Here is a 72089-nt window from a genome sequence, read left to right as displayed (position 1 = left end):
CAATCCACAGAGTCTCATCCTCTGTGAAAACAAAAGAAGACCCTCTCCAAAGCATCATATCCTTTGACCCATATTCTGAAACCATAATACCCTTATATCAATTCTGGTTTAGCTTAGCAGCCCATATAATGAAATGTCTCTCTGTACTTAGCTCCTTTACAGTCAAAAATTTTAAAGAAAACACAATAATACAAAGAATCCAGACTCTCTGTGAATTTTCCATTTTTACGTGGCTTATTTTTTTTTATTTCTTTTAATCTGTAACTATCTGTACTCTGTCTCTTTAAAGACTTTACCCTTTTTTAAGACATCAACTTTATTCTTTATATATATATTTTTCTCTCTCTTAAGCCTACATACATTCATCCAACAGTGTCTGAATCAGTTCTATTGTGAATCTGTAATTTTTTTACTATCCAGGAGCATTTTTTAAAATATTAAGCAGTTCTTAAAAACCTAAGTTGCACCATTTAGATGTATTATGGTACTGCCTGTATCCTGCCCAGTCTAAACCTTAACTGTGCTGTTATTATGGTAATTACGGTAGTTCCTGCCTGAGACCAGCACAGTTCAGCACGGCAGAGTTGAGCCGTCCTGCCTCAGAGCCATTTGGTGCCCCTGAGCCACACACAGTTCCAGGCACACAGCAGTCCACATTGCCATCAAGAAAGCCGTAGCACTTACTCCAAATGATCCATTCAAAGACTCTGTCTCCAGCAGGAGCCAGACAGAGATCGCGATGGCGGCACAGCCCAGAAAGCTGGCATTTTAAAACAGCCAGTTTTTTCCTGTGCTGAGTCAGGACAATTTCTTTGCTGCACGCAACCCACAAACAGCAAAAAGCTGTCTTAAATTCTCTCTGTGTCCTTTTTAAGCCCTCTCAGGTTTTACGTGGAGTTCATTATCACGCTGGGCGCCACTCTGTTGTAATAAGAGCGGCAGGGCTACGTCTCTGGCACCCGGCCGCCCGCATGGCTTAGCTGTGATATTGTGACCATTAATCTCATTTAGATGCTACTAACAAAGCCTCATTTCAGGTCACATTAGTAGAGAGTTCTGTGATCACATAATCCAATAAAAAATGGAGTACAGACCTAAGCAGAGAACTCTCAACAAAGTCTAAATCTAAAATGGCTGAAAGACACTTAAGGAAATGTTCAACATCCTTAGTCATCAGGGAAATGCAAATCAAAACAACTTTGAGATTCCATCTTACACCTGTAAGAATGGCCAAAATCAAAAACACTGATGACAACTTATGCTGGAGAGGTTGTGGGGAAAAGGGAACACTTCTGCATTGTTGGTGGGAATGCAAGCTGGTACAACCCCTTTGGATGTCAATGTGGCGATTTCTCAGAAAATGAGGAAACAACCTTCCTCAATACCCAGTAATACCATTTTTGGGTATATATCCAAAGGATGCTCAATCGTGCCACAAGGACATGTGCTCAACCATATTCATAGCAGCTTTGTTTGTCATAGCCAGAAACTGGAAACAACCTAAATGCCCCTCAACCAAAGAATGGATAAGGAAAACATAGTACATTTACACAATGGAGTACTAGACAGCAGAAAAAAATAATGACATCTTGAATTTTGCAGGAAAATTGATAGAGCTAGAAAACATTATTTTGAGTGATGTAACCCAGACACAGAAAGACAATTATCACATGTACTCACTCATAGGTGGTTTTTAAACATAAAGCAAAGAAAACCAGCCTATAAACCACAATCCCAAAGAACTTAGATAACAATGAGGACACTAAGAGAGACTTACATAGATTTAATCTACATGGGAAGTAGAAAAAGACAAGATCTTCTGAGTAAATTGGGAGCATGGGGACCTTGTGGGGAGGGCTGAAGGGGGAGGGGAGAGGTAGGGAGGGGAGCAGAGAAAAATGTAGAGCTCAATAAAAATAAAAATAAAGATTCTGGTAGAACATTATTTGTATTAAAGTTTGCTCTACCATTGATGTCTGTGGAAAGTTGGTCATATAGCCTCTCTGGGCTTCAATTTTCTCCTGTATGACCTGGAGGTAGTAGTTCTTATCTCATTGTGCTATAATGAGGAGTACAGGGGTTCATATACACAAGTAACCAGGAAAACTAGTGAACAGTATGCCTCTTTTATAAACTTATTGTTACTGATGTTCCTGTTTCTAGTCTGCAACCTTGTAGCCAGGATCTGTCCAAACTTCTGATGGCTCAGTGAAATGATGCTCAGTGAAAAAATAACCTCAAGACTAATTGCTTAAAATTTGCAACCTTTTAACTAGGCTCCCAGCTTCTTGGAAGTACAAGTAAATGTTATTCCTTACTTTTTGTGGCATAGAATTATGGCATTCACTGACATGCATCTGGCCTTTACTCTTATATCTGCTGGCTACATAAGGATGAGTCGAGAGGTTAGGACTTCCACTACAACACTTTTACATGGCCACCCTTGTGGTTTAGCTTCCTGGCCATGTGGCAGACTTGGGGTAGTCAAACTCCTTTTATAGCAGAACAAAGAATCCAGATGAGAATATTCCTGTGGATAGACAGAAGTTAAGATCTTTACTGACTTAGCCTTACAACATCATTTATAGTATAAAACTGATAGGTGGTAACTAGTCCAGCTTCAGGATCTTAACTTGAATTTGCTAGGAAGCAGATCTAATTACCTTTTCTTTTGCTCTGGCAGAAAGTTGGATGTATAAAAAGACAATATATTGGAATGAGATATGGTTAATTTATATGAGAACTTTCACTAATATTGTGCATTTGGTAATCTCCCATGGTCACTTAGTACAAGTAAGTACGGCTGACACATTCACTGTATGTGGTATAACTTTCAGAGTAGAAAAGTAAAATAAAAGGAATTCTTTTTCTTAAAAATAAGCAGGTATTCTTGTCTCCAAAGAACTTACTGTTTTTACTTAACTCAAAAATGAAAATAAGAAAAATACTTAACATGAGTGAACTTGAGACAGCAATAGGTAGGAACCACTAAAATACATTTGTCAGAATTACTAAGTGTTATGTTTAGGAGGAAAATAGGTTCATTGAAATATATACACATTTTATATATATATATATGTATATATATATGTATATATATATATATATATATCTCAAATACCTTATACTATAATTTAGGTTTAAGCTTGTTACAAAAATACTGAAATGTGGTAAGCCCACTTTCTCTGTCTTTAAATGGAAGATGCCCTTAATAGTTACAGTGATTATGCAATCATTTAAAAATGGAATCAATGATTTTAATGTAACTAATATCAAACAGTTTAATACTCAAGAAGCATTATACTTATGAACAAACAAGGCCAGGGAATGTTGAAGGATATAGACCGCATGCTGACTATTGCTGCTTGATTTCAGCATTTCAACACTGCAGACCACACTTCACCAGCACCTTTTTACTTTCATTTTTAATACTTCTTAATGCTAATGTCTTTCTCTTCCTTTAGGAAATTTTGTATGGGCCTTAGTAAAGCATGAAATGTGTACATCGGTAGTCTCTCTAAACAAAATAATTCTTTGGAAAATAATCGCCACCTCCATGAAACCAGGAATTCCATTGTGCCCTCTAATTACACCAAGAAGAGAAAAATTAGATATTTACTAAACATACCTAATCCCAAGGATGAAATGCCTGCAATTTATATCCTGAGCCTGAGACCATTATGGGCAAGAGAGTTATGCCCAGATTGTGGGGACCCCCAAAAGATCACCATGGAGACCGAGTCCCATATGTAAAAACAAATAGCCTTTCTTCAAGTTCAAACTGGGACACTCAGTGTGTTCAATGCATTGATCCATGGGGTGGGGCTTTTATAATAGCAGAGGTTGGGGCAGGTAAGGGATTTCTAACGTTCTGGATCCCTGATTGGCTGACATTTGTCTGGGAGTGCACTGGTGAAAGGGGATGGGTTGTGCTGGGCCTTGGAGTGTTAGGGATTTTCTCTTGGATGGTCCCTTCCTGGGTGGTGCCTGGGTGGTCTTTCTTGGAACTAGGTATTGCCTTAGGTTAAACGGAAACTCAGGCCTCCATTGAGCTTGTCATGACTGGGTCCTACAGAAATGTCTGTTAATAAATGCAGAGGAACCAGAATGGTAAGGTATAATGTAAAAAGAGTAAGACATCAGAGCCTTTTCTTTTGGGAGTGTTATGAGGGGAACAGGCCCATAGAGTAAGACTAAGTAACTGTAGTATAGATTCTGCTCCCCAGAAGTCCATTTTCAAGTCTCCATTCCCTAGGGGCTTAAGGAAAGTTTTTTCTTGATAAAGTAGTTATTCTTTTTATATCTAGCAAGAGGAACTTATGGCATTTCCATTAATTTAGGACTGGTACTTGCTGTCAAGGTCACTACTAGATTCCACAACCCCTGATCTCAAGTCACACCTCAGCTTGCTCACATGCCATTGTTTCCCATTTACCCTGTGTGCAACTATACAGTATAAAAGGTGTAATCTGTAGCTGGAGAGATGGCTCAGCAATTAAGAACACTGGTTGCACTTCCAGAAGTCCTAAATTCAAAACCCAGCCATCACATGGTGGCTTCGGTCTATAATGGGATCAGATACCCTCTTTTGGTTTGCAGGCATATAATTCAGACAGAATATATACATTAATAAATGGTGTAATCTGGGTTCTGCTCTCCATCCCTCCCCTTTACCCCTACTGCCCCCAATTTTCCCAGTTCTCATCTATTTCTTCTTCCCAGGGTGATCTATGAGTCCCTCTTAGGGTCCTCCTTAGCAGGGCGGTGGTGGCGCACACCTTTAATCCCAGCACTCGGGAGGCAGAGGCAGGCAGATCTCTGTGAGTTTGAGACCAGCCTGGTCTAGAAGAGCTAGTTCCAGGATAGGCTCCAAAGCTACAAAGAAATCCTGTCTCGAAAAACCAAAAAAGAAAAAAAAAAAGAAAAAGAAAAGAAAGGGTCCTCCTTGTTACCTAGTTTCTCTTGGATCTGTTTTTAAAGAATAAACTGACTTTTTGGACCCTGTTCCTTATGGTAGAATGCCTTGCTCAGCCTTAATGCAGTGGGGAGGAGCTTGATCTTTCTTCTCCTTGATATGCCATACTCTGCTGACTCCCATGTGAGGCCTTACTCTTTCTGAGGAGTTGATGGGGGTGGGTAAAAAAAGAGGTTGCGGGAGGGAATAGGAGGAGAGCAGGGAGAGGAAACTGATTGGCATAAAAAAATGAATCAAACAATTAATAAAAAGTGTAAACTTCTTTTCAATTAGAGGCTGCTGGCAGCCATCTGAATTCACCCTCAGACCATGTTCCCCTGCACTGCCCCACACAGACTCCACACACTTCTTTGGAACCTGAACACCCTGATGAAGCAGGTCTCTGGCAATGGAAATTCAGGCGTTTAATTTTCTTGGTTGTGTTAAAACAGCCTTGTCAGATAACTTGAATAAATAACAATTGATATTTCATGTTCATGCCTTTCAATGTTTTTGAATATGAGCTTTGCCAGGTTAGAGTTGAGGATTTAAGATGTGTATTTTCTTAGGTAAGAGTTCAAAAGAAATTTCCAATGGGCCAATGGGTATAGATTCAGGTAAGAGGTGTTTTTTTTTTTTCTTTTTTTTTTCTTTTCTTTTCTTTTTTTTCATGGTACTGTGTGAAGCACTTTAACCACGATTGCTCAATTAGTCAGTCATTCCAATAAACGATTTGTGCTCAATAGTCTTCACCCCAGTTTATCAGATGAGGCAAAATAAGACTTTGAACACCTTTTATATATTATGCAGCTGTTGATTGTGACACAGTGTAGACTCAGTTCCATCATATTCTAAACCCTAGCTCAACAACTAACTTCTTCAGTCTTCTTTGTTCTGTCAGTTCAAAATGACTTTCTCTCTCTGAGAGGTTTTTTCTTACATGTCAGACATCCTTCATATTTAAATTTAAATGATCCCTTTGAGGACCTCTTCCCTGGATTTTCACATGGAGCCATGCCTGCACTTTATCTTTTTACTGTAAGCCAATATTAATACATTTTTACATGGAGCCATGCCAACACTTCATCTTTTTACTGTAAGCCAATATTAATACATTTTTACAAGTCTGAAGATATTTATTAACAATGTATCTAGATGACTTTTTGATTAAAGACTAGTTGGATTTCTCCATTAGCACTGAAACTTCAAGACTAGGAATTTTTGTTTACATTGTGCATGTTGGGGTTCTTGTACCTAGTCCACTGCCTAGAACATAGAAGGTGCTCAATAACAAAATTGACAAAATCTAACACCTCTTCATAATAATGGTCTTGGAGAGACCAGGGATACAAGGAACACATATAAACATAATAAAAGATTGTTTTTTATTACATATATTGATACAGCAAGCCAACAGCAAATATCAAATTAAGTGGAAAGAAACTCAAGCAATTCCACTAAAATCAGGAACAAGAAAAGGTTATCTACCCTCTCCATATATATTCAACATAGTTCTTGAAGTTCTGGCTAGAGTGATAAGACAACAAAAGGAAATCAAAGGGATTCAAATTAGAAAGGAAGAAGTCGAAGTTCCGTTATTTTCAGATGATATGATAGTATATATAAGTGACCACAAAATCTCCATCACGATACTCCTACAGCTGGTAAATACCCTCAGTATTGTGGCAAGACACAAGATAAACTAAAAAAAATTAGTAACCCTTCTATACACAAATGATAATAGGGTTGAAAAAGAAATCAGAGAAACATCACCTTTCGTAATAGCCACAAATAACACAAAATATCATGGGGGTAACACTGATCAAAGAAGTGAAAGACCTGTTCAACGAGAAATTTAAGTTTTGAAGAAAGAAATTGAAGAAGTTACCAAAAAATATGGAAATATCTCCCATGCTCTTGGATAGGTAAATTTAACATAATAAAAATGGTAATCCTACCAAAAACAATCTATAGATTCAGTGAAATCAGCATCAAAATCCCAAAAGAATTCTTCACAGACCTTGGAAAAACAACAATCACCTTCATATGAAAAACCAAAAAGCCCAGGATAGCCAAAACAATCCTGTACGGTAAAGGAACTTCCTGAGGCATCACCATCCCTGACATCAAGCTTGATTACAGAGCTAGGTAATAAAAAACAGTATAATATTGACATAAACACAGAGAGGTTGACCAATGGAATTGATTCAAAGAGCTGGAATATTAATCCACATGCCTATGAACACATGATTTTTGACAAAGAAGCTCAAATTATACAATGGAAAAAAGGAAGAATCTTCAACAAATAGTGCTGGCATAATTGGATGTCAACATGTAGAAGAATGAAAATAGACCCATATCTATTGCCTTGCACAAAACTCTAGTCCAAATGGATTAAAGACTTCAATAAAAATCTGACTACAACAAACTTGATAGAAGAGAAAGTAGGACCTAGCCTTCAATGCATAGACACATGAGACCACATTGTAAATAGAGCCCCAGCAGCACAGACACTGAAGGAAACAATAAATAAATGGGACTTCCTGAAACTGAGAACCTTCTGTAAAGCAAAGGACACAGTCAATAAGACAAAAAGACAGCATACTAAATGGGAAAAGGTCTTCACCAACCCCACAACAGACAAAGGACTGATATTCAAAATATATAAAAAAAACTCAAGAAATTAGACATCAAAAATCCAAATAACCCAGTTTAACAATGGAGTAGAAAAGTAAACAGAGAATTCTCAATAGAAGAATCTCAAATGGTTAAAAGACACTTAAAGAAATGTTCAACATCCTTAGCCGTGAGGGAAATGCAAATCAAAACGACTCTGAGATACCATCTTACACTAGTCAGAATGGCTAAGATTGAAAACACCAATGATAGCTTATGCTGGAAAGGATGTGGAGTAAGGGGAATACTCATCTATTGCTGGTGGCAATGCAGACTTGTACAACCACTTTGGAAACCAGTATGGTGGTTTCTCAGAAAATTGGGAATCAATCTACCTTAGGACCCAGTAATACCATTCTTTGGCATATATCCAAAAGATGCTCAATCATACCACAAGGACATTTGTTCAACTATGTTTATAGCAGTATTATTTGTAATAGCCAGAACCTGGAACCAAGTTATATGCCCCTCAACCGAAGAACGCATAAAGAAAATGTGGCACATTTACCCTTTAGAGTTCTACTCAGCAATAAAAAATATGACATCTGGAAACTTGCATGCAAATGGATGGAACTAGAAAACACCATCCTGAGTGAGGTAACTGAGACTCAGAAAGAAGAACATGGTATACACTCACTCATAAGTGGATACTAGCTGTAAAGCATTATAGTTTATGATCCTAGAGCTCTAAGTTTAGTAATAAGGTGAACCCTAATACAAATATACATGGATCTACCTGGAAAGGGGAAATAGACAAAATTGCCTGACAAAATTTGGAGCATGGGGGAGAGGGTAGTATGCAGGACAGAAGGGGAAGATAAGGGGAGAAGGGGAGGAAGGAGGTGAACTTGAGTGAACTGGATATTTGAGATAGAGGAAGGACAGAGATGAGAGAAAGGAAAGAGATATTTTGTTGAGGGAGCCATTATAGAGCTGGCAAGATACTTGGCACTAGAGAAATTCTCAGGAATCCAGATGACTCCACCTAAGACCCTAAGCAATAGAAGAGAAAGTCCCAGAACTGGCCTTGTCCTGTAGTCAGACTGATGAATATCTTAAATACCACCATAGAATCTTCACCCAGCAACCGATGGAGACAGAGGCAGAGACCTGTATCAGAGCACTGAACTGAGGTCCCAAAGTCCAGTTGAAGAGTGAGAAGAATGAGAATATGAGCAAAGAAGTCAAGTCCATGATGGGTACACCCATTGAAACAGCTTACTTGAGCTAATGGCAGCTCACCAACACCAGGCAGACTGGTTGTCAGTTGCATGCCTGGAGCAGACTGAGGAGCCGCTCGTAGTGGCGCAAGAATTTATCCTTACTGTTTGTTCTGGGTCTTTGGGAACCCATTCCTTTTTGATGAATACCTTGCTCAGCCTAGATAGAGTAGGGAGGGGTTTAGACCTTTTCCAAATCAATGTGCCTTACCCTCTCTGAGGAGTGAATGGGGGTGTGGTGGGCGGGTAATTGGAGGGAATGGGAGGAAGAGAGGGAGTGGAAACTTGGATTGGTACATATAATGAAAAAAGATAGTTGGTTTTCTTTTTAAAAAATAAAATAAAAATAAATGTCACAATGATACAGAGAAAATAAATGACTTGTCCATATTATACAGCTGGCATTTGCAACAGGGAAGATCATTGAACAAATTCATGAGTCATCCTTCTGTTCATAATGCAAAAAACAAGCTGATAATATAAGGATTATGTTCTGTCTAAACTGAAGTATAAATGTAAGTAATATTACTTGAATCTGATCTCCTCCGAAAGATAGGCATAAGAAATGAGAATAGTTTTCTCTTTTAAAAAGTTGTCCATTGCATTTTTTTAATGTTCTGTAGCATAACATTTTTGAAATCAAACTGTCTAGGGTTGAAATTAGTGATGATGCCATGTGTGACCCCCATGCTGTTTGCTTAACCTCTTTGTACTCATGACTTTCCTCATCTAGAAGGTGTAGGTAGCAATAATGACATAATTTGATATAAGCAAAATGCTTTTCTTACACCTGTAAGAATGGCCAAGATCAAAAACACTGATGACAACTTAACTGGAAAAGATGTGGGGTAAAGGGAACGCTCATCCATTTCTGATGAGAGTGCAAACTGGTACAGCCCCTTTGGATATCAGTATGTCAATTTCTCTGCAAATTAGGAAACCACCTACCTTAAGACCCAACAATACTACATTTGGATATATACCCAAAGGATGATCAATCATACCACAAGGACAAGATCTCCTGAGTAAATTGGGAGCATGGAACCATGGGAGAGGGTAGAAGAGGAGGAGAATGGAGGAAAATATACAGCTGGATAAAAAGGAACAAAATCAAATAAATAAAAAGAATGTTTCATATAATGTTTTTTTCCTCTCATCTTAAACTAAAATGTAGCTGCTGTGCAGATGCCAGGTGTCTAAGAGAGAAGGACACTTTTGTCTGCTTCCCGATGACATTTGTTTCCTGTGCCAGATGTAAAATAGCATCACAGAAAAGGACTTCAAAAACATATTCTTCCATAGGTCTGGTGTCAAAAGTCTAAAATCAAGATATGGTAAGGACATGATTCCTGTGTGAGCTGTAGTGAAGAATGCTTCCTTGCTTGTTCCAGCTTCTAGTAGCTAAACCTTTCCCTTGTTTTGTGGCCACATCAATATCTACCTGTGTGGATATGTAACCTGTTCTTCTCTGTGTGTCTCTGGCTCTCTTTCTGCTTCTCTCTTATTACAATCACCGTTTGGCCATTTGATCCCTGCTAACGACACAGAGTAGTGTTCTCATGCCCAATTCCTAACTTAATCACATTCACAAATAGACTCTTTCCAAATATCGTAGTTACTTTCCAGCCAAAGAGAATCACTTAAAGTGAGTTGGCTTGTGTTTCATTGTGTAGTTATAGGGGTGTCAGTCCATTATAGCAGAGAGAACATGGTGATGATGCCTGTGCAGGTGGTGGGGTATGGGGGAAGTTCATATCATAAATCAAACAGGAGACAAAGGGAACGGATGTCACAGCAGTCAGATGGCTTTCCCTTTTTCTAAATTTATTTCATTTAAGCCCTCCAAATCATTGGGTTGTGCTACACTTCATGTCTTATTTCCCAAAGTCAGATAAGTTTATCTGGAAATATCATCACAAGTATACCTGAAGTTGTGCTTTACTATTCTAGATATTTCTAAATCCAGTCACACTGAGAATCAAATTGGCTATCATACCAAGTGCACACATTCAAAAAAATCTGAGATGAGAATGTCCTTTTTAAAAAATTATGAACCATGTCTCTTTAATTATTTCTCAGGTGCTTATCACAATAAAAATTATATTACAGACCTTTGGAAAACAGTAGATGTAGCATAACTCTCACGTAGGAAAGGCAATTATTATATTTCAGTTTCAAGAAACTCGGTATACAAGGTGACAAACAGGAGGAAGACATAGTGGTATTTGCCTGCAATCTTAGTACTTATGGGTTTGAAGCAGGAACATAAGGAATTCAAGGGAAGTCTGGGCTACAGGAGACCATAACTCAAAATAGAGAGCCAGAAATACAATGAAAAAGCCAAATTGTAAGTGAGAAATAATAATAAGAAAGGAAATGTCATAAAGAGATAATCTCATCTTCTGAAACCTCTCTAATTTCTGAATTGCCTGGTCCCTGCAGGTCCCTGTGGCACTGAGATTATGCTCTGCCATCCCTATGCTTGGAGTTTTTCTTCCCATTGCACTGATTATGCAGAAAATCATCTATTTCCATTGGCTGACAAGTCTCTAACCCTTTGTGTTCACAGGAGTGAAACACGCCACAAGTTCTTTATGTTCATCATTATTTCCTCCCTGAAATTCTATACACATTCTGTTTTCTCATGTCCATGCTTACCTTTACCTGCTTAATTTTTTTCCCAATTTGACCTGTGATTCAATTAGATCCTCTAGGCTTCACACACTTGTCTGTTCGGAAGTGGCCCAGCACTCCAACAATATAATTGCTTATTATCACGTATCCCTTTTATTTTTATTTATTTTTTGTGGCATTGAAGTCAAATGCTGGGAAGTTCTATAAATGCCAAGATTAGATCCCATCTTTAACTTATTTCACCTTATCTACATCCTGCAGGCATTCCTAGTGATTTTTGTTTATCCTTAATGTAATTTTATAAGACATACTGACATTTTCTCACTATTCCCCATTGCTCTAGAACAGTGGTCTCAACCTGTGTGTCACAACCCCTTTGACAAGTCTGTATACAAAAATATTTACATCACAATTCATAACAGTAACAAAATTAGAATCGTGAAGTTACAACAAAAATAATTTTATTGTTGGGGTCACTGCAACATGAAGAACTGTATTAAAGTGTCATAGCGTTAGGAAGTTTGAGAACCGCTGATCTAGAAGAAAGTAATAAGTTTTTCTTTCCATTATTGTGAGAAACAACAAGGTTAAACTTTGATATTTGAATCCTGGTAGAATTTCATATGGATTTAAATACTTTATATTGGGTATTTCATGTAACTTCCTTATAGAAGAAAATTTTATTGGCTAAAAATTTTTATTCTGTTTGAAAGTAGGTATGATTTCATCCATTCATTCTATCAGGTTATATTTGTGAAACTTTCAAAGAAATTTAATATCCCTTTGCTTTCAAAACCTTGTTTTACTATGAGGATAATTAGAATGTTGAATTCTGAGAATTTTCTGTTATATGTGAACAACAGAGTCCCCCAATGCTGTCTCATGTCCTTTCCTTCTCTCCAAACTCTGGGAGTAGGTATTGAAATAGCACATCTATCACATTTTTTAAAATCCATTCCTTTAGCTAGACCCGAGGAACTTCCACCAAATGGGTAAAAATAAGCAGTATAATCCCTGAAGCAATATGATTAGACTACTGGGATTAAGGTCCACTTGATTCTTGTACTAAACTTACCCTTTCTCTCTATCTGGCCATGCCTTTCTTTCCTCCCATTCTTCCAATAACGAGACTTCAGCATTATAGGCTGTAGTGAATTTCTCCTTCAGAGCTTCACTTTAGGATCTGGATTCAGATACCTGCATTGAAATGAGACTGTAGATTCTAACATTTATTCACAAATGGCTCGGTGCAGTATATTATATTAGGTACCCAAGTTAAGCAAAGGCACAACATCTTCCTTCAAGTAGTTTATGTAGGCAAGTGAAGAGGTGAGACAGTAGCATGCCTGAACTGATTTAAAGTATCTCACAAGATCTATTCATTAGAGATTTCACAACTGTTAAATACTATTTTAAAAAATTGAATGTTATAAGACTACAATTAAGAGTTATAAAACTCAAAGGAATTCATTAACTTCTAAATATATTACTTTATTTTGATTATTGAAGTGAGATTATGTGTTTACATATTTTGCATCTGATTGTTGGGAATTGTGCAAAATTGATTGCTGTTGTGCACCTTCATAATTTTATGTTCAGTGATATGATGCTCAAACCTTGAAATTGACCATTTTACATTGGTTGGGACATTAACACCTTGAAAATGAAGAAACACTGTAAATAAGAACTTTTAAAAGATGCCCAATCATACTACAAAAGCATTTGTTCAACTATGTTCATAACAGCACTATTTGTAATAGCCAGAACCTGGAAATAACCTAGGTGCCCCTCAATAGAAGAATGAATAAAGAAGGTGTGGCACATATACACATTAGAGTTCTACTCAGCTGTAAAAAAAATGACATCTTGAATTTTGCATGCAAATGGATGGAAATAGAAAACACTTTACTAAGTGAGATAACCCAGACACAAAAAGATGAATATGGTATGTACTCACTCAATAATGGATTCTAGCCATTAACAAAGGACATTGAGCCTATCGTTCGTCATCCTAGAGAAGCGAAATAATAAGGTGAATCCAAAGCAAAACATATATTTATTCTTCTGGGAATTGGAAGTAGACAAGATAGGTGGGCAAAAGTTGAAAACATGGGGGTGGAGGTGGGGTGGGGGGGATGGAGGTGGGGGAAAGATAAGGGAGAAGGGCAGGATATGGGAGCAGGGAAGAAGATATCTTAGTTAAGGGATCCATTTTAGGGTTGGCAAGAAACTTGACTCTAAAGGGGTTCCCAGGTGTCCAAGGTATTGTTCCCAACTAGGTCCTTGGGCAGCAGAGGAGAGGGTGCCTGAACTGGCCTTCTCCCATAGCCACACTGATGAATATCTTGAATATCATCATAGAACCTTCATCCGGCAATGGATGGAGATATAGACAGAGACCCACATTGGAGCACTGGGCTGAGCTCCCAAGGTACAGACGAAGAGAGGAAGGAAGGAGAAGATGAGCAAGGAAGTCCGGACCACGAGGGGTGCGTCCACCCACTGAGATGGTGTGACTGGTCTAATGGGAGCTCATCAAGGCCAGCTGGACTGGGACTGAACAAACATGTGATCAAATCGGACTCTCTGAATGTAGCCGACAATGGGTGCTGACTGAGAAGCCAATGATAATGGCACTGGGTTTTGATTCTACTGCATGTACTGGCCTTTTGAGAGCTTAGTCTGTTTGGATGCACACCTTCCTAGACCTGGATGGAGTGGGGAGGGCCTTGAACTTCCCACAGGGCAGGGCACCCTGAGTTCTCTTAGGACTGGAGAGGGAGAGGGGAGGGGGAGGAAAATGGGAAGAGGGGAGGATGTGGAAATTTTTAATAAATAAAAAAATGTATCTACCAAAAAAAAGGACTTTTAAGAGTCATTAAAATATAGAGAGGTGGTTTGAGGAATGTTTCAATAATAGGTAAGTAACATAACAGAAATTCACAGTAACATCTCTATTAGCATTGGGGAAATACTATAGGGAGGTGGTCACATCTGAGAAAGCCCTTGAAGGATGAATCAGATTTTATTAGGTAATGGTCTCTGAGTAGAATATTCTTGACAAAGAAAATAGCTAGTAAGGACATGGAAGAAGGAAAGCATTGCTCATATTTGGAGCATCAGTGGGGATGTATCTGGATGATACACAGACCTAGCTAGCTCAGTTAGTAGAGCATGAGAATCTTAGTCTCATGGTCATGGGTTCGTGCCACATGAGAGGTGTCAGATATTGTTGTATGTAAGTAAATCCTCAAGAGCCTGAGCTAAAGTGGGTTTCAAATATTTACTGGGGCACACTCATGAACAACGAGGTAGAGAACTGCCATGGTTCTCTGCTTTCTGTGCTCTGGGAGCTGCAATCAGATTTCCAGCCACCATCCAAGAGAGTGAGCACACTTCCTGTCTGCACTTATAGTACCTCAGTCCACACCCTAATGCTTCAGTACTTCAACAGCTATTGACTGAAGGAATTTTTGCAAAAGATCCGTGGAAGGTAATGATAAAGATAAGAATGGAGCAGAAGTTGAAGCCTAAGTTTGAAGCATTTAAATGCCATAGTTAAGAATTTATGAAAAATTGGTGGGAAATGAGAAATCATTCAAGATTTTTGAGTAGAAGTGTAACATGAGAGATTGGGATAGTTGAGTTTGGGGCGTGGAAGAGATATCTTAGTAGAGGTAGCCACTGTAGGGTTAGGGAAAAAACTGGTACCAGGGAATCTCCTAGTAACTAACAAAGATGATCCCATCTAAGACTCCTGGAAATAGAGGAGAGACTGCCTGAACTAGATTTCCCCTGTAATCAGATTGGTGACTACACTAATTGTCATCACAGAACCTTCATTTAGTAACTGATAGAAGCAGATGCAGAGATCCACTGGCAAGCACTAGGCTGAGATCCTGGAGTCCAGTTGAAGAGAGTGAGGTGGGATTATATGAGCAAGGGGGGGCGGGTCAAGATACTGACTGGGAAACCCCCAGAGGCTGTTGATCCGAGCTTGTGGGAGCTTAGGGACTCTGAACCAACAGCTAGGGAGCCATCATGGGATTGATCTGGGGTCTTTGCATCTGCATGATAGTTGTGTAACTCTGTGCTTTGTGGGCCCCCTAGCAATGGGACCAGAACCTATCCCTGACTCATGAACTGGCTCTTTTAACCTATTCCTTATGTTGAGATGCCTTGCCCAGCCTTGGGAAGAGCTTGGTCCTGTCTCAACTTGAGATGTCATGCTTTGTTGACACCCATGGAAGGTTTTACCCCTTCTGAATGGAGATGTAAAAGGAGTGGATGGAGGCATGGGTAGAAGGGAGATGGGGGGAAAGGATGAGAAGAGAGGATGGAGAGGAAACTGTGGTGGGTATGTAAAATAAATAACTAAAATCAAAAAGTTTGTGTCCTATTTGAATACTAATATAACCAGGCATAAGCAGTAAGGTTAGCAGTAGAAAGCTGGCTAGGAAGTCAATGATTCAGTGCTGTGGAACTAACAAATGCTGTGCATCTGGACTGGGTAAAGGAAGAAGAAAGTCCCAGGTGTAAGGGAGAGTTTGAATGTAAATTATATAAGTCTGCTTATGTTATTGACACTACACTACCTTCTTTTGCTAGCATTTTCATAATTTTCTACTGTTATTTTAATAGTCTATTGACTGTATGTATAATAAAAGAAAAACTGTAAAGGTTGGCATGCCTGTGGCAATATTTTTATTTTTATTTATTTATTTTTTTGTGTGTGATACATTGGACTCCATGTTATACAAAGGAGTTTGCATATATCTTGTTAAAACTGTAGTAACATATGTTGTTAATGCTTTTTTTTGTGTGTGTGTACCCACCAACCTGTTATTAAGATGGAGTACATGATTTATATCAGGAGAAATGACCTGGATACACAGCTTCAAGATTTATTTGTGTATAAACCATTCTGGCCTCAGTGAGAACCTGTATGAATGTGGTACATATACATACACTCATACACACATATAAACAATAAATAAGCAAACAATAAATATCTTAAGTGTCTACAAACTTCACAATTATCAGGGAAATTAGGTTTCAGGATGCTTCAACTTGATATAACAGACACCTATAGAACCACTCAAACAACTGAAGTCAACACTTCACTTTTGTTTGTTTTTTTTTTTTTTTTTTTTTTTTTTGGTTTTTCGGGACAGGGTTTCTCTGTGGTTTTGGAGCCTGTCCTGGAACTAGCTCTTGTAGACCAGGCTGGTCTCGAACTCACAGAGATCCACCTGCCTCTGCCTCCCGAGTGCTGGGATTAAAGGCGTGCGCCACCACCGCCCGGCCAACACTTCACTTTTGAAATTTCCTAGAGAAGGCAGCTTTTTATTTGTCATAAAAGACTGAAGATGGCACCAATTCCTAATAGTTCTACTTAAGACTTTCTGAAGAGGTCTATGTGTAAAATTTTAATTAATATTGAATGAGAGGAACAAGCAATGGTTAACATTTTTGAGTGGGCTGGACCTTCGAAAATAATCAATGAGAACAGTTTTCCTTGACAGCTTCAGCATCCTAAAGATATGATTGGGAAAGTTTCAAATTGATGTTTCAGAGGTTGTGACTAATAAGAGCTGTAAATAAAAGGATTCTATGAAGTCTGCGGTAGGTGATGAGTACCTAAATGGTGCTGAGAGGTATGGGGTGGTCATGAGTACTGTCCCTTCAGAAGGTAACTGAATAATTGTTCCATTGCTTGTGGCAACATCTTAGAGCTGACTGTAGGAGACGACATGAGAAAGACCAGATCCTTGGTGTTCCCTCTGAAAATGAATGAGTGGGGTTTGACATACTGTATATGATTTGGCTTTAGCTTATAGACTGTTTTCAGGTTAATCTAAAGTGACAACATGAGTGCAGTTATGGGAATACAAGGTTTCTACTGTGATGATAAGGGCTTGACTGGTGTGTTGGTGGCAGAAATGGATAATAATAAATATGGAAAATAACTGTGAAGATGTGTGCTGAGGAAAAGAAACTTAAGCTTGAAGTTTTAGTAAAAAAAAAACCCAGCATTTAATATACTTATTGATATCAGAAAAGACTGAGTTCAGAGCCGAAGCTGGGAATCATGGCACCAGAATGGAATGCTATGTGTTTAGAGTTGTGCTCTGTGACTGTCAGAGCTTACAGATAACAAATAATCTTTGAACCCCATTTCCCACTGAACTCTCTGGAAACAGATGTGTTTGTAAATGTCACTTCCCTCTGTAGTGGGCAACAACAATTTCCTCTTTGTGTTTGTTTTTCTCCAAAGTTGACCCCAGGACCTCTCACCACATCATATTCTAATCTCTTGACCTGACCTTCTTGAGGCTGCTCTCTAGAGAGGCCTTTGCAGAACCAGCTGGGTTAGAGAGGCATTTTTCAGTAGAGGAAAGCCAAGTGCAAAACACTATTGCTTTCATGTGCCCTAATCTGGCTTTGGGGGCTCTCTGCTCACTTTAAAGCACAACTTAATATTAACTTCTCTGTCTTTTGCTTTAAAGGTGACAGTGACAGTGTTGTCTTCCAGTGCAGACAGATTGTAGCTATAATGCAAGGTGCAAGCTTTACAACTTCAATTTCCAGAATAAAAGTTCCATTCAAGTGAAAAATCTTTCTATGATAGTATGCCCAAGACTGGTCCATGATATTTTCTTTTTGTATTTTTGATAAGAGATTTTTATTTTATATTTTATATTAGTTAACCTATGCATGCTAGTATTTTGATATAACGCTTTTATTATTTAATAAATTTTATAAAATACATTTGTAAGAAACCATCTTGGTCATTTGACTCTCACAGTCATCCCAATCCCCTCTTATGAGATGTTCTTTGAGCTGTAAGTATAGTGGTTGTGTTGTAGACACTTTAAGTCAGATATTATATTGTCAGCTGATGTCTATATTTTTGCTTGTTGTGGATTTCTGTTTCTACACAGTGTTGCTCTATGTAGCTTTGGCTGTCCTGGAACTAGCTCTGTAGAACAAGCTGACCTCGAACTCAGAGATCAGCTTGTTTCTGCCTCTTGAGTGCTGGGATTAAAGGCATGCACCACCACCACTGGACATATTTTTGGCTTTTTATAAAAGATATAAATATACTTCTAAAAGAATCTTCTTTGATGAGGCCTAAGAGCTACATTTATCTGTAGATTTAAGGGTAAGTATTCACTTTGCAGTTAGAGTTTATATTGGTTTAGACAACCAATTAGTTGTAGTAGGTTATCCTGTGGGTAATTTGTCCTCACCACTTACATTTGCACTAAATTTACACTACCAGAAATAAATCCTTTCTATGGAACAGGCCTTAAAATTCAGTTAGGCAATTGCTGGTAACCTCCAGGATATAAATGCCACTATCATACTTGTCAGAAAATTTTGCCATACTGATCATTGTTATGGTTCTTTGTTGTTACGGCTGGGTGGGACTACTTAATTGCTTTTCCCTGTTGGTAGCTAGAATTTGTCTTTCCAAAACTATAAGAGCTAGACCTCAGTGGGCAGGCTTCTGGGTCAGATCCAGATCAGTTTATCCAAATTTTGAGCCTGAAGTGTGTGGTATTTTCAGCAACATGGAATTATCTCCAGTTTCAAGCAACCAAGGACAACAGCAATATTGTTGTAGAAGTCTCTTGGATTCCTCTAAACAACAAATTGAACAGAGCTTTCCTATACCTGGCACTGGAGTTTTGTTAGATAGACTGAGTTTTGGCCAGAAAACATTGTCTCCCCAGTTGTCATAGCTTCAGCTAAACTATGGCACACACTCACATATAAAATGTTATTTAAATAGTCATAAAACAATACTTTTACAAACTGCATTTCAAACACCCAAGAGTCTGTATGATCACTCTCAGGTCAACAATGTCGTTTAAACAGTATTTATAACCCCACGATAAGCAAAGTGATACGAAATTAGCCAGTACCACTCTAGCTTTCATGGTCTATATATGGGGCTAGCCCTCTTTTGGACATAAAAGCAAGTCACTCAAATTCACGATGATATTTAAAAATCCTTCCTCATAGTTACCTTTTATCATGCTGTAGTAGGCAATGGAGTATCTTTAGTACCCCCACAAAGTTGGTTCTCGAACCACTTTATGTTGTTCCATGGGTAAGAAGTAGTTGGACAATGAGAATACAAGAAAGAAGCTTGTCAGCAGGAGATAGTCAGTGGATTTTGTCTTCTTAGTAGAAGTTTTGGGAAAGAAGAGAACCTTGGCAGAGATAATTGCTCCTTGACCCTGGACATTCAATAGACTGGGAAGTTAGCCAAGACAGTATCAGTATGCTGGCTGAATGGCCATCTGGCATTGTTCTCTTATCTATAAACAAAATATACTTTTTAGCCTAGACAAGGCTGTAGACTTTCTTTGTAATACTTTATTTCAGTATTATCAGATACTCTTAAAACATATCTAATATTTTTCATTTCACTGCTTCCTATTTCAGAAACATAACACCACTGTCCAATCAATTATTCCTCAAACACTTGACTTCTCTCATTTCATCTCTGCCCACAGGCCTCATGTGTTCTACCTTGAGCCAAACTTTTTATTTACTTCTTTACTTTTTTTTAACAAGGCACTGATCTGTACCTGATCCTCTTTTTATTTTTTATTTTTATTTTATTTTATTTTATTTTGATTTTCAAGACAGGGTTTCTCCATAGCTTTTGGTTCCTGTCCTGGAACTAGCTCTTCTAGACCAGGCTGGCCTCGAACTCACAGAGATCCACCTGCCTCTGCCTCCCAAGTACTGGGATTAAAGGCATGTGCCACCACCGCCCGGCCTGATCCTCTTTTTATTTTACTTCAATCCTTGTGTCCTTATACCCACCTTTATCTCCCTTTACTCTCTTTGGCTAAGTAAAAACCTTATAAGTGGAAATTGGTTTATGTCATTGTGCTTGGGATAAAACCCACACTCCATATTCTCATTTAGTGGTTATGAAGCCCTTACCAATCAGTCCCTGTCTGTTTCTCTGACTTCATCTATTATGTTTACCAGACTTGATAAGTTCCAGCTTGTCTGAACATATGTTTCAAGTTGTGAAACATAGAGGACTACCTCATACCAGGGCATTTTTCTGGATGTTCCTTCTCCTCAGAGTAATATTTTTCATATGCCTGCAAACTTCTATTTGCATGATTGGCTGCTTCTCATCCTTGAGGCCTCTACTCAGATACAGTCCTCATATGTATTGACTCAGTTGAAAGAAGCACCTGCACATGTATCCTCCCTATGAAATCAATCTATTTCCATTTTATTTATAATATTATTCTTTGTAAAATTTTATCTGAGTGTTTTTCATGCTCATTGCTGATTGCTAGATATGAGCTGCATGAGAATAAAGATAATTTCAGTATTATTCTATGGTTTTTTAGGTATTCAGAGAGTTGCCTACTGCATAGTAGGTATTCTACTATTTTTTTCTTAGAAATGAAGGAATGAAGGAATGAAAATATGAATGATAGGAATAAATTTCTGTGATGATTACAGGAAAAATGGGGAAGAAATTATCTGAGCAATTTTTACCACTGTTTTCTGCCTTATGCTCTGCCTACTCATATGCTGCTAATTTGCTTTGTAGATTTTCAGTGGTTGTTTCTTCAGTTCCCTGGCACTTACAGCATTTATTTTAACTTACTGTTCCATCACCCCATTTCATATTTCTGAAGACTGTAAAGCCTGAATTATTAGGTGGAAGAATTAGAATTTACTTTAGGGAATGATTTGTTTATCCATTCAAAATGATTCCTGCCCCTCTGCTAGAGGGCCTGGTTTAGGTATATCCAAGGCCCATAAACCGCTGGTTTTAAGATGAGCTATGTCAACAGAGTACTTTATTCTTTCTGAGTAGATGAAGTGAGAAGATGATTTTTTCTTTAGTGGTTCTCAGAGAGCAGCTATAAGAAAGAATACTGTCATTGTGAATAAATATTGAAAATCCTAGTGTGTTCGTCTTAATGGTGTAAGTTCCTAACAATTTTTCCTAAATTTTCAAACTAGTTACTTCCAATTGGTTACTGAGTTGTCTATCATGAGCCTCTTAAATAATTAATCTTGCTCTAGCCTTTTTAACTAAACCAGTCTCTCACCCGTGGATGCTAGTTGAAGTGATTTGCTTCTTTTGTTGCAAGAAGAAATGGGAGAGATTCAGTCACCTGATGGGCAGGCTTAACACCACCACAGTGGCAGCAGTGTTCTGGTTGCCCCCAGTATCACCAAGAGGCTTTGGCACTTCTAAAGGATCTTCTCAAATTGAGCATTCCCTCAAGGATAGTTTGAAAAAGCTGCCTTCATATCAGAAAAGCTAAGTTGTTTTATGACTGTACAGTTTACAAAAAGGGAAGCAAATTTCAAGTTTTCTAAACCCAACTGACCATAAACCATATGAAAACTCTAGAAATCCTGATATCTGTCATTCAAGTTTTTGCTGTGATGTGTATGCGATTATTCAAGGTGTTGGCTTGATTGTTTGCTTTCACTCATATATTTACCTCATTTGTTTGGAGTTAGGTATGTCTTTCAATAATTGTGTTTTCTTTGACCTTATTCCTTTATTGGTAGGTATGATGTCAACTCTAGGGTCATTTCATTTTCAGTATAAAGAAAACAATTTCATCAAAACATGTGGAGTCCAGGGTTAGAATTTACAGATTCAAATTTCTAATAGCTTAATTGTGTTCCTTTTTTTTCATCTTTTATCACTTTGCAAATGACCTTGTAAATGCAATTATGATTCACAGGACCTTTACTGCTTACAAATACCATTCTTAGTCCAAAGAGACTGACAAATGGTGTTACTTATTTTTAGAATGGGTTTATATTTAGTTCTCTAGTCAACAGGTTTGAAGCCATTTCTTGCCTTTACACTGTTAATTTCATGGATTAACATAGTTACTCTCCTGTCTGTCTTCACTGGAGAAATAAATGTCTATCATGAAAGATATATGCACAAATCTGGAAACTGGTATGTACGTATAAAAATTCAAAGAGTCAAGGAGACAACAGAACAACTCTACCAAAACAAACACTTCTGATTTATTTACCATAAAAACCTTAACATTGTCTTTTAGTTCCAATCTTGTGGTATATTCCTAATCTAAATGCATTATAGATATAAAAAGGAAATTCTTTTTTTATATTGTGTTTGTGTTCTGGCAGTAATGAAAATGGAGATCTTAGTCTTGCTATTGCTCTCTATGGGGAATCTCTTTTGGGTAAAGTTAATGGGAAGGTAGAACTTTCTCAGAACATCTAGAGCAAGGGAAATCATAGATGGAGGTTTATATCAGTATAAAAAAGAAATGAATAAATAGGCCATTAGAAGAAGAAAAAATTGAGATGCAGTTGTAGAGACAAAGAAGAAAGAAACTGGAAGAGGCAAATCAGAAGTCATAGATGAGAACTACATGAGTGGGCTGGGAAGAACTGGTGGTTTTGATGGTAGAGGACTAGGGTTTTCTCCAGCTTTTTATTTGCCTTCCAACAAGGAAAGAACCAATCACATTTCCAAAGTCATCACTGGCTCTGATCAGCTATATATGTGCATCATTAGTACACACATAAACCATTTTGCTCTTTTGGCTAAGAGGACTGAGAAGCCATGGTTCCCTGGTAGCAACAAACTTTTCTAGTGTTCAAAAACAGTTTCCATGAGCTTATTTCTGGGCATGTTGGATAAGTGATTGATACTAGGTGTTAGGTAGGAGATTCACATGATAACCTTGGGGCATCCTTTAGTGCCAGAAAGTAACCTAGTATTCGTAAAATACAAAAATGAATATATTCAAAAGAGCACAGAAAACAAATGAAATAGCCTAAAATGCCTAAAGTTAGGACAATTTGTTAAGTACACACAGGAAACAAAAGGCAAGCTAAATGCTTATAAATTCATGTTCGTTCAAGTAAAATGTTAAATAATAAATTGAGAAGAAAGACAAATTCCATGAATGGTAATTTTCTAGAAGTTAAACTGTCACAGAGGTGGAGGATAACATGCCACTATTTCACTCTAGACTGGAAATAGTAACCTATTTCTAAGCAGTCTAACTTGTGAAAAAGAAATAATGGTCTAGATTTGCAGTGAAAAAAGAAAAACCTGAAACGTGTTTTATCAGCCAAGTGATCAAGTTCAACACAAGCAGTAATTATTCATGTTCATACCCTGTGCTGTTTGTCCCGAAACCCGTAACCTGAGTCTGCTCATGGAAAAATACAAGACAAATCAAAATTGTGTTATATCCTACAAAATACTTTTTAAGCTCTCTTCAGATCTATCAAGGTGATTAAAAAATAACAACTGCGAAATTGTCAGAGCCAGAAACAAAACCAAAACACCTCAGAAGACGTAACTACTGAATGTGGGATCCTAGAACAGAAAAGGAACATTATAGAAAAAGAGAAGAAATCTGACATTAATTAGTAATATATTATGGAAACTTCGCATGGGGGTGGGGGGACACAGGTATTTTTCAGTAACTTCTCTAAAGTTGTATCAGTTTTGAGATAGAAAACTTATGATAAAAACGAAATTTAGGGAAATGGGAGGTGGTGGCGGGAAGGAGGCAGAAATCTTTAATAAATAAATAAATTAATTAATTAACAGAAAATACCCAGGATGGTTACTACGGGAAGACCAACTGACCTTCCCATATGTAAGATGTCTTAAATAAAGCAACATATGATAAAGTGCTCAATGAATGGTAAAAATGCTTGGTAGGAAAAATCAAAGAGCTTTCAGAGGGTGGTGATATAAGGAGAACCACCTAGCAGGAGCAAAGAGGTGGGAAATGGGAACATAGTGCAAGGGATACTCAGTATGGACCTGATCAGCTACTCAAGTGTCACTTTTAGTTTCACATTCATAACCTTAAAATGAAAAAGACTCCTGTGGTTAAAGGTTTGCATATGGAGTGGATTATTTAAAGCAAGTCCTTTAAAGCACAACGATCATGGTATAAATGTATATTTTTCTCACCTACTCCCCTTTTATCACTATGATGCTTGGTCCAATTCAATTTCATACTAACCTTTCCAACAGGATGGAAATACAAACACAACTTAGAAACCTGTTGGTATGTCCTTATTGATATTATTAGAAAGGATATGTAATTGACAATCTATTCTTGGTACCCAGGTGTAGGGACATAGCCCCACCCATTGGGGGCGTGTTCGCCTCGGGCTAATGTTTACAGATAAACCTGCCGGGCGTGAGCCCAGCAGCCCTTTTTTCTTTTGCTCCGCTTTTCCAGTGCTCCGCGGGAACCTGTGGTCCTATAAGTCCATTTCCTTATTAAAGCTGTATATATCTATATAATCTGTCTGCATTCATTTGCAACACCACATTTGGCATCCCAACGTCGGGCTATTTTGCCCCCGACCCGGCACAGGGGGGGCGCAAGCTCCCCTTTCCCGGCTAGTTACCTGAGCTCAGGAAGGCGATTTACAGCGCGCTCCCTGCTCGCTTTCCCTTCCCCCACTCCAGGCCACTACAGTCGCAGAGCAGCGACCCCCCACAGAGCAGTTAATAGCTCCCTGCTTCTTCCAAACCCTCACTGCCTGATTTAAGGGAAGCACCTGCGGTTTTGAAGCAAAAGCCACCAACCCCTTCCCTTAACAGGCAGTACAATAATTTTTGTTTTGAGTTAATTGTTTCAGACCGGCTCTGGCTTAGACCACGTGGACTCAGGTGCATTTCTTTAGCCACCACTGGCAGGAAAACTTCATTACAGGTACATAATTTTCTTTTATAAATAAGAAAAATGTCTGAAAACATTACCATTCAAGACTTTAACAGCCTTTTCAGTTGTACCACGTGGGAGATTTTACAAGAAGTGTCTGTCAGCCTACAGATATGGATCTTTCTGGGATTTGTAGTTTTCCTTGGTACTGTATGGTTTGATAATAGAAATATGATAAAGTCTTTACAAGATGAGGTTGAACGCTTAAAAACAATTGAGAATGACAACAATCTTCTCAAAAATCAGTTTGAAGTTCTCCAGGCAGAGAACAGATCTTTGTTTAACACAACTCGACAAACTGAAAAAAATTTAGAAGAGGTACAGGCTGATGTTAAGGAGAAATTCATTACTATGGAAGAGGGAACAGCTGATTTGGATCGTAAGCTTCAGTCCCTTTCTGTAGGAACTGAAACATTAACGGCTGATATTAAGGAGAAATTCATTACTATGGAAGAAGGAACAGCTGATTTGGATCGTAAGCTTCAGTCCCTTTCAGTAGGAACTGAAACATTAACTGAGAGAATCAAAACTGCTGAATGTGACAATCGGATTTTGTCTAAAGCTTATGACAGATTGACAGAAAGATTATCTATACAAGAAGGCACGGTATATGCTATAAAAATTATGTCCAAAGATGAGATGTTATCTCTAATGGACAAACTTCATACTTTAGAATCCTCAATGAAGGCTTTAGAACATAATTCTGGACAGGAGATTCAGACATTAAAGAAGGCAATGGTGAATAGAATTGAAAAGATTGAGGAATTTCTAAATTCTGAGGAAGAAGAGCAAGAGGTAGAAAGGCAAATTTTAACTAAATCTGTGGGTAAATCCCTCCGGGACAATTCCCACAAAGCTCTACCTACAGTTCTACCTGCCTTTCCAGTTGTAACAACAGAGAAAGTAGTTGGTTCCAGAAACCCTAGGGTCATCAAGGAAGATACATGGGAACCTGTCCGTATGAATGATCTCAAAGAAATTAAACAGGCTGTAATGACTTTTGGAATGAATGCCTCTTTTGTTAAAGAGATGCTTAGATCTTGGGCCACGACAAACAAAGTCACGCCCTCTGACTGGTTTCAACTGAGCTCTGCTGTCCTTGAGAGTGGAACGCAATTGAAATGGAAATGCTTATTCAGGCAAGAGGCTAGACTTTTAGAACAGCAGGAAAGAGCAAAGGGAATTGAGATTTCCATAGATCAAATTTTGGGAGAGGGGCTATTTTCTGAGCCTCAGGAACAAGCTAATTTGGATGAAAACATACTCTCCGTGTGTACTAGAGCAGCCTTAAGGGCTTGGGACAGGGTGCAATACCCAGGACAGAGGATGGAATCATTTGTCAGAGTTAAACAGGGTCAGAGAGAACCCTTTACTGACTTTTTACAAAGAATAACTAAAGCTGTACAAATAGGGATATCTGACCCAGAAGCAAGACGTATAATGATCGAGACTTTGGCTTATGAAAATGCAAATGTGGAATGCAAAAGGATTTTGGGACCTTTAAAGCTCAGATCAGCGCCATTAGAAGAATGGGTCTTGCATACACTAGATGTTGATACATTTGACTATGGCACTGAAGCATGGGTAGAAGAAGCAATTTCCAATGGTAAAAGGAGACATCAGAATACCAAATGTTTTAATTGTGGCAAAATGAGTCCTATGAAAAGGAATTGTAGACAACGGATTTTCAGAAATAATAATAATACATCTTCTAGAAATAACAGAAATAGGAGGACTCAGCCTTCAGGTTTATGTAGAAGATGTGGAAAGGGCAGACACTGGACGAATGAGTGCAGGTCTACAAGAGATAGACAAGGCAACCTGATACAGACGGGAAACATGAGAGGGGGGGCCTCACAGGCCCCCGTGGCAAACATGGTTCAGTCATTTCCAGTTACTACAGAGAACGTGACTCGTCAGGACAATTAGAAAGCCCCATGCCTACTGTTACAAGCAATAATGATCAGAAAGATGAGTTCCGTGTGTTTTGGCAAACTTCTATAAATGACCAAAGACCAAAGCTGAGAGTGTGTGTAAATGGCATTTTTATTACTGGCCTGCTGGACACAGGTGCGGATGTAAGTATCATTACCCCAGAATCTTGGCATCCATATTGGCCTCTTCAGAATGTAAATGTTCAGCTCCTGGGAATTGGAACCCTATCTCGAGTAAGGCAGAGCACGAGATGGGTTGAATGTATAGGAGCAGAGGGACAAATAGGAAAATTAAGGCAATATGTAGCCAATATTGCAATGAATTTATGGGGTCGTGACCTATTACAACAATGGAATACCCAAATTAACATTCCTGCTACTTCTAGAGCCTATATTTCTGGGGATAATATTAAAAGATATTACAAACGGAGAAAAACGGCCATTCGGGCTGTACAAGAACAAGCAATTGATGTCCCTTTAGAGATACCAACAGCCTTGCCTTTAAAATGGTTGACTGAGAAACCAATATGGACAAAGCAATGGCCTTTAGCTGAGGAAAAGTTACAGGCTTTAGAACAGTTGGTACAAGGGCAATTAGATGCTGGACATGTAGAAGAATCTACCAGCCCTTGGAATTCTCCTGTATTTGTGGTTAAGAAAAAATCAGGTAAATGGAGAATGGTGACTGATCTCAGGGCTATCAACAAGGTTATTCAACCTATGGGCCCTCTGCAATCTGGAATTCCTTTGCCCTCTTTATTGCCAAAAGGATGGCCTCTCATAGTTATTGATTTAAAGGATTGTTTTTTCACTATACCTTTACAAAAAGAAGATAGAGAAAAATTTGCCTTCACAGTGCCTACTTATAATAATTCTCAACCTTCGAGGAGGTACCACTGGGCCGTCCTCCCCCAGGGTATGTTAAATAGCCCCTCCCTGTGCCAATATTTTGTGAATCAACCATTGCAAATAATACGGAAAGAATTTCCCAAATCGATAGTATATCATTACATGGACGACATTTTGTTATCCGATTCAAACATGGATACCTTGAACAGACTGTTTGAAGAAATAAAAATACTTTTACCAAAATGGGGATTGCAAATTGCTCCTGAAAAGATTCAGAAGGGAGATTCTGTTAATTATTTAGGTTATAAAATAGGTTTACAAAAAATTAAGACACAAAAGGCACAAATTCGGAGAGATCGCCTACGGACTCTTAATGACTTTCAAAGACTATTAGGGGACATTTCCAGTCTACGGCCAGCTATTGGGATAACACCTGATCTAATAATTCATTTGAACAAAACCTTGGATGGTGACAAAGATTTAAACAGTCCCAGAGAATTAACAGCTGAAGCAGAAAAGGAACTGACGATGATTGAGGAAAAATTATAACAGGCACATGTGGATAGGGTAAATCCAGAGCTCGACTGTATTCTCGTCATACTACCATCAAAAATTTCCCCTACAAGAATTTTAATGCAGAGAGATGATATTATCTTGGAATGGATCTTTTTACCACATAAACCAAGTAAAAAACTGAAAACTTATGTAGAAAAAGTCTCTGAGTTAATTATAAAAGGCAAGTTGAGACTTCGTCAACTAGCAGGCATAGACCCAGAAGAAATTATAGTGCCTTTCACTGCTGATGAACTAAAGAAATTATGGGAAGATAATGAACCATGGCAAAGAGCTTGTGCTAATTTCTTGGGAGACATTAATAACAACTATCCAAAAAGCAAGAGGCTTAACTTCATAAAGAGAACTTCTTGGATCCTTCCTCGAATCGTCTGTGATACTCCAATAACTGGAGCCCGTACGTTCTATACTGATGCCAATAAATGAGGGAAGGCAGGTTACAAATCAGAAGACTTGGGTAAGGTGGAACAAAGTCCTTATGATTCTGTCCAGAAGGCAGAATTATATGCCATTCTTATGGTGCTAAGGGATTTTAAAGAACCTATTAATATAGTTACTGATTCACAATATGCAGAAAGAGTTATTTTACATATTGAAACTGCTGAATTTATACCTGATGATACAGAACTAACCTCTTTGTTTATCCAGGTGAAAGATTTGATTAGGAACAGGCTTTGCCCTATGTACATAACACACATCCGATCCCATACGGGTCTGCCAGGTCCTCTAGCACAAGGTAATGCAGAAATTGATCAATTATTGATTGGTAGTGTGCTACAAGCCTCTGAATTTCATAAAAAACATCATGTTAATAGCAAAGGTTTGAAGAAAGAGTTTTCTATTACATGGTAACAAGCTAGGGAGATTGTAAAGAAATGCCCTACTTGCTCTTTCTATAACCAAACGCCACTGCCTGCAGGGGCTAATCCAAAGGGCACCCAAAGGAATCAAATCTGGCAGATGGATGTGTTCCCCTCTGCAGAATTTGGCAAATTAAAATATGTTCATCACACCATTGACACATATTCAGGCTTTCAGTGGGCAACGGCTTTAAGTTCAGAAAAAGCTGATTCAGTTATCACTCATTTATTAGAAGTCATGGCTATCATGGGTATACCTACACAAATAAAGACAGATAATGGTCCTGCTTATGTCTCTAGGAAAATGAAACGGTTTTTTGATTATTACAATATCAAGCATGTTACAGGTATACCATACAATCCTACAGGTCAAGCAGTCATAGAAAGATCAAATCGAACTATAAAGGATATGTTGAACAAACAGAAAGGGGTGGAAAACACCCCCAGAAATAGGTTACATAATGCTTTGTTAACCTTGAATTTCCTCAACGCTAATGAGAAGGGAACATCGGCTGCAGAAAGACATTGGATAATGGAAAAATCTACTGAACTAAATCAACCAGTTTATTTCAAGGATGTGCTGACCTCACAATGGAAGCCAGGAGATGTGCTGCGTTGGGGAAGGGGATTTTCTCTTGTCTCCACAGGTGAGGAAAAATTGTGGATTCCATCAAAATTGATAAAGGTTCGTTTTGATGAAGAGAAGCCAGTTGGGAAAGATAAATAACAATTCAATCACATGGATGGCAATCATACTGATGGTAAGTAATACAGATAGGTTGGGGGCAGGGTTCTCTTCTTATCTCCACAGGAAAATACCCATCTTCAAAGAATTTAAGGTACCCCTAATATTTAATTACTGATGGAGGGACTTGTTCTGTAAGTATTAATTTATATATATATATATATATATATATATATATATATGTCTTAAACTTTCTTTGCTTTTCCTCATATCTGTGTCTTTCTTTATATGTCAGTATATGTCCTTGTTGTTAATGTTTAAATTTCCCATAACAAGCAACAAATTTTCTTACAGTAATCTTTGAAGTTTCCAGAATGAAGATGGGTCCCCACAACATCAACTCCGTCTGGTTTTTATGACGTCATGAATTTTTTTTTAAAGCGCTAATATTAGAACTGTTTTTTGGTACCAACTACAAGAGACAATTTCGAATGGTGCACATTTTTGATAACACTCTGGTCAGACCTTCTCAAAACGCTCTGAGACTAGTTAAAATTTTCTTAGGTCAAAGGTTAATTTGGAAATTTTACCATCATTTGCTTTCACAGGACCCCCTAAGAAGAACGTCACCCCCATGTCAGCTAGAAGCAATCTTAGAGGACGACATCCCCTCTCCCAAAAGAGTTTGCCCTCAGGGTTGGGGACATCTTTTAATGGTTGGTTTAGGGTTGTGGGGATGGGGTGATATTTTTTTTTTGAAAAAAAAAAAGAAGAAGAAGAGGAAGAAGAAGGGGGTAACTGGTTTTTTGGGATGATTGGTATTTGTGAATTACTGTTTATAGAAAATTGTACTGGTACTGTTTCTTGTATATTGATATGTTGAATATTGAATGTGAGTGTTCCTACCTCTATTTTTGTATGAGTATGCTTATAACTTTGTCTATATTGTATTGATACATCTACCATATTACATTGTACATTTCTACCTCTGATACTATGACATTGTTTACAGTTGAAGATCATTGTCTTCATATATTGCACAGTTGTTTATTCTTTTAGTCTTCAAAGTTAGATAGGTATTGAGAATTATATGTTTGTCATATTTTAAGTTTATCAGGTCTTTTAGTTACATAGAGATTATATTTAGTATAGATAGTATGATCTTCAGCCTCTTCGAAGAGCTGTAGAAAATGGCCTTTAATCTAACCTAAAATTTCTGTGCCAAAGAGACACAATTACTCCTGGCAACACCACTCTACTCCCGAGAGAACGTTGAGCACCAAAGACACTCCACTGGTAGCTTGTCTTCTTGGCAGAACTGGCCTTTGGGTTAAGAAAAGCCCATACCTCAACTTCTGACAAAGATACAGAATATCCCTAAGTGGATGAAACAGGATTGTCTTATCTTGCCAAGACAGGGTAGGATAGTCCTAAGAAAGTTCCTTGCCTTTAATAATGGTATGCCAGTTATGTTAGGCCTTAGCCAAAGTTGGTTGACTCAACATTGCAAACGAGACTTTGGGTGATTGCCCAGGTAGTCAGTTGTCTCTGTCAATTGTTGCACATTTTGGATATCTCTCGATTGTTAAGTAATATTTATTCCCTTCTCAGATCTTTGATGGAGTTGAAGATTATATAATTGTAGTTACTCTCTACGTTATTTAGACTCCTTGAGATAGAATGTTTAGCAAAAGTTTTGTTCTCAATATTGTTTGTTATATTTATTATTTGTTATTATTGTATATAGTTGTATTTGGTTTGGTTCTATCTTATTTAGACAAAAGGGGGAGATGTAGGGACATAGCCCCACCCATTGGGGGCGTGTTCACCTCGGGCTAATGTTTAAGGATAAATCTGCCAGGCATGAGCCCAGCAGCCCTTTTTTCTTTTGCTCCGCTTTTCCAGTGCTCCGCGGGAACCTGTGGTCCTGTAAGTCTATTTCCTTATTAAAGCTGTATATATCTATATAATCTGTCTGCATTCATTTGCGACACCACACCCAGGTTCTTGAAATACATGAAAGCTCAGCTTCAAATTTTTGTGGGAATAGTTACTTTTGTAGATGTGTTCTTATTATAGTCCTTGGTTCATTAATTTTGTGGTGCTTACTTCATTAACTAATTTAGTTTTCACTTCATTATTTTTCTTAGATTCTCTTTAGCTTTTTAAAATTATTTATTTGATTTTTTTTCATTTTACATACCAACCACAGTTTCCCCTCCTTCTCTTCCTCCTGCTCCCAGCCACCTAATCCACACCCAAACACCAATCCATTCCTGTATCCAGGTTGAGCAAGTTATCCTTCCATAGGGAATGGGCTGCAAAAACCCAGTTCACAGACTGGGGATAAATCCTGGTCTCACTCCCAGTGGTCTCACAGACTTTCTTCAGCTATCTGCTGTACATATCTACCATCTCTCCTTCCCACTTGATTTTTTTTTACAGTCTCATATGCATTCCACATTTGATTTTTTGACTTGCTGTTTAGCTTTGGGAAATATTTGATCCCAATATGTATCCCCAGTATGCCAAACTTTCTATCCCTCATTTTCCTTCCATTCTGTCTTCACTTTCTCATACTCAGGCAGAACCTAAGACAGGCAAAGAACATTTGGACTTTAAGATCAAGATTAATCACTAGACTTTCTTGTAACTTTGTATCTAGATTCTTAATTAATTCTTCTAAGAAAAGAACTATGTCATATTGCCCTTCTAAATCCACACTGTGCCTATCACATATTCTATGTGTAGACACTAAGCACAAGACACTAAATACTAGCAGGAGAAAGCCCCATCACAATATCCAAACATAATTATTAATGTGAGAAAAGAGCTATGTCAAAAGGCTCACAGTCTGCACTGCTATTTTCACTGAGTATGGTTAATAGAAGACACAAAATTGGGAGTTGTACAAGTTTAGAACTACATATGTATGTGAAATCTCCCTTCAAGACAAATGACTGCTCTGTAAAAGATATGCTGGTATTCTTAACTCTCAGGAGCTTTAAGTTGCCTAGCAGCAAAAGCAATCTCCCATCTCCTCATTATTACATAACAGATGCTGTTCATAAATAACAGAGATGATTCAAAGGAGGTCCCAAAACCTTTTGTGTTAGGCCTTCAATATACATATACGCATAGTATATATAATATAATTCACACACCCATATACCCATATATATGCATACACACACATATATATATACATATATATATATATATGCATGACTTATTATCATCAGATTTACCTACAAAGACAAGGCTACTGTTGGCTCAGGGGCTGTTCTCATCATCAACTACTTAATCTTCCTTTACTCCATTGTTGGCAAGGATGCAAGTTGTATGTATGTCTGTATGTGTGTGTGTGTTTGTGTGCATGTGTATGTATCTCAGTTCTGTCTAAAATATTTGAAAACACATTTTTTTATGTAAACCACAGCTGAAGTACAAAATTCAATTGTTTGAATGCTCAAAAAATAAAGTTGTTTATTACCGACTTTTAGTGAAACATCATTGATATATTTTAGGAAATTATTGGATAATTCCAATTACCAGACTAGAGAGATGATTTGTCTTACCCAGAATGTCTGTCTCATTTGTGCAATAACCCAAAATAATATGTATTTCTTGACAGAGCTGTTGTCTTACTTCTAAAATATATGGGGTTACTCAGTAAACTTTCACAGAACAAAGGGAAATATAATAGAATTAAACTCAGTGTTTGTTTTATTATACTAAATTTGAATATTTAAAAAGATTCAAGACAACTTGCATCTTTGCCAAAGATTTAGTAAAGGAAGATTAAGTAGTCTGTACTGAGAACAGCCCCTGAGCCAACAGTAGCCTTGTCATTGAAGGTAAATCTGATGATCACAAGTCAGCCATATATAATAAAGGCAAGTGCATCCTAATTTTCTTGGGTTTAAGTTGGCATTTCATAAAGCAGGAAGACCTAATTAAATAATGATTGGCATTTGAACTAAGAATATATTCATAAATTCAGTAAATCAATTAAATAGAGAAAATTCGATTATTATTTCCTGCCATGTCTAATACATGACATATGGTGCATTAGTTTTAAAATTATCAACTTCAACATGTTACTATGTAATAAAAATGTTTTCTTTTTCTTTTTTCTTTTTTTTAATATATTTTTTCTTCACTTTCTTTCCTGCATACCATTTTATATTCCCCTCATCCCTCTTAAATTAAGAGGGCTATGAGGTGTGTGTGTGTGTTCTGCTGAATAAGTTTAGTGTTGCCTATAAGTGTGATTTCAATTTTAACATGCCATAAATTTTCTTTCTCTAAATAAGCATCAGCATTCAAACTAGTATCTTCTGTAAAAATACATTCAAATAAGTGATAACCCAATTGGCCAAACTAGTTTTGTGCTCTTTGCTTTATTTATTCATTTCATGAATGTTTAAAAAATACTTGTTTCATGTCAATCACAACGTTAGGCCCTGGAGTCAGAGGGAAAAACACAGTCTGACTTCAGACTATCTAGAGTTTTCATTCTCACAACATTCTCTTTACACTATTGTTGTCTTGTAAGAAAACCATTTATTTAGTTCTCTATTTTTCTTGCTAAATTCTGTTAATTAGCTTAGTTATAGATCCAATTTGCTACATATGTATCTGAAAGAAAAAAAGAAAATTAAAACACTACCACCACAGTAACCTTGCTCCTGGCTGCTACCCTTTTTGGTAATAACCCTCGTCCTTCCTACCCACTATGATCACCCTATGCCTTTAAATATCTTTGAATGAAAATTACATCATTTTCAAAGCAACCCCCTTTTACTCATATTGTGTCCTGTTTACTTATTTTCACATATAAGAATCTAAAATATCTCTAAGAGGAAAATATCTGGCATTTTGTAGTTCTTTCCATACACATCTTGTTTTTTTGACAAAACCAACTTTACTAAATAGAAAATCCCAGTTTACTAGTATTCTTTCTCTGACTCATGTAGTCATTGATTCTATGTTTTTTGTTGATTGACTTAGTCTGTTTAATGCTGCTATAATAGAATATTCAAGACTACAATTAATAATGAAAAGAGGTTTGTTTCAGCCAAGTGTTCTGGAAGTCCAAGACCATGTTGCTATCATTTTCTTGGCATTTTCTGATTCTTCTTCTACTCTGTGCATTATGGAGATGTTGGAAGGAAAGTGGCTTTGTGCAGAAGAGTGGGAAAGGTGATCAAATTCATGATATGATAAGTATATTCCCATAAGGAAAACCTTAATCCATTCATGAGAGTTGATCTCGAATGAACCCAAATATCCCACCACCTTAAAATATTGTTACAAGCCTCAACAAAATTTTGGTAGGGACAAATCATATTAGTAATTGATTTGAAAAAAACAAGTTATAAATCACTTCAGTTGAATTTTTCTTCCTTCTTGGATATGTATAGTAATACATTTATATTTTTGTTTCATGTTTGGGTGTGTGTATGGCCTTGTGGGGATGATCTCACAAGTCTTGATATACATGTGAAGGTGAGAAGACAACATGAGGGAAGTTCTTCCTTTGGCCACCTGGGACCCTAAATCCAACTTAGGTCATTAGATTTGACAGCAGGAAAAAATAAATAAAAACAATAAAAATAAATAAAAAAAGCCTGGCGGTGGTGGCGCATGCCTTTAATCTCAGCACTCGGGAGGCAGAGGCAGGCAGATCTCTGTGAGTTCGAGGCCAGACTGGTCTAGAAGAGCTAGTTCCAGGACAGGAACCAAAAGCTACGGAGAAACCCTGTCTCAGAAATCCAAAAAAAAAAAAATAAAAAAATAAAAAAATATGAATAAATAAATAAATAAATAAAATAGATTTGACAGAAGGAACTCTTTTTCTACTTCTCATAGACCTAATATGATTTTTTTAAGCAAGAATTTGACAGGTCATATTTGGATGTATAGCTATTTTGATGATTTTATTGGCAACATAGAACATAGTATGTTTGTACAACATACAATTTCTAACAGTTTTTATAGACTTCTATTCTACTCTAATTTTTGTTGGTGTTTCTAATATAGTTGGTATATTTACTTCCTCAGTAATCCCTGTTGTTGTTAAGTAGACTGCATTACTTGCCTTCCAAAATGGTTATTATTTTGTTTGAGAAACACAGCAAATACATTTTAGTTTACTTTGATATATTATTAAAATATGATTTTATCATTTCTTTTTTCCCTCTTCTCTTTCAAAATCTTGCCATGTCCAACCAGTCAGCTTATTCCTCAAATTTATAGCCTCTTTTTATTTAATATGAATAAATATATTTAAAAACTCTGCTTAGTATATTTAGTGTTGCCATTTCATATTAGATTAGCAAGGAAAACTATCTCTCCCTCTCTATGCACTTATTAATTGCATATAGCTCTTCATTTAATAATTGGATCACATGAGATTTTTCCCCATCTACATTGGCATGTCAATTGTTGTTGTTCAGGTCTTGATTAGGTGGACATTTTGTTGAAATTCAATGAGTGCATCTTCTATATCATATTAGGAGACATTTTTCAATCAATATTCTTTTTTGTAAGTTACAGTACTGGGCATTCATTCTTGCCTTTGCATAAAAAAATGTATAGCTAAAATTGCATTTATTACCAGGGAGTACCAGCACCTTCAGCTTGTGCTGTAGGGTCTCCTGTATTCTGCTTGACCCCGCCCTGCCTCCCACGTTTGCCCTTTTGTCCAGGGTGTCCTTGGGCTACCAGGCATCCCTGTTTGAATGTTGAGGAGTTTTATCATGAGGGGCTATCCACCCAGAGAGGGATACCAGGTATCCCTGCTTCAGTGCTGAGGAGTTCCATCCAGACAGGAACAGTTCCTGCTCCTACACTGAAGAGATCCACCCAGAGAGTCAGTCACAGCAAAATCTGGACCAAGGAAGCAGGCCTCTACTGGCTCCATTTGAAAGAAGAGATGGGCAGGCGCCAATGCAAGAATTCATCCAACAACCTGAAAGACAGCATGACATCACCAGAATCCAGGGATCCTGAAACAAGGAGAACTGAACACCCTACTCCAGAAGAAATAGAAGAAATTGACTTTAAACGGAACTATATGAAAATAATAGAGGACCTTAAACAGGAGGTGAAAAACTGTCATAAAGAAATAGAGATGACAAACAAAAAGGTAGAGGAAATGAATAAATCTCTCAAAGATACCCAAGAAAAACAAGTGAAACAAGAAAAAGCAATCACAGTGCTGAGGAGTTCCTTCTGGATGGGTGAGTGTGTGGTATCCCGGGGTGGACTGTCCCTGAAGAGAGCACAATCCCCCTCCCCCAGCTCCCGCTGCAGGGGCATCTTCTTTACACATGACTCAGCCCTTGCCCAAGCCTTCTCTGTGGTTTGCAAGGTCCTTGGCTCAGGAACAGTTTCCTGCTCCTGCACTAAGGCTACCCACCCAGAGGGGTGAGTGCCTGCCAGCCCTGCAGGCCTGAAGGTCCCTGCAAGAGAGCACGGGCACCTTTAGCTTGTGCTGCAGTGTCCCCTGTGTTCTACTTGACCCCGCCCTGCCCCCCATGTTAGCCCTTTTGTCCGTGGTGTCCTTGGGCTACCAGGCATCCCTGTTTCAGTGCTGAGGAGTTCCATCTGGATGGAAGGGGATGCCAGGTATCCCTATTTCAGTGCTGAGGAGTTCCATCCAGACAGGAACAGTTCCTGCTTCTACACTGAGGAGATCCACCCAGAGAGTCAGACACAGCAAAGACTGGACCAAGACAGCAGACCTCTACTGGCTCCATTTGAAAGAAGAGATGAGCAGGCACCAATGCAAGAAATTCATCCAACAACCTGAAAGACAACATGACATCACCAGAATCCAGGGATCCCGAAACAAGAAGAATTGAACACCCTACTCCAGAAGAAATAGAAGAAATCGAACTTTAAATGGAACTATATAAAAATAATGGAGGACCTTAAACAGGAGGTGAAAAATTGCCATAAAGAAATAGAGATGACAAACAAAAAGGTAGAGGAAATGAATAAATCTCTCAAAGATACCCAAAAAAAAAACAAGAGAAACAAGAAAAGCAATCAAACAGGTAAGGGAAACGGTTCAAGACTTGAAGAATGAAATAGAGGTAATGAAGGAAACACAAACCGAGGGAAGGCTGAAGATGGAAAATCTGGGTAAATGAACAGGAACTACAGAGACAAGCATAACCAACAGAATACAAGAGATAGAATAAAGAATGTCAGACACTGAAGATACCATAGAGAAAATAAATGCACTGATAAAAAAAAAAGCCAAAAAATTCTCATCACAAAGCATTCAGGAAATCTGGGACACAATAAAAAGACTAAACCTAACAATAATAGGGGTAGAAGAAGGAAAAGATATTCCTATGAAGGTTCAAGAAGCATACAGAACACCGAACAGACTGGACTGAAAAAAAAAAACAAAAAACAAAAAACATCCCCTCGCCATATAATAATCAAAACACAAAACATACAGAATAAAGAAAGAATATTAAGAGCTGCAAAGGAAAAAGGTCAAGTTACTTATAAAGGTAAACCTATCAGACTTACACCTGACTTCTCTATGGAAACCATGAAACCCAGAAGGTCCTAGATAGGTGTACTGCAGAAACTAAGAGACCATGGATGCAAGCCCAGACTATTATACCCAGCCAAGCTTTCATTCACTACAAACGGAGAAAAGAAATTTTTCCAGGATAAAAAAAAAATTAAACAATACTTAGCCACAAATCCAGCCTTACAGAAAGTAATAGAAGGACAATCACAAACCAAGGAGTCCAACAATATCCACAAAAACTCAGACATCTAGTGACCCTTCACCAGCGAAACTCGAAGAAGGGAAACACACAAACTCTACCAAAAACTAAATGACCGGAGTTAACAACCACTGGTCATTAATATCACTTAATATCAATGGACTCAACTCACCTATAAAAGGCACAGGGTAAGAGATTGGATACAAAAACAGGATCCAACATTCTGCTGTTTACAAGAAACACACCTCAACCACAAAGACAGACATCTACTCAGAGTAAAGGGCTGGGAAAAGGTATATCTGCCAATGGACCTAAGAAACAAGCAGGTGTGGCCATAATAATTTCTAACAAAGTTGACTTCAAACTAAAATCAATCAGAAGAGATGGAGAGGGACATTTTTTACGCATAACAGGAACAATTCATCAGGATGAAGTCTCAATACTGAATATCTATGCCCCTAATATAAAAGCACCCACTTATGTAAATGAAACATTACTAAAACTCAAGGCAGTCATCAAACCACACACACTAATAGTAGGAGACTTCAACACTCCTCTCTCACCAATGGACAGGTGAATCAGACAGTAACATAACAGAGAAATAAGAAATAATGGAGATAATGAATCAAATGGACTTAACAGACATCTATAAAACATTCTACCCAAATAGGAAAGAATATACCTTCTTCTCCGCAGCTCATGGAACCTTCTCGAAAATTGACCACATACTTGGTAACAAAGCAAACTTTCACAGCAACAAAAAAATAAAAAAATATTAGTAACCACCTGTGTCTTATCGGATCACCATGGATTAAAATTAGAATTCAATAACAATGCTCCCCGCAGAAAGCCTACAAACTAATGAAAACTGAACAGACAACTACTGAACCACACTTGGGTCAAGGAAAAACCTGAGAAATAAATTAAAGTCTTCCTTGAACTTAATGAAAATAAAGATTCAACATACTCAAATCTATGGGACACAATGAAAGCAGTGCTAAGAGGAAAGTTCATAGCACTAAGTCCCACTTAAAGAAAACAGAGAAAGCACAAACTGGAGACTTAAGAACCCACTTGAAAGCTCTAGAAAAAAAAGAAGCAGACTCACCTAGGAGGAGTAGAAGACTGGAAATAATCAAACTGAGGGCTGAAATCAACAAAATAGAAACACAAAACAATCCAAAGACTCAATGAAACAAAAAGCTGGTTCTTGGAGAAAATCAACAAGATTGATAAACCCCTATACAAACAAATCAAATGGCAGAGAGAGATTATTTTTTATTATTTTTTATTTTTTTAATCTTTTTTAATTAAAATTTCCACCTGCTCCCCGTTTTCCATTTCCCTCCCCTCCTCCCAAATATTGCCCCCTCCCCCCACTCCCCTCATCCTATCCCCACTCCTCTTCTCCTCCCCCCACACCATTCCCCCTCCCTCTGGATACTGAAGAGCAGTTCAAATTCTCTGCCCTGCTGGAAGACGAAGGTCTTCTATCTAGGTCCAGGAAGGTGAGCGTCTAAACAGGCTAAGCTCCCACAAAGCCAGTTCATGTATTAGGCTCTAAACCTAGTGCCATTGTCCTTGGCTTCTCATCAGCCTTCATTGTCCGCCATGCTCAGAGAGTCCAGTTTCAACCCATGCTTATTCAGTCCCAGACTAGCTGGCCTTGGTGGGCTCCCAATAAATCAGTTCCACTGTCACAGTGGGTGGGTGCATCCCTCGTGGTCCTGATTTCCTTGCTCATGTTCTCCCTCCTTCTGCTCCTCATTTGGGCCTTAAGAGCTCAGACCATTGCTCCAAATTGAGTCTCTGTCTCTACCTCGATCCATCGCCAGATGAAGGTTCTAAGGTGATATGTAAGATATTCATCAGTATAGGACAGGATCATTTCAGGTTCCCTCTCCTCAGTTGCCCAAGGTACCAGCCGGGGACATCTCCCTGGACACCTGCGAACCCCTAGAGTCAAGTCTCTTGCCAACCCTAAGATGGCTCCCTTAGTTAGGATATATACTTCGCTGCTCCCGTATCCACCCTTCCTATATCCCAACCATCCCAATACCCCGAGCTCGTCCCATCCTCCCCTTCTCATGTTTCTCATCCCATTTCCCCTTTGCTCCATGCCACCTCACCCACAAGTTCCCAGTTTTTGCCCTGCATTCTTGTCTACTTCCCCTCTCCAGGCAGATGACTATACGATTTTCTTTGGGTTCTAATATCAGAAATGGAAAGGGGGACATAACCACAAACACAGAGGAAATTCAGAGAATCATTAGATCTTACTACAAAAGCCTATATGCCACAAAATTGGAAAATGTAAAAGAAATGGACATTTTTTAAGATAAGTACCATATACCAAAGTTAAACCAAGACCAGCTAAACAATCTAAATAGACCTGCTAGTCGCAAAGAATTAGAAGCTGTTATCAAAAACCTCCCTACCAAAAAAAGCACAGGTCCAGGTGGTTTCAATGCAGAATTCTACCAGAACTTCCAAGAAGAGCTAATACCTATACTCCTTAATGTATTTCACAATATAGAAACAGAAGAGTCATTGCCAAATTCCTTTTATGAAGCTACAGTTACCCTGATATCAAAACCTGACAACGACTCAACCAAGAAAGAGAATTACAGGCCAATCTCACTCATGAGCATCAACGCAAAAATCCTCAATAAAATACTGGCAAACCGAATCCAAGAACACATTAGAAAAATTATTCATTATCATCAAGTAGGCTTCATCCCAGAAATGCAGGGCTGGTTAAACATACGAAAATCTATCAATGTAATCCACCATATAAATAAACTGAAAGAAAAAAATATGATCATTTCATTACATGCTGAAAAAGCATTCGACAAAATTCAACACCCCTTTATGATAAAGGTCTTGGAGATATTAGGGATACAAGGTTCATACTTAAATATAATAAAAGCCATTTACAGCAAGCCAACAGCTAACATCAAATTAAATGGAGAGAAACTCAAAGCCATCCCACTAAAATCAGGAACATGAAAAGGCTGTTCACTCTCTCCATACCTCTTCAATATAGTGCTTGATGTTCTAGCAATAGCAATAGGACAACATAAGGGGATCAAAGGGATTCAAATTGGAAAGGAAGAAGTTAAACTTTCGTTATTTGCAGATGATATGATAGTATACATAAGCGACCTCAAAAACTCTACCAAAGAACTCCTACAGCTGATAAACACCTTAAGCAACACGGCAGGATACAAGATCAACTCCAAAAAATTAGTTGTGCTCCTATACACAAAGGAGAAAGAAGCAGAAAGGGAAATCAGAGAAGCATCACCATTCACGATAGTCACAAAAAGCATAAAATATCTTGGGGTAACTCTAACCAAGGAAGTGAAAGATCTATTTGACAAGAACGTTAAGTCTGTGAAGAAAGTAATTGAAGAGGATACCAGAAAATGGAAGGGTCTCCCTTGCTCTTGGATTGGGAAGATCAACATAGTAAAAATGGCAATTCTACCAAAGGCATTTTATAGATTCAATGCAATCCCCATCAAGGTCCAGTCAAAATTCTTCACAGATCTTGAGAGGACAATAATCAACTTTATATGGAAAAACAAAAAACCCAGGATAGCCAAAACAATCTTATACAATAAAGGAACTTCTGGAGGCATTACCATCCCTGAATTCAAACTCTATTACAGAGCTACAGTATTGAAAACAGCTTGGTATTGGCATAAGAACAGAGAAGTCGACCAATGGAAACAAATAGAAGACCCGGATTTTAACCCTCAATCATATGAACACCTGATTTTCGATAAAAGAATTAAAAGTTTACAATGGAAGAAAGAAAGCATCTTCAACAAATTGTGCTGGCATAACTGGATGTCAACCTGTAAAAGAATGAAAATCGTTCCATATCTATCACCATGCACAAAACTCAAGTCCAAATAAATCAAAGACCTCAATATCAATCTGAACACACTTAACCTGCTAGAAGAGAAAGTGGGAAGTACTCTACAGGAGATCACTTCCTACGTATAACCCCAGCAGCACAGACATTAAAGGCAACATTAAATAAATGGGACCTCCTGAAACTGAAAAGCTTCTGTAAAGCAAAGACACTGTCACTAAGACAAAAAGCTAACCTTCTGACTGGGAGATCTTCACTAACCCCACAACAGACAAAGGTCTGTCTCCAAAATATATAAAGAACTCAAGAATCTAGACTTTAAAATGCTAATTAACCCAATTAAAAAGTAGGGCACTGATCTTAACAGAGAATTCTCAACAGAAGAAGTTCAAATGGCCAAAAGACACTTAAGGTCATGCTCAACCTCCTTAGTGATCAGGGAAATGCAAATCAAAACAACTGAGATACCGTCTTACACCTGTTAGAATGACTAGAATCAAAAATATCAATGATTGCCTTTGCTGGAGAGGATGTGGGGTAAGAGGAACACTCATCCATTGCTGGTGGGAATGAAAACTTGTGCAACCAATTTGGAAATCAGTGTGGTGGTTTCTCAGGGAATTCGGGATCAACCTACCCCAGGACCCAACAAATACCACTCTTTGAAATATACCCAAGAGATGCTCTATCATACTACAAAAGCATTTGTTCAACTATGTTCATAGCAGCATTATTTGTAATAGCCAGAACCTGGAAACAACCTAGATGCCCTTCAATGGAAGAATGGATGAAGAAAGTGTGGAATATATATACATTAGAGCACTACTCAGCGGTAAAAAACAATGACATCTTGAATTTTGCATGCAAATGGATGGAAATAGAAAACACTATCCTGAGTGAGGTAACCCAGACCCAAAAGGATGAATATGGTGTGTACTCACTCATAAGTGGATTTTAGCCATAAATAAAGGACTTGAGCCTATAATATGAGATCCTAGAGAAGCTAAATAAGAAGGTGATCCCAAAGAAAAACATAAAGTTATCCTCCTGATATTGGAAGGAGACAAGATGGCCATGCAAAAATTGGAAACTTAGAGGTAGGGATGGGGTGGGGGTTAGGGGAAATGGGGAGAAAAAAGTGAGAAGGGGAATATGGGGAGAGCTTGGGGGAATGGAACAGTTGGGATGGAGGCAGGGTAGATATGGGAGTAGGGAAGTATATATCTTAATTAAGGGAGCCATTTTAGGGTCGGCGAGAGACTTGACTCTAGGGGGGTCCCCAGGTGTCCATGGAGATGTCCCCAGCTAGATCCTTGGGCACCTGAGGAGAGAGGGAGCCTGAAATGGCCCTATCCTATAGCCATACTGATGAATATCTTGCATATCACCATAGAAATTTCATCTGGCAATGGATGAAGCTAGAGACAGAGACCCACATTGAACACCGGACTGAGCTCCTAAGGTCCAAGTGAGGAGCAGAAGGAGGGAGAACATGAGCAAGGAAGTTAGGACCGCGAGGGGTGCACCCACCCCCTGAGATGGTGGGGCTGATCTAATGGGAGCTCACCAAGGCCAGCTGGATGATGGAGCATGTAGTCAAACTGCACTCCCTGAACATGGCTGACAAGGAGGGCTGACTGAGAAGCCATGGACGATGGCACTGGGTTTTGATCCTACTGCATGTAATGACTTTGTGGAAGCCTAGTCTGTTTGGATGCTCACCTTCCTAGTCATGGATGGAGGGGGGAGGACCTTGGACTTCCCACAGGGCAGGGAACCCTGACTGCTCTTTGGACTGGAGAGGGAGGGGAAGGGAGATGGGGGGAGCGGGAGGAAAATTGGAGGAGGGGAGGAAGTGGAATTTTTTAATTAAATAATAAAAGAAAAAAATGCATTTATTTTGTTTATGTGCTTTGAGTTTTCATATTTTTTTCTTGACTCCTTATGCTGTCTCTTTGTGAATTTATCATATTTTATCAGTTTTAACAGTATAATAAAACATTATATTATGATTTGATTTTTGTTTGATTTATCCATTTCTTCCTTCCCTCCTGCCTTCCATCCTTCCTTCCTCTCTCACTCTTTATTTATTTATGCTTTCATTAATTAAATCTATTTATTTATTTTACATCTTGACCACAGTTTCCTTTCCCTCCAACCCTTCCATTCCTTCATACCAACCTCCCCTCTGCGCCCCCCCCCCCATCCTCTTCCTCCTTCATTTACGTTCAGAAAAGGGAAAACCTCCTATGGATATCAACAGAATATGGCATATCAAGTTCCAATAGGACAAACACTTCCTCTTTTTTAAGGTTGGGAATGGCAAACCAGTATGAGTAGAAGTGTCACAAAAGCCAGCAAAAGAGTCAGAGACAGTTCCTGTTTCCACAGTTAGGAGTCCCACAAGAAGACCAAGCTACCCAACTGTCACATATATGTAGAGGGCCTAGGTCAGGGTCCTTGGTTTTCAGTTTAGACTTCGTGGCCACCTATAAACTCAGGTTAGTTTTATTATGTGGATTTTTTTTTTTGTGCTGTCCTTGAGGCCTCTTACTCCTATAATCCTTCCTCTCTTTCTTCAACAAGATTCTCCGAGCTCTGCCTAATGTACGGCTGTGGGTTTCTACATCAGTTTATAACAGTTGCTAGATAAAAGCTCTCTGATGACAAGTGATGTAGTCACCAATCTATGAATCTAGCAGAATATCATTAGTCATCATTATGTTGACATTTTTTTTTCTTTTTTCTCCAATAATATTTGTTTCTATCTTAGGTCTCTGCGTTATCCAGCCTCTGGATCCTTGTGTTCCATGCAGCTTCAGGGGCGGGCTCACTCTCCTGGCATGGAACTCAGGCTGGACTAGTCATTGATTGGCCACACACACAATCTCTGCTCCACACTTACCATAGCACATCCCATAGGCACGACAGATTACAGGCTTTTATACTAATTGTGGATTTAGCACATTTTATCAGTTTTGTTATCAGTACAATAAAGTATTACATTGTGATTTGTTTTTTGTCTATCTATCTATCTATCTCTATCTATCTATCTATCTATCTATCTATCTATCTATCTATCTATCTATCTATCTATCTACCATTCTACTTATGTTTCTTTTTTGAGACAGGGTTTCTCTGTGTAACTGCCCTGACTGCCCTGAAGCTCATTCTATAGACCAGACTGGCCTCGAACTCATAGAGATTCACTTGCATCTGCCTCCCAAGTGCTGAGATTATATTTGTGTGTCACCACTTCAAGGATAATTATTTAATTTTTTATGTCACTAGTAAAAACTTTTTATATTTTTCTTTCTTGGTGGAGAGGATTTCAAGACAGGGTTTCTTTATAGTCTTAGCTATTCTGGAACTTGCTCTGTAGACCAGGCTGGCCATGAACTCACAAAGTTAAGTACTGGAATTAAAGGCATGGGCCACCACTATCAGGCATCTTTTTTATATTTTAATAATATTTTCAGTCTTACAGTGTTCTATATGATTGTACAATATGTTGATCATATCCATGCACTACTAGCTCTCCCGAGCTCTTGCTCATTTCTCTCTTCTCCATCTCACTCCTAAACCCATGTTCTCCTATTATTTTTCTTTTTATTCACCTCATGTCCAATTACTACTGCCCATATACACATAGATGTACATCCAATGAAAATTATTTTGTATTTATGATTATAAAAGTAATAAAGACTCAGTAAAATCTCAGACAATGTAATATTAGGCATTATTTAAAAATAAGTAGAAACGATATTATGTAGGTTGTGATGATTTTACTTCAGGGAAAAAATCGATGCAACTTCATTCTGTTGCCTAGGAAAAAAGAGTAGTTATGCACATGTCTACTGTTTTATTCATTTTTATGAAAAAAATAATACCATGTTTAAACTCCTAGGATAATGAAGAAAAATATCTTGTTAACTTGAAATTGTGGAATATTTTTCATAAAATTAAGTATGTCATAATAAGGAGATATTTAATTCAGCTATCTATTTAAAAATCAGATGTTATTATATATGTTTCTGATGAACTGAGATGTCTGTGTGCTTGTGATAGAGAAAGCATTTAATGGAGTTGGACAGACTACAGTTCCAGACATCAAAATGCAGATGATGAATTACAAATTCTTCCACTTAATCCCAATGGGTTATGGTTTCCTCCTTAAACATTGTATTTGAATTATATATAGTGGCTGGTAATAGCACCTGGCTCCAACCTTGCGGCTCCCTTTGAAATTTTTCACAGCTTATGGTTTTGTTCATATTCTTTTCTTTCAAAAAAGTAGCTTACAAGTTCTGAAAAGATCTATTATTTGACACAGCAATTAGATGTGAATGTGAATATTTGTTAGAATAGATGTGACTATAAACATTAAACGCATTTATGAATAAAACATTTTAAAGAAAAATATAAACCATCTGTCTATTTTAACATTTAAAAGTGAACACATAAAATTTTATTTACTATGTAAACCTACGATTTGAAGTAATGATGTAATGACTTAAGTCTGACTAAGTAACATATGCTTACCTCATCTATGTATCATTTTTATAGTGACAACACTTTACCCAATTTCCTACTGTTAGGAAACAGTATATTATCATAGTTTCCAAATTATCTGGTGGATTTTTTGAACTTATTATTTATGTCTTGTTGGAATTTTGCATTCTTTGAGTAAAATCTAACATTTCTTCTTAACATCACAAACCCTTGGTAGCCCCATTTCATTCTCTGTTTATATAACATCATCTCTTAGGTTTCATATATAAATCAGACCACATGGCATTTTTGTTTGTTTTTGTGTTTAGCTTACAGTTTTTACACTGTTTCCATTTTTAACTATTATGAAGATTGCAGTTAAGATGTATCTATGACACATTGATTTAATTTTCTTTACAGAGTTAGAAAAAGGATTCACAGATAATGTGGTAGTCCTATTTTCAAAATTTGAAAAAAATGCCTTACTGTTTTCTAAAATGACTACAATGACTTGCATTCTCACCAAACACCTGCAATGGCTTCTTTTACTTTTGTGGCTTTGGTAGTAGTTACTATCAGTTGTGAGACAGTGTCTTGCTGTTGGTTTTATTTGAATTTTACTGTTTATTAGCAATGTTGAGTACATTTTCATTTCAAGTAGTGATTTGCCAAGTTTATTTTGATAAATAAACAGTAAGGTCCCTTGGACAACTTTTCTATTTAAATCAGCACATATCAATTGTGAATAAACCTGGATTTTATTGCAGTATTTCCATGCATACTCTTATGTTTTTACCTTGTTCACCTCTGCATTCCCCTCTTTTAGCTCTCTCCTTGTGTGTCATTTACTATTCTTCCTCAATAGTACTCTTTCTCCATTAGTATATTTACTTTTCTTTCTGTTTTGTTGAATTTCTTATAATTTATGTCTACTAATCCTTTGCTGGATTTGTAATTTGAAGATATTTTCATATATTTTGTAGGATGTCTTTTTTGGTACATTGCTTTAGTTGCTATGCAGATGTTGCTTATATTATTGTTTTGCATATTTTTGTTACATATTGTTTGTTTTGTTAAATTTTTAGGGGGTGGGATTTCAAGACAGGGTTTCTCTGTAGCTAGTCCTGGAACTAGCTCTTGTAGACCAAGCTGGCCTCAAACTCATAGAGATCCACCTGCTTCTGCCTCCCAAGTGCTGGGATTAAAGGCATGCGCCACCACTGCCTGGCATTTTTTGGTAGATTTTTGTTTGTTGCCTTTTTGTAGAATTATACAAGGAATCGTGGCCTAGACAAATATGAGCCTTCCCCTCTATGTTCACTAGTAGTTTATGTTGTAGCTATTATATTTGTGTCTTTAATTTAATTTGAATTGATTTTTTATATTGTGTGAGATAGGTCACTAATTTTCTTCTCCTACACTTAACATGTATTAAAGAAGGAATCACTTCCCTTTTTGTTCTTGACACCTTTGTCAAAAAGAAGTTTGCTAGCTATGTGTAGATTTATTTTTGGGTTACATGTTTTATTTCATTAGTTTCTGTGTTTTGTACTTTTTCTTCTCAATGAGTGTGTTGTGTTGTGTGTGTGTGTGTGTGATTCAAAAGATTAAATAAAATTGTCTACAGGAATGTATGTGGAAGTTTGTTTAGAGGAATATGTGTGACTTACCCTGGCTGCACTACAGTAGAAAATATTTTTCTCCCCGCATCAACAATTATCTTCTTTAAATACTCAGCAAAGTGTTGACAAGTTCAGTCTTATGTAGCTCTTCTGTCATTAATCACAGCTGTCATGAATTCAAGATTAAGTACAAAAGCCATGCCACACCTGGAAATTAGTGTTATACAATATGGACATCTCAACATTCTTTCTGTCCCTTCTTCCACAGTGTTTTCTGAGCCTTAGAGTATGTGTGATATAGATGTAACATTTATTTCTGATAAGTTAATAATTATTTTCTGTACATAGACCAATAATGGATTACCACTGACCACTGCAAAAATAAGTTTCTCTCACTAAAGCTGGCTGCAGCAGTATTCTTTAGCTATATTCATAGCCATTCAGCCAGAACCTGGAAACAACCTAGATGCCCCTCAATGCAAGAATGTATAAAGAAAGTGTGGCACATCTACACATTAGAGTACTACTCAGTGGTAAAAAAACAATGACATCTTGAATTTTGCATGCAAATGGATGGAAATAGAAAACACTATCCTGAGTGAGGTAATCCAGACCCAAAAATATGGTATGTACTCACTCATTAGTGGATTCTAGCCATAAACAAAGGACATTGAGCCTATAGTCCACGATCCTAGAAAAACTGAGTAATAAGATGAATGCAAAGAAATACATATATACATCCTCCTGGAAATTGAAAGCAGACAAAATCTCTAGGCAGAAGTTGGGAACATTAGGGTGGGGTTGGGTGGAGGGAAGGAGAGGGGGGAGAGAGAAGGGAGAAGAGGAGGGTTGGGGAAAGCTTGTAGAGGTGGAGGAAGGACTGATATGGGAGCAGGGAAGAAGATACCTTAATTAAAGGAGCCATTTTGGGGTTGGCAAGAGGCTTGGTTCTAGAGGGCTTCCCAGGTGCCCATGGGGATGTCCAGTGGAGGAGAGGGTGCCTGAACTGGCCTTGTCCCATAGACTGTTGACTATCTTGAATATCACCATAGAACCTTCATCCGGCGACAGATGGAGATAGATGAAGAGACCCACATCGGAGGGAGAGTATGAGCCAGGATGTCAGGACTGCGAGGGGTTGGTCCACCCACTGAGACAGTGTGCCTGATCTAATGGGAGCTCACCAAAACCAGCTGGCCTGGGACTGAAGGAGCATGTGTTCAAACTGGACCCTCTGAATGTGGCCTGACAATTGGGGCCAACTTAGTAACCAATGATAATAGCACTGGGAATTGTCTCTACTGAATGTGCTGGCTTTTTGGGATCTTAGTTTATTTGGATGAAGACCTTCCTAAGCCTGGATGGAGGGGGGAGGGCCTTGGACTTCCCACAGGGCAGGGTATCCTGCCCTCTCTTAGGACTGCAGGGAGAGATGGGAGGATGGGTGTGGAAGCAGAAGGAAATGGGAGGAGAAGAGGAAATAGAAATTTTGAATTGTATTATTTATAAAGCAATTAAATAAATAAATACATAAATAGAATGTATTTTGATAGGCACATCATATCCATTTAGCAAACCATCAACAGTAACTCCCCAAGTAGGGTCCGTAAACTCCTCAGTCACTGTTTTTAAATGGGTTTTATGTATCAGATGTAAATTCCCTCCCATGGAGAACATATCAAATCCAACTGGGAAGAAATTGGCTACCTCCATAAGAGACTTGCCACTCTTACAAACAAATGGTGCCTGGGCAATAGTATTGGAACACACAAGATCCATAGCTGTATAGGACTGTTGATGGCAATTCTCCCCCAATACCCTTCTGCAATGATGAGTGATGGCCAACAGTTATGAAGCTTTGTGGCATATTTTGAAGTAAGATGGTATGATGCCTCCACATTTGGTCTTTCTTGTCAAGACTGATTTTGTAATTCAGAATGTTTTTGAGTTTTACCATTACCTTTTTATTTCTGTGACTAACTCAACCAGAATTTTAATGTAGAATTTGGTAGAATATTTTTGGCAGTTTGTGCATTGAAATATTACTTTTTTTTGAATCCATAAACACAAGGTATCTTTCTGTTTGTGTCTTCTTCAGTTTCTTTCATCAATACTCTATTGTTCTCAGGGTATACACCAATTGTATCCTTGCTTAAATTTTATTTATTTTTAATAATTTCTGTGGTGTAAGTGATCTATTACTATATAAAAATTCCCATAATGTAGTGATTTAAGGAAACAAATTATTATTTTACAGTTTAAGACTCAGCTAAGTGGTTTTAGATAAGTCTATGTGAGGGTATACAAAAATGTTATTTTGTCCATCTAAGACTTTATAAAGGTTGAAGGATTTCTTTCTAATATGGTCATTTCATTTGACTGTTAACATAGAACTTTAGTTCTTTGTTACTATTGATATAATACGTCAATTATTACCAAATGGAACTCTTTGTTAAAGTTATATGAGTGCTTTCACAACATTAAAGCAACTGAATGTTTTTTATCAAAGCATACAATTCAAAAGAGCAAAGAAAAAGCCCTTGTGTGACTATGGCTGAGTTTGTGGGAGGGGAATGAAAACTGAGTGCTCTCTTCCCTCCAGGTTCAACTTCATAGTAGTTCTGAAGACCAACATTCCAGAGAAACAGCAGCAACATCTGTTGGGCATCTTATTGGGTCATGGTGTCTCACAGCTATTATTTGGTAGGTTGCACCTTAATTTATTTTAAACTGTATTATCTTAGAGCAATTTTAAATACAATTGTTTTTTATTTTCCTTTTTACTAGTCAGTGTCTGTGTATAGCAAAATAATTTATAAATGTTGATTTTGCATTTTTCAACTTCAGTAAAATTATACCTCTAACATCATTTTTGGAATCTTTAGGACTTTATATAAGATCCTAGTGTGTCCAAATTGAAAAGTTTCTGCACTTCAGTAAGCCTTTCTGATGACTCAGCAATCCGAATCAAATTAAATTAAACTGAATTAGAAGAAGCCCAGGTTAAATGGATAAATGCTTCAACAGATGATTTTCAGGCTCTGCAGAAAGAAGATAGGGAAAAGAGACCATAAAACCACATGTCTGTTTTCTTGGAGGTAGTTTAAATACCCTGTGGGAGTGATCTTGAGCATCTTGGGGGGAGGAACCATGTTTGATGGGCTTTCTAAGATCAGGCAGGGTTGAGGCGGTGGCAGGGAGTTAAGTAGACATTCCACCTGAACATTCCAGACTCTTTGGGTATATGGATGCTAAGGTCTGAGGTGGAGCTTCCACCAGAACACAAATAAGTAGATTTTAATACATCTTGTAATTTGAAAATACTTTATTTCTTTATTTTGCTAATATGTCTTGGACCTTCATGATTTATTGAGCAGAAGTGGGTATAGTAGCTACCCTCATTGTATTTTGGATGCTAGAGAAAGAGCTATCTGACTTTCTTCATTTTGCATCAACATACCTGTGGGTAAGTGCCACGTGGGCTTTATCGTGTTGATGTCTATTTCTTCTATACATAGAAGATCTTTTTAAATAATGAAATAATATTGAAGTTCACCATACTTTTTCATACATTGAAATAATAATATGGCTATTATTCTTTGTCATGTCATGTTACTCTAACATATTATACTTTTTCTTTTTTTATATTTTCAGATCATCCTTGTATTTCTAGGGTAACCCCAACTTGGCTGTATGGTTTGGTCCTTATTTAAACAAACAAAGTGATATCTTCTTTATTTTAAATAGTGTGTGTATCTACATGTGTATAAGTGCACCACAGCACATGCATAAAAGTCAGAGTTCAACCTAAAGGAGTTCATTCTTTTCTTCTACCATGTGGGTTCAGGTGATCAAACTCATATGGTCAGGCTTGGTGGCAAATAACTACCCACTGACCCAGTCTTACTGGCCTGTAAATAATAGTTTCAGTGTGCTTTTACAGTCAGCTTGTTACCATATTGCTGATTGTTTTTACTTCTATGTTCATAAGGAACATTATTAATTTTTGGTCTGTATGTTTTCATAATGTCTTTGACTGTCTCACTTTCATATTACAGAGATGTTGGTTATTTAAAATTCATTTGGAAATAATATTGTTCTTTTAATTTATGTAAGAATTTGAAAGAGTTGTTGATATTTTTTCTTTCACTACTTGATAGACCTTATCAGTGAAGCCTTTAGGTGTTTGATTTTCACGGCACAATTTTGTTTCTTATTTAATCTTACTCACTACTGACCTGAACATCCTTTATTCTTCAAAATTCAGCCTCAGTAGTTTGTGGGCATCAAAATACTTCTGTAGAATTAGGTATGAGATTTGTACCTTCAATCCTAGTACTCAAAAGGTTGAGATAAGAAGATAGAAAGGGATAGGCCAACATGGCTTAGAAAGATTCTAAAAAAATATAGGAAAAATTCATTCTTTTCTTCTAGGTTAGATAATTTTTGGAATATAATTTTTGATAATAGTATTTAATAAACTCATATTATTATTTAAATTTGATTTTCCCATTTGTAATTTTATAAATTTAGTCTTCTTTTTAACTTTAATATAGCTAAATGCTTGCCAGATTTGGCTTTTCAAAAACCCAACTCTTTCTTTCATTTTTAATATCTATTCTTTTCCTATCCTTTTACTTACTTCTGAATGATCTTTACTGATGGAGGAGTTACTTTCATTTAATAAAGAAACTGCCTTGGCCCATTTATAGGCCAGCCCTTAGGTGGGTGGAGTAAACAGACAGAATTCTGGGAGAAAGAAGCCGAGTCAGTGAGTTGCCATGATTCTCCCACTCCAGACTGACGCAGGTTAAGATCTTTCCTGGTAAGCCAGCTTATGGTGCTACACAGAATATTAGAAATGGGTTAGATCAATATGTAAGAGCTATCCAATAAGAGGCTGGAACTAATGGGCCAGGCAGTGATTAAAAGAATACAGTTTCTGTGTAATTATTTCGGGGCATAAGCTAGCCATGCGGGCGGTTGGGTGCTGGGGACGCAGCCCTGCTGCTCATAACACAACAGAGTGGCACCCAACGTGCTAATGAACTCCACGTAAAACCTGAGAGGGCTTAAAAAGGACACAGAGAGAATTTAAGACAGCTTTTTGCTGTTTGTGGGTTGCATGCGGCAAAGAAATTGTCCTGACTCAGCAACAGGAAAAAACTGGCTGTTTTAAAATGCCGGCTTTCTGGGCTGTGCTGCCATTGCCATCTCTGTCTGGCTCCTGCTGGAAACAGAGCTTTTGAATGGAGCATTTGGAGTAAAGTGCTATGGCTTGCTTGATGGCAATGTGGACTGCTGTGTGTCTGGAACTGCATGTGGCTCAGGTGCACCAAATGGTTCTGAGGCAGGAGGGCTCAGCTCCGCCATGCTGAACTGTGCTGGTCTCAGGCAGGAACTACCATAATTACCATAATAACAGTGCAGTTAAGGTTTCGACTGGGCAGGACACACACAGGTGGCACCGTATTATCTGTATATGGTGCAACTTAAGTTTTTAAGAAGTGCTTAACATTTTAAGAAATGCTCCTGGATAGTAAAAAAATTACAGATTCACAATAGAACTGATTCAGACACTGTTGGATGAATGTACGTAGGCTTGAGAGAGAGAGAAAAAATATATAAAGAATAAAGTTAATGGTTTAAAAAAAGGGTAAAGTCTTTAAAGAGACAGAGTACAGTTAGTTATAGATTAAAAGAAATAAAGAAAAATAAGCCACGTAAAAATGGAAAATTCACAGAGAGTCTGGATTCTTTGTATTATTGTGTTTTCTTTAAAATTTTTGACTGTAAAGGAGCTAAGTGCAGAGAGACATTTCATTACATGGGCTGCCAAGCTAAACAAGAATGGATATAAGGGTATTATGTTTTCAGAATTTGGGACTAAGGATATGATGCTTTGGAGAGGGTCTTCTTTTGTTTTCACAGAGGATGCGACCCTGTGGATTTCTTCTATCCCAATATGGTATGATAGACCACGCCCTCCTGAAAGGTTGCTGTGAACACCTTCAGAAAATTACTTCACTCAACTGCCGACTGAGATGACCCTGGCACACAGGTTACACCATGAAAGATGTGAATACAGCGCCCCCATTCAGCAGGAAGCAGTTTGGAGAGAAAAAACTGCGCCCATGTTCCCAAATATGGTTTATAAATGTTCTTTTACATTTAAAGGGAGATATGATATAGATATGAATAATTTGCATTGGTGTAGATTTTAAGGTCAATTTTGTTATATGTATACGTATTTCTAATCTTGATTAAGGTATTGTGATTGTGTAGTTCATTTAAAAATGTAATATATAATTAGGAAATATAGGTTGCTAATGGATAATCATAAATAATAGTCAAGCTTGTAGTCATGTTAGTTAGATTTTCTAGATGTGCATAGATATATTTCAGATAGGCATTCTTCATATCTTTCAAAGGCTACAGAATATGGCATTTAAGTGTTTTAATAACTTAGGGCTTTTCATGACAATGAGACACGTATGCTCCTGGCAGCACCAATCTACTTCAAGAGGATGATGGGCATCGAAGAGGCTCCTTATGGAGTTTGATAGCCATTTGGGCAAGAAACTGTTCTTGCCTGGACTGTTGCATAAACTGGACACAAAGAACCTACAGAGAGAGGACTACTGAACTTGCCTAAAGATGAGATGGTCTTTCGGGGTTCCTGACTCATGAAAGAGTCTGTGAGACATTCTGCAGGACACAGCAAAATATGACTGAACTGTCTTTAGAATTTCCTGCTTGATGAAAATGTCTGCTGGATACTATGAGCCTGTAGGCCGAAGATGGATGCCCCAACGGTACAGAAGAACTTTGGGTGACTGTACAGGCAGCGAGATGTCTCTGTCATTTCTAGAGTTTGAAGTTTCTTATTTCTTGTTTACTTAGGTAATATTATATCCTTCTGGAGTCTTTGATGGAGTTGAAGAATGGTTAGTTATAGTTATAGTTTTCCTTAGTTATGATAAAAGATAAAATAGATATAAATATTGTAACTGTAATTCTTGCTTGATAACCATTTTGTTATATGTAATTTTACTATGTTAAAGTTAAAGCCTTTCTTTTTTGTTTAAACAAAAAAGGGGAAATGATGGAGGAGTTACTTTCATTTAATAAAGAAACTGCCTTGGCCCATTTATAGGCCAGCCCTTAGGTGGGTGGAGTAAACAGACAGAATGCTGGGAGAAAGAAGCCGAGTCAGTGAGTCGCCATGATTCTCCCACTCCAGACTGATGCAGGTTAAGATCTTTCCTGGTAAGCCAGCTCATGGTGCTACACAGAATATTAGAAATGGGTTAGATCAATATGTAAGAGCTAGCCAATAAGAGGCTGGAACTAATGGGCCAGGCAGTGATTAAAAGAATACAGTTTCTGTGTAATTATTTCGGGGCATAAGCTAGCCATGCGGGCAGTTGGGTGCCGGGGACGCAGCCCTGCCGCTCATAACACAACACTTTACGACATTTTTCTTCTACCTTTAGGTTGGTTTGTATTTTTCAACTTCCTTAAGGTTTTTTTAATTTTTTTTCCACTCAAACATTTACACTTCCTCCCCTCCTTCCATTCTCCTCCAGCTCCTCCACTCACCCTCCTCCCTCTCCCTTCCTCCTTAAGAAAGGCCAGGGAAGCTTGCCCTGTGGGAATTCCAAGCCCCTCCCCCTTACATCCAGGCCCAGGAAGCTTTGTATCCAAATAGACCAGGATCCCAAAAAGCCAGCACATGCAGTAGAAACAAGTGCCAGTCCCCCTATCAATGGCCTCTCAGTCAGCCCCCATTGTCAGACACATTCAGAGAGTCTAGTTTGATCACATGCTCCTTCAGTCCTGGTCCAGCCGGATTTGATGAGCTCCCATTGGAACAGGCACACTGTCTCAGTCGGTGGACCAACCCCTTGAGGTCCTGACTTCCTTGCTCATCTTCTTGCTCCTTCTCCTTTTCAAGTGAACCTTGGGAGCTCAGTTCGTTGCTCTGATGATGGTCTCTGTCTCTATCTCTATACGTTGCCAGACGAAGATTCTATGGTGATATTTGAGATAATGTCGTTTTCTTCCTTTATGAAATTGGTGTTTATAGTCACTTAGAACTGTATTGCTATAAATCATAGGTTTTGATTACTATATTTTATTTTAACTTATCATAAGACATTTTAAAATTGCCTTTTAACTTTTTGTTGATTGATGAATATTTTAGTATCATGTTGTATGCTTTCTATAGATATGTGCATTTTTGAAAGACCTTCCTGTTATTTATTTTCAATTATATATCACTTTGGCCAAAAGAGATGGTTAATAAGATTTCAGTGTTCTTAAATTTATTAAAATTCATTTCCTGAGAGACCATTTGCTTCTTCCTGCAGAGTCTCCTATGTGCAGTGAAAAAGGGTGTGTATTTTGTTTCTCTTAGAAGGAATGTTCTGTAGATGTATGATAGGCCCACTAGATCAAAAATATAGTTATGTCTAATGTGTCTTTATTGATTTTCTGTCTGAATTATCTGGATCCATTTCTGAAAGAGTAGTCGTTCTGTCTTTAGACAATTGAATTGACATATTTAATTAAATGAAAATTAACCGATCACAAACAAGTCTTTTTCTTTATTCCATACCACTTTGAATTTTTGATGATGCAATTGCACCCTTTCATTACATGTTCTTTAATGCTTTATTATAGCTTTGATTTTAATAATATTTTAGCCTTCATGCTAATCACATACCTGATTTACACACTGTCATATATTATAATGTTTGTAAATTGGTGTTTGTCTGGTCCATTTTATAATTTTAGATGTTTTTGGATAAATCACTAGTATTCCTTTTTCTCATCTTGGAGCATTTCTTTAGAATTTTTATGACAAATTTCATGGCAATGAACTCTAAAATTTTGTTTACCTAGGAAAGTCTTTGTATATCTTATATTTATAAATTATAGCTTTCATGGGTTCATTTCTATCAAGTTTCTTTTTGCATCTATGTATGAGGTATGTGCTTCTACTCTATTCTGATCTCTAAGGTTTCTATTAAGAATTCTGCTCCTGGCTGTACTAGAACATCTTTGTATTATTTGCTTCCTCTTTTGTTTTCTAGTTTTAGTGTTCTTTTGTTATTGTTGGTATAACTATACATTTTACAGTACCAGGGATTGAAGTTATAGTGTTCTGTGTGTTAGACAAGTAATCCACCACTGAACCTACATCGTCAGCTCTCCTTTTTACTTTTATTTTGTGACAGGATCTCACTGTGGTAAGGTCAGAGTGGCCTTAAATTCATTTTATGGCCATGGCAACCCCTGATCTGGCAATAGTCTGCTTGCTAAGATTACAAGTATGTGCCACTATGCTTAGCTTATTTGTTTTAATTTTGACAATTTTATTATAATATAATTTGTGGTCATTTTATTTGAATTGAACAGAACCAGAGGCATATCTACAACATATCTAGATATTTATGTCTTTTCATAAATATGAAAAATTTCCTCCTTTAATTTATTTAAATAAGTTTTCATTTAACTGTTTATTTTTTGCTGAGACTAGTTTTTGCTCTATAGCAAGACTAGCCTCAAATATATAATTCTTCTGCCTCTCCCTCCCTATAACAAAGATTGAAAGTATGTCCCACTATGTTTTGCTGTCCAATAAGCTTTCTATATCTTATATTACTATGCTTTTTTAAATTCCTAGAGCTCCTAAATTTTCTGCTTTGAGGTTGCCCCTCAAATCCCATAGATTTTTTTTTATTTTAAAAATTTTAATTTTTTGAGAATGTCATAGAATGTGTTTTGATGATATTCACCTTCTTTCCACACCCTTCAAGCTCCCTACCTTTTCTCTACTCACCCAACTGTGTGTCCACTTTTGTTTTCATTCATTAAGTCCAATTTGTGCTGCCCATATATTATTGGATATGACCTTCCACTGGAATATGATAAACAGAGCTACACTCATAGAAAAAAAATGTTCTGTGTTTGTCTCTCTATTTCTCTCAGCAGCAAATATTAACATCTCTTAGCCATGTAACTTCATGCCCACCTTCTCTCTCTTTGTTTGGATTTGGTATGCCTTGCTATGCCCTGAAAACACTATTTCCATATATCCATCCACCATGTCTGATTCTTACACCCTTCTTATTTGATGGTCCCTGAGTAATGGGAGGAAAGAGTTTGCTACAGATGGCCCGTTTGTTATAGATATTCATGATATCTTCTTATTCTCTGCACTTTGGCCAGTTGAGGGTCTCTGCATTAATCACCATCTGCTGTAAAAGGAAGCTTTGTTAATAAAGGGTTGAGAGATACATTAATTTCTCTCTGTATAACAATAGTACATTAGAAGTCAGTTTAATACTTTCTCCATTTAGCAGAATAATAGTAGGTTTTTCCTTAGGGAGCCCAACCTAACTAGTCAAGTCTTCTTTTCCTGAGAATTGTGCCAGGTGTGAGTTTCATCTTGTGGAGCCAGACCTAAATCCAATCAAGTAGTGATTAATAACTTCCGTGATGTCTGTGCTCCCTTGCATCAATGTCAGGTCACTATTGTTGCTTGCATAGCTCACAGTTTGGTAAGACTGATGATTACTTTTCCCCTGGAGTAAGCATACACAGTACCTTCCAGCACTATGAAAGCTAGCCAACAAGGGATGAAGCTTCCATGTCAACAACAGTTTGATATCCCCATATTCTATCACTCGTTTATGTTGTATCTTCAGCAATAAGATCTTCCCACAGAGTTCTTGATAGTAAACAATAGTATCAGCAGTATCCTGTGATGTTGGGCAGTTTATGGGGCCTTACTGGACAAGAATAGGTACAACATTCCTGGCACTGGGATTTTGTTAGTCCATGTTGTCTAGCAGGAGGCATTGCCATCCTATTATAGGATAACTTCATTTTTACTACTTGATATATACTAGTAGATAGATTTTAAGATGATTTTTTAAAGGTCTTTATGTGATTTTCCCCTCCCTGTATTAACTGCTGTACTTTTAAAACTCCTTTCTTCCCCACTCCAATTTCATACTCTTGTTCTATTATTCCCCTTTAAGCTTTTATGCCGGTTTCCTCTTTCTTGAAAAACCTTCATGGTCCATTACTATTTTCGTACCTCTTTGGATCTTCCAAATAAAACACAAATGTCTGAAGATTCAAATATAATACCCACAGATGAGATAAAACATATAATGTTTGTCTTTCTTGGTTTGAATTTCCTCAGTCAGGATGAATGCTTCTAGCTCCATTCATTTGCCTGCAAATTTCATCATTAAATTTATCTTAACAGCTGAACACTATTCCATTGCGTAAATGTACTATGTTTTCATTATCCATTCATTTGTTGATGAAAATTTATTTCATCTGTTGATGAAAATTGGCTGTTTTCAATTTCTGCCTATTATAAATAGAGCAGGAACAAACATGGATGAGCAAGTATCTTCTGCAGTAGGATGCAGTGGCTTTCGAGCATATGGCTAGAGTGCTAGAGCTGGATATTGAGGGAGACTGATTTTCAGCATCTGATGAGCTCCCACACCAATGTCCATAGTGTCATTTCAAGTTTACAGTGCCATCCCTTTCCTTAGAATCTTGTCACATGTGATATCATTTGTTTTATTGATCTTGACTATTCTGACAGTGATAAGATGAAATTTCATACTGTTTTTTCATTTGCATTTCCCTGATGGCTAAGAATGTGGAACATCTCTTAAGTGTTTCTTAGCTATTGAAGCTTCCTCTTTTGAGAACTCTATGTTTAGTTCCATGCCCCATTTTTCTTTAAGTAAAATAAAACTTTATACTAATTTAATACACAAATAAAAATATCATACATGGGTTTTCAGATTTATTGATATTTAGGTTTTGAAGATCTTGCATATTCTACTTACTAGCCTTTTACCAGACTGATAATTGGATAAAGATTTTTTTTCCCATTTTATAGGATGCTGCTTTCTTCACATAATGGTGTCTTTTTTATACACAGCATTGTAATTTTATGAGAACACACTCATTAATCATTGTTCTTTTCAATTTTTTATTTTCTTTTTTAATTTTTTTTATTTCCAATCCCAGTTCTCACTCCCTCCCCTCCTCCTATTCCCTCCACCTACCCTTTCACTCTATCCCTATCTACTCCTCAGAGAGGGTAAGGCACATATACATTGCTTTGGGGAAGGTCCAAGGCTCTCCCTACTATATCTAGGCTGAGCAAGGTATCTATCCAAAGAAAATGGGATTTCAAAGAGCCAGTACAAACAGTAAGGATAAATCTTGGTGTCCCTGCCAGTGGCCCTGCAGTCTGCCCTGCAACTGCCACCCACATTCAGAGGGTCTAGTTTGGAACTATGCTGGTTCCTTCCCTCTCCGGCTAGAGTTGGTGAGCTCCAATTAGCTCAGGTAAACTGTTTCAGTGGGTGAATCCATCATGGTCTTGACCTCTTTACTCATATTCTCATTTCTTCCACTCTTCCGCTGGACTTTGGGAGCTCAGTATGATGTAGGAAGGTCATCTGTCTATTTGTTACTTTCATTGGTTAATAAAGAAATTGCCTTGGCTTTTTGATAGGGCAGGATTTAGATAGGTTGGGTAGACAGAACAGAATGCTGGGAAGAAGGGAAGTGAGGTCAGAGACGCAATGGAGCCAGCTGCCAGGTCAGAAATGCTGAATCTTTTCTGGTAAGCCACAACCTTGTGGTGCTACACAGATTATTAGAAATGGGTCAATCAAGATGTGAGAGTTAGCCAATAAGAGGCTAGAACTAACAGGTCAGGCAGTGTTTAAAAGAATAAAGTTTCCATGTAATTATTTTGGGTAAAGCTAGCCAGTGGCTGGGATCTGGGCAGCGGGAAGCTGCCCCACAGCTCCTTCTACATCAGTCCAGTGCTCTGATGCAGGTTTCTGTCTCTGTTTTAGTCAGTTGCTGGATTAATGTTTATGGTAACATTTAAGATATTCATCAATTTGCCTAAAGGGCAAGGCCAATTTGGGCATCCTTTTCTTTATTGATTAGGGTCTTAACTGGGGTCATCTTCTGGATTCCTGGGAATTCCCCTAGTGCCAGGTTTTTTGCTATCTCCATAATGGTTCCCTCAATGAAATATCTTTCTTTGTTCTCATCTCTGTCCTTCCATCTTGATGACTGTTCCCTTAAGTTCTCCTCCCTGCCTTCCCCTTTGAGCGTCTTTATTCTGTTCTGTTCAGAACGTGTTTTCTTGTGCTAATAAATTAAATGTATCCCTTTCTCCTCTATCATATACATTTCATCAGTTCATATGTTGAGGTTCTTGGCTCATTGGAGCTGAGTTTTGCTCATGGTGAGTGATAAGGATTCAGTTTCATTCTTTCATTTGCACTTATCTAGTTTGATCAGCACTGCTGTTGAAGATGCCATCTTTTCTCTAATCCTATATCTTCGGTCACTTTTATTTTATGACAGTACCATGCTGGGTTTATTACTATAGTTCTGTTGTATAACTTGAAATCTAATATGGAAATTATTCCAAGATTTTTTGTTCTTATTGTTCAGGACTGTTTTAGATATCTCAGGTCTTTTCTTTTTGCATAAGAAATTTAAGGTAATTATTTCAACTTCTGTGAAGAAGTGTATTGTAATTTTGATGTGGATCATCTTGAATGTATAGATTGCTTCCAAAGGGATGGCTATTTTTAAAGTATTAATTCTACTCACTTATTCATAAGCATGGGTGTGTGGTCTTTCTGTATCTTCTTCATTTTCTTTTCACATTGTCTTAAAGTTTTCATTGTACAGGCTTTCAATTTCTTAGTAGAGTTATTATAGAATATTTTATTTTATTAGGCTATTGGGAAAGATATTGTCTACCTGATTTATTTTTTAGTACATTTACCATTTGTACATAAAAAAGGCTACTAATTTACATGTTTCTTGTACCTTGCTATTTTGCTGAGTGTATTTTTCAGCTCTAAAAGATTTCTGGTGGAGATTTTATAGTCTTTTAGGTTTTGAATTATATCACTGGCAAGTAAAGATATTCTGACTTCTTTTCCTATTTGTATATCCTTTTTTATTTTTGATGATGCATACTTACTTAGGGCACATTTTGTTAGAGACTCAACATGAGGTTCAATATCCATATAGAATTCCCATGTATGGTTTTGCTCAGATTTAAAAAAAAGATGTATATTTTATACTTTTGTGTATATGAGCATCACATGTATGCCTGACACACGTGGAGGCCAAAAGAAGAAGTCTTTCCCCTGAACTGGAGCTACAGGGTCTTTTGTTTTCTTTCTTATTTTTATTTTATCTTTCCATTGTCCATTATTTATTTATTTATTAAAGATTTCTGCTTCCTCCCCGCCACCGCCTCCTATTTCCCTCCCCCTCCCCCAATCAAGTCCCCCTCCCTCATCAGCACAAAGAGCAGTCAGGGTTCCCTGCCCTTTGGGAAGTCCAAGGACCTCCCACCTTTTTCCAGGTCTAGTAAGGTGAGCATCCAAACTGCCTAGGCTCCCACAAAGCCAGTACGTGCAGTAGGATCAAAACCCAGTGCCATTGTTCTTGAGTTCTCAGTAGTCCTCATTGTCCGTTATTTTCAGCGAGTCCGGTTTTATTCCACGCTTTTTTAGACCCAGTCCAGCTGGCCTTGGTGAGTTCCTGATAGATCATCCCCATTGTCTCAGTATGTGGGAGAGTCCCTCGCGGTCCTGAGTTTCTTGCTCATGTCCTTTCTCCTTCTGCTCCTGATTTGGACCTTGGGATGTCAGTCTGGTGCTCCAATGTGGGTCTCTGTCCCTGTCTCCTTTCATCGCCTGATGAAGGTTAATATCCAGGAGGATAACTATATGTTTTTCTTTGGGTCCACCTTCTTATTTAACTTCTCTAGGATCACGAAATATAGGCTCAATGTCCTTTATTTATGACTAGAAACCAATTATGAGTGAGTACACCCCATGTTCTTCTTTTTGGGTCTGGCTTACCTCACTCAGGATAGTGTTTTCTATTTCCGCCCATTTGCATGCAAAATTCAAGAAGTCACTGTTTTTTACTGCTGAGTAGTACCCTAATATGTATAAATTTCATACTTTCTTCATCCATTCTTCCACTGAAGATCATCTAGGTTGTTTCCAGGTTCTGGCTATTACAAACAATGCAGTTATGAACATAGCTGAGCATATGCTTTTGTTGTATGATCGGGCATCTCTTGGGTATATTCCCAAGAGTGGTATTGCTGGGTCCAGGGGTAGGTAGATCGAGAATTTCCTGAGAAACCACCACACTGATTTCCAAAGTGGTTGCACAAGTTTGCATTCCCACCAACAATGGATGAGTGTACCCCTTACTCCAAAACCTCTCCAGCAAAGTCTATCATTGCTGTTTTTTATTTTAGCCATTCTAACAGGTGTAAGATGGTATCTTAAAGTTGTCTTGATTTGCATTTCCCTGATCGCTAAGGAAGTTGAGCATGACCTTTAGTGTCTTTTGGCCACTTGAACTTCTTCTGTTGAGAATTCTCTGTTCAGCTCAGTGCCACATTTTATAATTGGGTTGATTAATTTTTTACAGTCTAGTTTCTTGAGTTCTTTATATATTTTGGAGATCAGACCTTTGTCAGTTGCCGGGTTGGTGAAGATCTTCTCCCAGTCAGTGGGTTGCCTTTTTCTCTTAGTGGCAGTGTCCTTTGCTTTACAGATGCTTCTCAGTTTCAGGAGGTCCCATTTATTCAATGATGCCCTTAATGTCTGTGCTGCTGGGGTTATACATAGGAAGTGGTCTCCTGTGCCCATGTGTTGTAGAGTACTTCCCACTTTCTCTTCTAGCAGGTTCAGTGTGTTCAGACTGATATTGAGGTCTTTAATCCATTTGGACTTGAGTTTTGTGCATGGTGATAGATATGGATCTATTTTCATTCTTCTACAGGTTGACATCCAGTTATGCCAGCACACTTTGTTGAAGATGCTCTCTTTTTTCCATTGTATACTTTTAGCTCCTTTATCGAAAATCAGGTCTTCATAGGTTTGTGGGTCAAAGTCCAGGTCTTCTATTTGATTCCATTGGTCAACTTCTCTGTTTTTATGCCATAACCAAGCTGTTTTCAATACTGTAACTCTTTAATAGAGTTTGAAGTCAGGGATGGTAATGCCTCCAGAAGTTCCTTTATTGTATAAGATTGTTTGGGCTATCCTGGGTTTTTTGTTTTTCCATATAAAGTTGATTATAGTCCTCTCAATGTCTGTGAAGAATTTTGATGGGATTTTGATGGGGATTGCATTGAATCTATAGATTGTTTTTGGTAGAATTGCCATTTTTACTATGTTGATCCTCCCAATCCAAGAGCAAGGGAGATCCTTCCATTTTCCGGTGTCCTCTTTAATTTTTCTTTCTTCAAAGACTTAAAGTTCTTGTCAAATAGATCTTTCACTTCCTTGGTCAGAGTTAACCCCAAGATATTTTATGTTATTTGTGGCTGTCGTGAAAGGTGATGCTTCTCTGATTTTGCTTTCTGCTTCCTTATCCTCTGTGTACAGGAGGGAAACTGATTTTTTGGAATTGATCTTGTATCCTGCCACGCTACTAAAGGTGTTTATCAGCTGTAGGAGTTCTTTGGTGGAGTTTTTGAGGTCGCTTATGTACACTATCATATCATCTGGAAATAATGAATGTTTAACTTCTTCTTGTCCAATTTGAATCCCCTTGATCCCCTTATATTGTCTTATTGCTATTGCTAGAACTTCAAGCACTATATTGAAGAGGTATGGAGAGAGTGGACAGCCTTTTCATGTTCCTGATTTTAGTGGGATGGCTTTGAGTTTCTCTCCATTTAATGTGATGTTAGCTGTCGGCTTACAGTAAATAGCTTTTATTATATTTAGATATGACCCTTGTATCCCTAGTATCTCCAAGACCTTTATCAAAAAGGGATGTTGAATTTTGTCAAATGCTTTTTCAGCATCTAATGAAATGATCATATGGTTTTTTTCTTTAAGTTTATTTATATGATGGATTACAATGATAGATTTTTGTATGTTTTACCAGCCCTGCTTCCCTGGGATGAAGCCTACATGATCATAATGGATAATTTTTCTAATGTGTTCTTGGATTCAGTTTGCCAGTATTTTATTGAGGATTTTCGCATCGATATTCATGAGTGAGATTGGCCTGTAATTCTCTTTCTTGTTTGAGTAATTGTGTGGTTTTGGTATCAGGGTAACTTTAGCTTCATAAAAGGAATTTGGCAATGACATTTTGTTTCTATATTGTGAAATACATTAAGGAATATAGGTATTAGGTCTTCTTGGAAGTTCTGGGAGAATTCTGCATTGAAACCATCTGGTCCTGGGCTTTTTTTGGAAGGGAGATTTTTGATAACCGTTTCTAATTCTTTACAAGTAACAGTTCTATTTAGATCATTCACCTGGTCTTGGTTTAACTTTGGTATGTGGTACTTATCTAAAATAATGTCCATTTCTTTTGCATTTTCCAGTTTTGTGGCATACAGGTTTCTGTAGTAAGATCCAAAGATTCTCTGAATTTCCTCTGTGTCTGTGGTTATGTCCCCCTTTTCATTTCTGATCTTATTTATTTGTGTGCTCTCTCTCTCTCTCTCTCTCTCTCTCTCTCTCTCTCTCTCTCTCTCTCTCTCTGTCGTTTAATTAGTTTGGATAGGGGTTTAATCAATCTTGTTGATTTTCTCCAAGAACCAACTTTTGTTTCATTTATTCTTTGGACTGTTTTCTGTGTTTCTATTTTGTTAATTTCTGCCCTCAGTTTGATTATTTTCAGTCTTCTACTCCTCCTAGGTTCATCTGCTTCTTTTTTTTCTAGAGCTTTCAGGTGTGCTGTTAAGTCTCCAATGTATGCTTTCTCCATTTTCTTTAAGTGGGCACTTAGTGCTATGAACTTTCCTCTTAGCACTGCTTTCATCGTGTCCCATAGGTTTGAGTATGTTGAATCTTTATTTTCATTAAATTCAAGGAAGACTTTAATTTCTTTCTTAATTTCTTCTTTGACCCAGGTGTGGTTCAGTAGTTGACTGTTCAGTTTCCATGATTTTGTCGGCTTTCTGGGGGTAGCATTGTTGTTGCCTTCTAACTTTAATCCGTGGTGATCTGATAAGACACAGGTGGACACTGATTTTTTTTGTATCTGTGGAGGTTTCCTTTGTTACCAAATATGTGGTCAATTTTCGAGAAGGTTCCATGAGCTGCAGAGAAGAAGGTATATTTTTTTCCTATTTGGGTGGAGTGTTCTATAGATGTCTGTTAAGTCGATTTGCTTCATTACCTCCAATAATTCTCTTAATTCTCTATTAGGTTTTTGTCCGATTGACCTGTCCATTGGTGAGAGAGATGTGTTGAAGTCTCCTACTACTAGTGTGTGTGGTTTGATGTCTGCCTTGATTTCTAGTAATATTTCTTTTACATAAATGTGTGCTTTTATAATAGGGGCATAGATATTCAAGATTGAGACTTCATCCTGATGAATTGTTCCTGTTATGAGTATAAAGTGTCCATTTTGATCTCTTCTGATTGATTTTAGTTTGAAGTCAGTTTTGTTAGAAATTAGTATGGCCACACCTGCTTTTTTCTTAGGACCATTTGCTTGAAAAACCTTTTCCCAACCCTTTACTCTGAGTAGATGCCTGTCTTTGTGGTTGATATGTGTTTCTTGTAAAGAGCAGAATGTTGGATCCTGTTTTCATATCCAGTCTCTTAGCCTGTGCCTTTTTATAGGTGAATTGAGACCATTAATATTAAGTGATATCAATGACCAGTGGTTGTTTACTCTGGTTATTCTTATTGTTTTTGGTAGTAGAGTTTGTGTGTTTCCCTTCTTTGAGTTGTGCTGGTGAAGGGTCGCTAGATGCCTGAGTTATTGTAGGCAGTGTTGGCAATGTTGGATTCCTTGGGTTGTAATTTTTCTTCTATTACTTTCTGTAGGGCTGGATTTGTGGCTACCTATTGTTTAAATTTGTTCTTTTCCTAGAATGTCTTGTTTTCCCCATTGATAGTGAATGATAGCTTGGCTGGGTATAGTAGTATGGGCTTGCATCCATGGTCTCTTAGTTTCTGCAGTACCTCTATCCAGGACCTTCTGGCTTTCATGGTTTCCATAGAGAAATCATGTGTAAGTCTGATCAGTTTACCTTTATAGGTTACTTGACCTTTTTCCTTTGCAGTTCTTAATATTCTTTCTTTAATCTGTATATTTTGTGTTTTGATTATTATATAGTGAGGGATTTTTTTTGATCCAGCCTATTTGGTATTCTGTATGCTTCTTGAATATTCAAAGGAATATCTTTCTTTATGTTGGGAAAGTTTTCTTCCATAATTTTGTCAAAAACATTTTCTGGGCCTTTGTGCTGTGACTGTTCTCTTTCTCCTATCCCTATTATTCTTAGGTTTGGTCTTTTTATTGTGTCCCATATTTCCTGAATGTTTTGTGATGAGAGTTTGTTGGCTTTGCTGTTTTCTTTGGTCAGTGCGTTTATTTCTCTCTGGTGTTCTCAGAATCTGAGATTCTTTCTTCTATCTCTTGTAATCTATTGATTATGCTTGTTTCTGTAGTCTCTGCTCATTGACCCAGATTTTCCATATCCAGCTGGTCCTCAGTTTGTGTTTTCTTCCTTGCTTCCATTTCAGTTTTTAATTCTTGAACTGTTTCCATTACCTGTTTGTTCGTTTATTCTTGGTTTCCCAGGGTATCATTTACGTATTTACTCATTTCTTCAAACTTTTTGTTATACTTCTCATCCATTTCTCTAAGGGCATTTTTTACATGTTGTTTAAGGGACTCTATTGTTTTCATAAAGTCGATTTTTTCCACTTCTTCTGTGTTAGGGTGTTCAAGTCCTTCTGTTGTAAGATCATTGATCATTAGGTTCTTATGTTTTCATGTTGTTTTTCAGATTGTTCAGTGAATTCTTGCCTTGGTACCTGTCCATCTCCTCCTATTGATGCTATCTAATAGGCCTTTTAAAACAGTATCAGGTTTCCCTGCTGGCCAGGGGTCCTGCTTACAAAATGTCCTCGCTCCATTTCCTGGCTGCCGCCATAGGACAAGATCCCTCTCACCACTCAGAAGGGTCTTCAGGAACAGGACCAGGCTCCCCGTTCACCAGGGACCTCGCCAACAAAAGGCCTATAACTCTGCAGGCCAGCCACCAAAACAAAGAAACTCCTGCTGCCCTTTGCCCCACACACCCAACCCAGTGCCCAAACAGGCTGAACTGGGTGATCCCGCGGCTCCATGGAAAGGAGGGAGAAGGAAGGAGGCCCCTGGGCACAAACTGGGATTGGCCAGGTAGAAAGGGGTCATAGTAGAGGAGGAGCAGCCCCTGCAGAGGGGAGCAGCCCTTGCAGACTGACCGGGGAGTCAAAGGAGTCAGGGAATGTCCCCGCTCCATTTCCTGGGTCCTGTCGTGGGCCAAGAACACTCTCCCCACTCAGGAGGGTCTTCAGGACAGGACCAGGCTCCCCATTCAAAAGGGAACCTCACCAATAAAAGGCCTACCACTCTGCAGGCCAGCCCCCCAAAAATCTACTTGATTTAATTGTAGTGGGGCGATCTGCTCTCAGTGTGGGCTTCACTGTTTCAAGCTTGGACTATCCCGCATCCGCCGCATCTGTTCACTGGTCTGGCCTGTCTGCCAAGTCTGCACGCTGGTCTGGCCTCTCTGCCACTTCTGCGCACTGTCTGGCCTCTCCGCCACTTCTTAGCGCCGGTCTGGCCCTTGTATATCCTTTATCTCCTTTATTTTTCCTATTGTTCTAGATATGTCTTCAAGTTCTATATCAAACAAGAAAAGAGAGAAAGGAATTCACTCTCTTGTATCTGATTTTGCTAGAAATGCTATGAGTTTCTCTTCATCTAGAAAAATGTTGGATGTGTGTTATCTTTATATTGCCTTTATTATTTTGCTTATTGTTCCCTGCATCCACAGAAATTACTTAAACCAAATTCATGAAAATGTTAAAAATATCATCCAGCAAGATCAACTTGTTTCATCTCAGATCTATGGGGTTGACTCAACATACAAAAATCAATAAATGTAATATACCACATAAATATTTTTAATTAAAGGAATCACATGGTCATCTCATTAGATACAGAAGAAATCTTTGATAAAATTGAGGAAATGAGAAACTCCCTTAAAGAAAATGAGGAAAAGACAAACAAAAAAAAAATGGAAGAAATTAATTAACTCTCCCAATGAAACCCAAGAAACCCAAGGGGGGAAAAACATTCAAACAAGTGAAACAAACAGTTCAAGACTTGAAGACTGAAATAGAGTCAATAAAGAAAACACAAACTGAGGGAATTATGAATATGAAAAATCTGGGTAAATAAATGGGAACTACAGAGGCAAGAATAAACAAAAGAATATAAGAAATAGAAGAAAGAATCTCAGGAGTTGAAGATACTGTAGAAGAAATGGATTAATTTGTCAAAGAAAATATTAAATCTTATAACTTCTTAACACAGAACATCTAGGAAATCTGGGACATATGAAAAGAGCAATGGCAATGGGTTCTTGATCCTATTGCATGTAATGGCTTTGTGGGAGCCCAGGTAGTTTGGATGCTCACCTTAATAGACCTGGATGGAGGTGGGTGGTCCTTGGACCTCCCACAGGGCAGAGAAACCTGCTTACTCTTTGGGCTGAGGAGGAAGGAAGACTTGATTGGGGGAGGGGGAGGGAATGGGAGGTGGTGGCGGGGAAGAGGCAGAAATCTTTAATAATTAGATTAATTAATTAATAAAAAAAAGAAAAAAAAAGAAAAGAGCAAACTTAAGAATACTAGGGGTAGAAGAAGGAAAAGAATGCTGCCAGTTAAAAGGCACAGTAAATAAATTCAACAAAATCATAGAAGAAAACTTTCCCAAACTAAAGAAGGATATCCCTTTGAAGATACAAGAAGCTTACAGAACACCAAATACATGATTTAAAAAAAATAAAACCAACTCTTTAAAGAGACAGAGTGCAGACAGATTAAAGGAGTAAAGAAAAACAAGCCATATAGAGATGAAAAATGCACAGAGAGTCTGGATTATGTATTTTATCATGTTTTGTTTTTAATGTTTTGACTGTGAATGAGCTAAGTACAGAGAGATATTTTATTGTACAGGCTGCTAAGCCAAACCAACATTTATGTTCTAAAGGTATCTTGACTTCAAAATTTAGGTCTAAGGATATATTGCTTTGGAAAAGATGCTCTGCTTTTGCTTCCACAGAAGATGAGAACCTGTAGATTACTAGTAGACTAATGTGGTTTAATGGACCAAGAGTCCCTGAAAGGTCTCCACAAACCCCAAAATTACTTTGCACAAAATCCAGCAGGAAGCAGTTTAAAAAGAACTATCTCCAAATTCCCAAATATTGCTTATAAATGTTTGTTTATATTTAAATGGGGATATACTATAAAGATGTATACTTTGCAATGGTATGGATCTTGGTCCATTAATATAAATTTAAGATCAATTTTGTTATATTTATATTTCTGCTCTTGATGAAATTATTGTGTTTGTGTGGCTCATTTAAAAATATAATGTATAATTCAGAAATAAAGGTTAATAGATAGTCATTTATAATAGTCAAACTTGTAATCATGTTAGTTTGGTTTTCTAGATATATAGAAATATATTACAGTTAGATAGGTATTCTTCAAAACTTTCTAAGACTAACAGAATATGGCATTTAAAATGTTTTAAGAACTTAGGACTTTTCATGACAATGAGTGACATCTACTCCTGACAGCACCAGTCTACTTCAAGAGGAAGATGGGCATTGAAGAGGCTTCTCATGGAGATTGCTAGCCATTTGGGCAAGAAACTGATTTTGCATGTACTGCTTGATATTATGCTGCATGAACTGGACATGTAGGACCCACAGAAAAATGACCATTGACCTTGCATAAACCTGAGTCTTTCCTTTGGGGTTTCTGCTTCATGAGAGAGTGAGCCAGACATTCTGTAGGATACAGAAGAAAGTGACTGACAAACTGCCAATATAGGTGGAACTGTCTTAAAAATTCCCTGCTTCATGGAAAAGTCTGCTGGATAGAAAGGTTTGTGGGCTCAAGATAGGTGCCCCAATGTTACAGAAAAACTTTGGGTGGCTGTCCAAGGAATGAGATGTCTCTGTCAATTCTAGAGTTTTAGAAGTTGCTTATAATGTATTTCCTGTTTGCTTAGGTAATGTTATATTCTTTTTGAAT

Source organism: Chionomys nivalis, chromosome X (assembly GCF_950005125.1).
Source record: "Chionomys nivalis chromosome X, mChiNiv1.1, whole genome shotgun sequence".
Lineage (NCBI taxonomy): Eukaryota > Metazoa > Chordata > Mammalia > Rodentia > Cricetidae > Chionomys > Chionomys nivalis.
This window is presented reverse-complemented; position numbering follows the sequence as displayed.